This window comes from Aegilops tauschii, chromosome 6 (assembly GCF_002575655.3).
Source record: "Aegilops tauschii subsp. strangulata cultivar AL8/78 chromosome 6, Aet v6.0, whole genome shotgun sequence".
Taxonomy (NCBI): domain Eukaryota; kingdom Viridiplantae; phylum Streptophyta; class Magnoliopsida; order Poales; family Poaceae; genus Aegilops; species Aegilops tauschii.
The window spans coordinates 293,636,024-293,707,223 of record NC_053040.3 but is presented as its reverse complement, the minus strand read 5'-3'; the positions used below and the strand labels follow the sequence as shown (position 1 = coordinate 293,707,223).

General features: G+C 47.3%; 4 protein-coding genes across 5 annotated transcripts; all 4 read left to right on the top strand.

The window, feature by feature from the left end:
• Positions 1–13,054: 13,054 nt before the first annotated feature.
• Positions 13,055–16,215, top strand: LOC109758585 (uncharacterized). Its single transcript, XM_020317449.4, has 2 exons — positions 13,055–13,638; positions 14,745–16,215. The coding sequence occupies exons 1-2, from the start codon at positions 13,567–13,569 to the stop codon at positions 15,843–15,845; spliced, it is 1,173 nt and encodes a 390-aa protein (XP_020173038.1). The 5' UTR covers positions 13,055–13,566; the 3' UTR covers positions 15,846–16,215.
• Positions 16,216–21,207: 4,992 nt separating this feature from the next.
• On the top strand, positions 21,208–27,247 carry LOC109758588 (uncharacterized). Of its 2 annotated transcripts, none has more exons than XM_020317453.3 (8): positions 21,208–21,618; positions 22,783–22,918; positions 23,301–23,487; positions 23,577–24,058; positions 24,533–24,820; positions 25,444–25,623; positions 26,416–26,691; positions 26,790–27,247. In XM_020317453.3, the coding sequence occupies exons 1-8, from the start codon at positions 21,611–21,613 to the stop codon at positions 26,841–26,843; spliced, it is 1,611 nt and encodes a 536-aa protein (XP_020173042.1). In that variant the 5' UTR covers positions 21,208–21,610; the 3' UTR covers positions 26,844–27,247. The 2 variants fall into 2 exon arrangements, with proteins under 2 accessions (XP_020173042.1, XP_020173041.1); XM_020317452.3 differs by having other exon boundaries at positions 26,416–26,697.
• A 2,278-nt stretch (positions 27,248–29,525) lies between these two features.
• Positions 29,526–42,483, top strand: LOC123494502 (uncharacterized). Its single transcript, XM_045230392.2, has 3 exons — positions 29,526–30,432; positions 31,702–32,633; positions 41,509–42,483. Exons 1-3 carry the CDS (start codon positions 29,526–29,528, stop codon positions 42,481–42,483), a joined length of 2,814 nt encoding a protein of 937 aa, XP_045086327.2.
• Positions 42,484–48,592: 6,109 nt separating this feature from the next.
• Positions 48,593–49,327, top strand: LOC141026035 (uncharacterized). The gene has a single exon (XM_073501981.1). It carries the CDS (start codon positions 48,593–48,595, stop codon positions 49,325–49,327), a length of 735 nt encoding a protein of 244 aa, XP_073358082.1.
• The last annotated feature ends 21,873 nt before the right edge of the window (positions 49,328–71,200 follow it).

Sequence of the window (71,200 nt, the reverse complement as noted above, 5' to 3'; positions counted from 1 at the left end):
TACCCCATGCGCACGGGAATGACTTAGCCCGTGCGCACAGGGTCCAATGGGCAGAACGGCCACCCCAGGGCAATCACTATAAAATCCCCTCTTCTTCTTCCTCCATCCCTAACCCTAAGTCTTGTTGAGCTCCACCATTGGTACACCTCATTTTGCTCAATACTCTCAATCCCTCCACCCAAACTTGTTGAAACTTTGGGGATTGGGAGAAAGACCTGATCTACATCTTGACCAAACCAAATCGCGTTCCCCGCAACATTTCTTCCCCATTGACTTGTTACTCTTGGAGCTTGGGCTCCTAGGCGGTTAGAGGTTCCTCCGGAAGCTTCCTTGCTTGTGGTGTGCTCCGGAGAAGTTTGTAAAGGTGTGGTGGTCGCCTTCAAGACCAACTCCGAGTGATTCGAGGCTCATCCATTGGGGGTGATTCGAAGGAGATTACGGTGAGCCTTCGGTGGCGTTCCGCAAGCTTTGGCTCTAGCACCGCTCCAAACGGAGAGCAGCTCTTCCCCAAGGAAGAGTAAACTTCGGGATAAAATCCGCATCCTCGTCTCACTTGTGGTTAATCCTTTCCCGCACCTTACTTTGCTTTATATGCTTGTTGGCTTGCTACTTAGATTGTTGCCTAGCATTTTTAGCTTGGAGCTTGCTTGTCATATAGGTTGCATTCACCTAGTTGCATATCTAGTGAACCCTATTTATCCGCTAAGCCTTAAATTGACAAGAAAGATTAAAAATTGTAGTCTCCTATTCACCCCCCCCCCCTCTAGTCGACTGTATCGATCCTTTCAATTAGTATCAGAGCCTCCTGCTCTAATATAAGGTTTTACAACCTTAGAGGATATGATCGATCTAGGGAATGAGGGAGGTGGCACACCCATTGCGGAGGATGGTCAAAACCTACCCCCGCCGCGCCCGAGGCACTTGGTGCCTCGGTCGTTGCTCCCGCCGCTCCTATTAACCCGGTTGCCCCTTTGACCGCGGCCGATATTCTTTCAATTTTTGCGTACCTCAAAGCCTCTATGTTGAAAGAAGTTCGGTCCTTGGTCAAGGAGGAAATTGATGCTCGCTTAAAGCCTTCAAATCCGCATCAAACTCTTTTGATCCAAATGCCATTCATGATGCGGATGACTCGAGAGAACCTCTTTCATCTCCGGCTCATACTCAAGTTCCCAAGTACAATGTCGTGGAACCCTTTTACTCACCTCAACCTTTGCAACATCCTCGCATTAATCCTGTTGGGCCTCCCCCCTTTGAAAGCTAATGCGTTTGCTAAGTGTAAGCTAGATATGGAGTCCTACGTGCGCAGTGCTTCAACTCAACTGTGGTGGATTGTGGTCAATGGATTCAACCCCAAGGACCCAATAAATCTCACTCCAAGAGAAGCGGTTGATGACCAATTCAATGCAACTGCACACAACATGTTGCTCACCGCTGTGACCGAAGACTATAGTGACTCCATTGCTCTCCTTAAAACCGCAAAGGAAATATGGGATTGCCTTGAGGAGGCTCTCGAAGGAGATGAAGCAATTCGAAGATCTCGATTGGCTTTGCTCAAGCAAGAAGTCAATCTCTTTGTGAGGAATGAGGGTGAGTCCACGGAAGAGGTCTATCGAAGGTTGAAGTCCCTTGTGCTCAACTTGAGAACATTTTGGTGCACTTGGGCAAATGATGACTTCATCAAGGACAAGTTCACAGATTCTATGGTTCTCACGGAACATACCATGGTCATGATGATACATCAACGCCCGGATTATCATAAGTTGACCGCGGCTCAAGTTTTTCCACTTTCTCAACTCATGTTCTTTTGGAGACCAAGTCCAAGAAGACCTTTGCAATTTCTCAAGCAACCAAGAACTCCAATTTTGCCTTGAAGGCCAAGAAAGTGATAAGCCAACCCTCAAGGGATGAAGAAGTGAGTGAAGAGATATGTGAGGAAGATGTTGACACCTCTTGCCCGGCAAATGACTTTGCAGAAGACTTGGCCCTTTTAGTCAAAAAGTACTCCGGGACCCTGGCAAACAAAGGGAAGAATCTTCAAGGAAGATCGTTTGGATGAAGGAAATGCTACAACTATGATAGCCCAAGACACTTTGTTCATGATTGTCCGTATGAGAGACGTGAAGACAAATCCGAGAAGCTTGTGCTCAAGAAGAAGTTCACCAAGTTTGCAAAGAGGAAGGATGACAAGGCTCTTGTTCATGAAGAATACATGTCCGGAGATGAAGATGACGGTGATGATGATCAAGTGGGCACGGCCGCCATTGCCATGCATGCCACTACCTCCCCCTCCACCACCGACCTCTTTGACTCTCCAAATGAGGACAAGCCTTTCACTCATCGGTGCCTTATGGCCAAACAGGTAAAAACAAAGTCCAAATCTAAGAAACCCGACATCTACACTCCCAATGTCTCATGTGAGATAGTGGAGGATGAGTGTAATGAGGGCGTGGATAATGATGAGGAATCCTTAATGGCTTTCATGAAAACTCTTCATGGTGAAGCTCATGCTCATTTTGGCGATCTCCTTAAGTCACTTTTCCGAACGCGGTGACTTAAATGAGAACGTTGAAAACCTCCTCATAGAGGAAAAAGAGATAGTCGATCTCCTCGAGCACGAACTAAATGAAGAGAGTGTCATGAGAGCATCACTTGAGGAAGCCTTGTCGGCTCATCAAATTGACTTTGTTAAAACCAATGATGATTTGCAACTTGCTCTTGAGGACAAAGATGCTCTTACTGTTAGAGTTGAAAAGCTTCTAGTTGATCACACGAGACTTGTTGAGGAACATGAGTTCCTTGTGACTAGTTCCAAGGTTGTCAAAGGTGACCTCATTGCCCTCACCAAATCTTATGCTCAACTTAAAGCTACAACCATTAAGGCTCTCACTTCTGTACCTCATATGGATTTAAATGATGATGCTTGTACGGCTAACTTTGTTCATGATTGCACCTCTCTCCAAGAGGAGAATAAGAAGTTGAAAGCTCAAATTGAGAAAGGGCTTATATCATGCATCCAAGGGGAGAAAAACCTTAATGACCTCTTGAGCAACCAAAAGGAGTGTGTTGCCAAGGAGGGAGTTGGGTTTGATCCCACATCCAAGAATGGTAAGAAAAAGAAGAACAACAACAAGAAGAAGATCGGTCCGACTCCTTCCCCTCCCCAAAAGGTAGTGTTTGTGCAAGAAGGGCACAAGGAGAAGGAGAAGGAAATGGGGTTGTTGGGAGTGGCAAGGTCACTAGGGACAAGGCCATTCCCAAGAATTTTGCTGGCAAGAACAATCCATCTTATGTTCTCATGAGATGAGATGATGGATATACCTTTGCAAAATTTGTTGGCACTAACTCTGATGATTATGCTTGAACTATTTGGGTCCCCAAGACCCTTGTTGCTAACTCTCCAGGACCCGTTGCAAAATGGGTACCTATAACCAAAGCTTGATTCTTGTAGGACTATGTCTTCGGTGGAAAACAATGGATGATCGATAGTGGATGCACTAATCATATGACCGGAGAAAGGGAGATGCTTGTGGAGTTCGTTGATTCACTCAAGGCCTCCTCAAACATCTCTTTTGGTGACAATAGCAAGGGCAAGGTATTGGGTTTGGGCAAGGTGGTAATCTCTAATGATTCCTCACTTTCAAATTTCATGCTTGTCCAATCCCTTCACTACAATTTACTTTCAACTATTCAATTGGCCCATGCCGGTTATGATTCGCATTTTGGTGAATTCCATGTGACCGTATTTAAGAGAAGCAATATCAAAGTGGTCTTTGTTGGGCATGTTGAAGACAACCTTTACGTGGTTGATTTCTCAAAAGAGAAAACTCATCTTGCAACATGCCTAATGGCCAAGGCCGACGTGGGGTGGCGATGGCACCGTAGGCTAGCCCACGTTGATATGAGAAATTTACAAGCTCTCTTAAAGGGGGAGCACATCCTTGGACTGACCAATGAGTCTTTTGCCAAAGATCGTCCTTGTAGTGCTTGCATTGCCGGAAAGCTTCATGAAAAAGCTCATAAAGTGAAGACTATCATCACCACGTTGAGGCCCCTTGAGCTTATCCATTTGGATCTTTTTGGGCCTCCAACTTATGATAGTTTGGGAGGGAGGAGGTATTGCCTTGTCATTGTTGATGGCTTCACAAGATATACTTGGCTAAAGACCAAAGATGAAACTCAAGAAACCTTCATCAACTTTGCCAAAGAAGCTCAACGTCAACATAATTGTGAGATCAAGGCAATTCAAAGTGACAATGGCACCGAGTTCAAGAACTACATGATGGATGAATTCTTGAGTGAAGAGGGGATAACGCATCAATATGCCGCACCATATACTCCCCAACAAAATGGTGCTGCGGAGAGGAAGAATCGGACTCTTATTTGCGATGGCTAGGACCATGCTTGACGAGTACAAGTCTCCATACAAGCTTTGGGCTGAAGCCATCAACACCGCGTGTCATGCGTCAAACCGGCTTTATCCTCGTAAGCTCAAGAACAAGACCCCATATGAGATCCTAATCGGGAGAAAGCCTAATGTCAAATACTTTCGGGTATTCGGTTGTAAGTGTTTCATTTTAAACAAGAAATCTCGGTTAGCTAAGTTTGATTCTAGAACTTATGAGGGCATATTTGCTGGATATGCATCAAACTCTCATGCTTACCGAGTTCTCAATAAATCCACCGGATGCATTGAGGAAACGGTAAATGTGGAGTTTGATGAACATAACGGCTCCCGTGTGGAGCAAATTGTTCCTAGTGTTGTAGGTGATGAGGCTCCTTCACAAGCTATAAGGCCGATGGGGGTAGGCCACATTCTTCCACAAGAAACACCCCAAGTCCAAGTAGAAGAAGAAGGATTAAGAGCCACTCTTGTGGAGTCCCCACAAGGGAAGTCATCATCGGCACCTCTTGAACAAGATGCTACAGGAGATCATGTACCTATCCAAGAACAGGATCAAGTCCCTCTTATTCCCGAGCAAGATCAAGAGCAAAATCATTCAAATGGCGAAGAACCAATTATCGAGGCTCAAGATCAAGCTCAATTTCATGACCAAGATCAAGATCAACCCCAACCGCAAGTGTCTTCATCATCGTCACTTCCCAATGAGCAAGAACTTGTGGTTGCGAAGAGAAGGGTGTCTCCGAGTCCAAAACAATCTCAAGGTCAAGCTTCTTCATCAAGTCCAAAACCAAGTGAAGAAGAGTTTGCAATTAAGGAGCAAAAAGTGGCTGCCAAGCTAAAGCATCTTCAACATCTCACTGAGAACATCTATGGAAGCAGACGTTTGGCAAACTTTTGTGAACATCACTCGTTTCTCTCTTGTGTTGAGCCCCTTAAGGTGGAAGATGCACTTGACGATCCGGATTGGATAGATGCCATGCATGAAGAACTCAACAACTTTACCCGCAACAAAGTGTGGACCCTTGTGGAAAGACCCAAAGAGCATCATAATGTCATTGGAACAAAGTGGATCTTCAAGAACAAACAAGATGAACATGGACAAGTAATAAGGAACAAGGCAAGGTTAGTGGCACAAGGTTTCACCCAAGTTGAAGGTTTGGACTTTGGTGAAACTTTTGCCCCCGTTGCCCGTCTCGAATCCATTAACATCTTGCTTGCTTATGCCTCTCATCATGATTTTAAATTATATCAAATGGATGTGAAGAGTGCATTTCTTAATGGTCCTCTTAAGGAGTTGGTGTATGTCAAGCAACCTCCCGGTTTCGAAGACCCCGATCACCCCTCTCACGTTTATGAATTCCATAAGGCACTCTATGGACTCAAACAAGCACCCCGTGCTTGGTATGATCACCTTACGGCGTACATAAGCGAGAAAGGGTTCCAGATTGGGGTAATAGATTCCACTCTCTTCACAAAGAGGGTAAAAGGAGAGTTGTTTGTTTGTCAAATTTATGTTGATGATATTATCTTTGGGTCCATTAACCATGCTATTAACATTGAGTTTGAGAATCTTATGACTAAGGAATTTTCTATGATCATGATGGGAGGGTTGAAATTCTTCCTCCGTTTTCAAGTGAAGCAATTGAGAGGAGGAACCTTTATCAACCAATCTCGCTATATTCAAGACATGCTCAAGAGATTAAAAATGCAAGATGTCAAGCCAATGAAGACACCCATGCCCACAAATGGTCAACTTCATCTTGACCCCAATGGTAAAGAAGCGGATCAAAAGGTATATCGCTCCATGATCGGTTCCTTGCTTTACCTTTGTGCATCTAGACCGGATATTATGTTGAGTGTGTGTATGTGTGCAAGATTTCAATCCGCTCCTAAGGAGAGCCACTATTCGGCAGTGAAAAGAATCATTCGATATTTGGTTCATACCCCAAACTTGGGCCTTTGGTATCCCAAAGGATCATCGTTTGAGTTAACGGGATACTCAGATTCGGATTGGGCCGGAGACAAGGTTGACCGCAAGTCCACTTCGGGTTCATGTCAATTCCTAGGGAGACCGTTGGTATGTTGGTCTTCAAAGAAGCAAAATTGTATATCTCTCTCGACGACCGAAGCCGAGTACATTGCCGCCGGAAGTTGTTGTGCTCAGTTATTATGGATGAGGCAAACTTTGATGGATTATGGTGTCAAATGTGACAAAGTGCCTCTTTGGTGCGACAATGAAAGTGCAATCAAGATCGCCGAGAATCCGGTCCAATACAGCAAGACCAAGCATATTGAGATTCATCATCACTTCATTAGGGATCATGTGGCCAAGGGAAACATTGAATTACTCCATGTCAACACCGAGAATCAACTGGTCGATATCTTCACCAAGCCACTTGAAGAAGCAAGATTCCGCGAGTTAAGGCATGAGCTAAATATCGTGGATATAAGTAACTTGGGTTGAAACTCTTGCTCATGCACACATAGTCATGTAATATCTTGCTTAGATGTAGGCACATATCTAGGGGGACCTAGCTCAACTCATGAGTTATCTTATCCTAGAAGTGCATAAATTGAACAAAATCTTTCACATTAGCCACTTGTAGGTGGCACTTGTGCTTCAAAGATGAGTATTGGTCTTGGGCCAAGGTTCATATCTTCGCAGTGCCATACCAAACAAACTCAAACATGGTGGCCTCGGCCACCGCCCTCTCTTGAGGGTTGTGTCTGTTTTTCGTGTGTGTTTTTGGTGTTGGCTTTCTTCTGTTTCTCTCTCTGTGTTTTGTCTTGTTTGTGTCTTTCTCTTTTTGTGTAAGTGCTCCACATATTCCCTTCTCGTAGTGATAGGATTTCTCTAGCGACGTATTCAGGAACATAGACCGAGTTCTTTGTGAAGACATGGTAAGAGTTGACACTCAGCCGTTCCTTCAAAAAGCAACTCTTGTCAAAATTCCTGAATACCCCGTGCCCACGGGCTTGTACAGTGTGCATGGGCCCCCCGTGCCCACGGGCTCTGTACCGTGCGCACGGAACCCCCGTGCGCACGGGGTTAACTTAGCCCGTGCGCACGGGGTCTGCGGTTTCTGATCCTGAAGTGGCGGGGCATGGGGGGGCTTGGGTTCATTCCCACCCAGTTGCCCCCTCCACTCCCCACAAAGCCTCCAGCGCCGCCTCCGCTCGTCGGAGCTCCTCCAGGCTCCTTGCTCCATGGATCTTCTTCGGGATGGGCTCCTCCTCCGGTTGGTCCCTTCCCCCTCTTCTTCCTTTTTCTCCATGGATGCGTATCAATTTCTCTAAGTTCTAGGGTTTCTTATGCTTCTTAGTCTAGTGTGGCTGCTACTCCTTTGTAGGTAGAATCCAGTTGCTTAGTTCCTCGGGTTTCCCTGCCGCACCCATTCCCAGATCTCGATCTGGAAGTGGTTGCCGCTGGGGAACCCCCGTGTCCACGGGGTATTTGACCCCCGTGCGTACGGGGTATCCAGGGGCTATTTCACCTGTTTATCTGCCTATCCCCTTGCCTTCTATCCAACACTTGTACTCATTTGGGTTCTTTGTTGTGTGTTGTTGGGTGTTTTGTGTGTATTTTAGACTCCGCTGACAAGAGGGCTGAGCTTCGTCGCAAGCGGGCCAAGGGAGGATCCAGGGAGTTCACGGTTGCTCGTCGCCAGCCGTCTGAAGGCATTGCTCAGGGGTCTGGGCAAGGCCGTGTTCGCTGTGCTGCCTCCAAGCGGCCAGTTGTTGAGGCCTCCGGTGAGTCTGAGGAAGAGTATGACTCTCATGAAGATGCTCACTATGTCAACCCCGATGGTGATGCTGAGATAGAGGAGGAAGATGATCATGGTGATAAGGATGAGGAAGAAGAGGAGTCTAGTCCTGAGCAAGCCATTCCGGGCGGGCGAGATCTCTGGAACATGCCCCTTGCCAAGTGGACCAAGCTAGAACTTTGGGCTGAGAGGCAGAGTTACCCGTATGCAGCTGCCACAGGTTTGGGAGTGGATCCCCGGTTCAGTAACGATTTTAATCAAAGGGTATATCATGAGCTTCTCATGACCAAGCCGAACAAGTTTGCTCCTCACAAGCAAGTTAACACTGAGAGTCTGCGCGACAATGATCATCTGTATCCCGGTGTGTACTCAGCTCTTGGGAGATTGGGCCTCATTCCTTTTGTCACATTCAACCATCCATACAATGAGGATCTGGCGATGCAGTTCTTTACCACTTTATTTTTCTCCAATGACTCTGCTCGCACCCTCACATGGATGTCCGAGACTCATTGATGCTCTGTGTCTATGGCAAAGTTTTCTGAGATCATTCCGTATCCATTCATTGATGAAGAGGCTGCATCTGATGAGTTTGGCAGGGTTCGTGAAAGTGGGCAATGCACTAAGGATGAGATTGCATTCGCTTACAAGCAGGAGAAGTCGTTTGTCATCGGGTCCATCAAAGACCTTGTGCCTCTCTATGACACTATGCGCCATATCTTGAGGTATACACTCACTCCTAAGGCCGGTGATTCCCACAACATTCGGAGTTCCATGTTGGATTTGTTTGTGTACCTGCATCAGAAGAAGAGGGTGGATGTTCTGGATTTCATGTTCTATGAGCTCCGTCAGTGTGTGCAAGAGAACAAGTCCTTGATCTATGCTCCATTCATTCAGGCATTGATTGAGTCCGTCTGCCCAACTAAGTATATTGCTCAGTACAAGACTTCTATCCCCAAGCGCAACTCCAACTGGACTCTAGCTGCTCCTGCACCATATGTGCCTATCAAGAAGGGGCGCAACCCTATGCCTGAGGATCGTGCCACATTCACTCCGGGCATGTCCTCCACTGCCCGGATCCCTCATGGTAAGGCCAAGTCTGTTGGTTCTGAGGCCGTTTTCGCCAGAGGAGAGAAGAAGTCCTTGTTCAAGACCTTGAGCAACATGTTCAAGATGTGCCAGTCTATCCAGCACTATCAGATTAAGGAGATCAACAAGGAGAAGCTTGTGAGGCGTGAGCAAAAGGCAGCAAGGGCTACAGCTGGTGTGGAGGTCGGCCCAGGGTCTGAGGACAGAGACAGTGAGGCCACTGCTCGGTCCTTTCCGATGGTAGGATGGCACTTTGATGATGATGATGATGATGATGCCTCGAGTGCTCCTCCTCTTGTCTAGTGGGTCTGTGTGTCGCCATTTGTCTCCTTTTTGTTGTCTTGATGACAAAGGGGGAGAAGTGGCGGGTGTTGGTGTTCTGAGTGTGTGTTGAGATCTCAAGCCTCGTGTTTCTCTTTGTTGGTTGTTTTTAGCTGGCTTGAGATACTCTTTTATTGCTTTCCACTTGTGTGGTTGTGAGCTACTCGTTTATGCTCGTGAGACTCTAGCTTTTTTATTGGACCTAATGCTATGATCATATCGTGCTTATGCTTATTATGTGTCTCATGATTTTTGCTCACCACACCAATTCATGAGATCTAGCCACCGTTATAGGTTTATTATGTTGATCTCATGTCTTGACAATAATGATCTTGGGGAGCCTCCTATGTCTGTACTTGATGCATTCTCAAGCATTCATTTTATCCGCGCACACATATAGGGGGAGCTACCATGATCATTCTTTGTCTCATGGCTATTCAAATATTTATATCCTCTATGCCATTCTCTAACCACGTTGTCATCAATGCACCAAAAAGGGGGAGATTGAAAGTGCAAGTGGCACTTATACTATATTTTGGTGTGATGACAATGTGGTTAGTTGAACTAATATCGGTTACTAAAGTTTATCTCAGGATATTGGTTCCAAGTGCTTCGTGATGGAGATGTGCGACCCCCCAATTCAAAAAGGTCAAAGGCGTGGTCTTTCGGCGAATCGAAGGTTTAATTTTTTGTTTGCTTCGAGTCGTAGGAAAGACCGCACTATTAAGAGGGGTTTGTGTGGATGAAAGTTGTGTGGGAATGCCATTGCCGAACCATATACACTAGCCTACCTATTCCTACCACCTAAAATCCTAGTGTGCGTGCATGTGGTACTCAGAAAGCTTATGACAGAAAGTTACTGGGTACCCCGTATGCACGGGGTCTTTGAACCCCCGTGCGCACGGGGTACTGCGTAACTCTCTGGGTACCCCGTGCGCACGGGGCTGACTTAGCCCGTGCACATGGGGTCCAACGGGCAGAAACATCCACCCCAGGGCAATCACTATAAAATCCCCCCTTCTTCTTCCTCCATCCCTAACCCTAAGTCTTGTTGAGCTCCACCATTGCTACACCTCATTTTGCTCAATACTCTCTATCCCTCCACCCAAACTTGTTGAAACTTTGAGTATTGGGAGAGCAAGACCCGATCTACATCTTGACCAAACCAAATCGCGTTCCCCGCAACATTTCTTCCCCATTGACTTGTTACTGATGAGGACATCAATACCATTGTTACACCCACAGCCCCTGCTGCTATACATACTGTACCAATTACTAGAGCTCACGCACGCCAATTAAATTACCAGGTACTTTCGTTTCTTGGTAATGATTCTAATGTTCATGAGAATATGATGCTGCCTAAATTGGATACATTTGTTTTGCTTACAAATGAAGGGCCTAGCTTTGAGAAGGATGAACATTGGAGCAAGAACAAGCATGGAGATGATGGCATGCACATGGGGAACAAGAACGGAGTTACAAGTGATGATTTCAGGACGTTGAAGCCACCATAATGCGTGCATGAAGCCTTGGACGAAATATACAAGATGCTACTTCATAACTTTCGTCCAGAGGCTATTCTAGGTGCCGCGTCACCTTATTATTGGGCCAGGCCCATGTGGCAATTTTGAAATACTTGAGCATAGGCTGTTTTTAGAGTCCGTATGTGTGGGGAAACAAGAGATAGGGTTGGTTTCGGACCCCTTCCCCAAGGGCCACGAAATTCCCCCCTCTTCCTCCATATATACAGCCCTTAGGGCGTCGTTTAGACTTTAGGTTTTGTTTAGATTAAAAGTTCGCCATAGCTACAACTTCGCGTACTTCGTTTGTGTTCAACGACCAGACAAAGGCGTCACAGAACCCCACCTTGATCAATAAAGCTTTCATCTTATATTCGCAATATCCAGATTGCAATCTCAGTTTCTTGCTTGTTCTTCGTTTGCTCGCAGGAAACAGACCCTCGTGGTCAGGTTGATCGTGCTCCGGCGTGGTCAATAACCTCTCAGAGTTGGTTTAGCGATTGCTAAGGCGCGACGTCATCGCACGTTCGTAGTCGGATCGTCAAAGTCGACTTCCACCAAAGCGATATCCATCATCTCATCGAAAGACGGGACACCTTTGCCTCTATCAGTTACTCTTGGAGCATGGGCTCCTAGGCGGTTAGAGGTTCCTCCGGAAGATTCCTTGCTTGTGCTGTGCCCCAGAGAAGTTTGTAAATGTGTGGTGGTCGCCTTCAAGACCAACCCCGAGTGATTCGAGGCTCATCCGTTGGGGGTGACTCGAAGGAGATTACGGTGAGCCTTCGGTGGCGTTCCGCAAGCTTTGGCTCCGACACTGCTCCAAGTGGAGAGTAGCTCTTCCCCAAGGAAGAGTGAACTTCGGGATAAAATTCGCGTCCTCGTCTCACTTGTGGTTAATCCTTTCCCGCACCTTACTTTGCTTTATATGCTTGTTGGCTTGCTACTTAGATTGTTGCCTAGCATTTTTAGCTTGGAGCTTGCTTGTCATATAGGTTGCATTCACCTAGTTGCATATGTAGTGAACCCTATTTATCCGCTAAGCCTTAAATTGACAAGAAAGATTAAAATTTATAGTCTCCTATTCACACCCCCCCTCTAGTCGGCCGTATCGATCCTTCCAAAAGCAGTAGCAATAAACTGAACGAGCATATGCTATGCTTTTTTTTGCGGGGAGAGCATATGCTATGCTAACGGTTGGGTCTTGTCCATCACATCATTCTTCTAAGGATGTGATCCCGTTATCAAATGACAACTCATGTCTATGGTTAGGAAATCTTAACCATCTTTGATCAACGAGCTAGTCTAGTAGAGGCTCACTAGGGACACGGTATTTTGTTTATCTATCCACACACGTATTTAAGTTTCCGGTAAATACAATTCTAGCATGAATAACAAACCTTTATCATGATTAAGAAAATATAATAATAACTATTTTATTATTTGCCTCTAGAGCATATTTTCATCGGACGCTTTGTGTTAACATTTTCTGACGGACCGCTATGAGGTGTGTCGGATTCCATGCCCAAATATCAAAAGCATTGGCTCTCTCTGCCCGAGCGAACGACTAAATGCTTCGTTTTGTAGGCTCCCTTGAGAGTGAACGAACGCGAACTTTCTAATTTTTTAATCCTAAACAAGTGGTTATAAGACCATGTCAAATTCTGCTTTTTAGGGGTCTTTTTTGCACATGGCAAATATATCGTGTATACCATGGCAAATTCTGCATTTTGGTTACCTGGTGTTTTTGTAAAGCCCTTTATTTACCCCCTCGGAATAGAATATGACAAGTTCAAGTAGCGAAACACGGATGAGGATACTGCTCTACTCGTAGCAGTCCCAGTATTACCTTTTTGCAAGGGAAGGAAAAGAAAAGAAAGGAAATCGTCAAAACCGATTAGAAAAAGACACGACACTGACACAAATTTCGGGCTTTAAACTCTGCGAGATGAGATGCCCCTACCAAGCATCCATAGTAGCACGAGGACAAACAAAGACCATCTCTCTCTCTCTCTCTCTTCCCCTTGTGCCAGCCCACCCACAGCCGGAACCACGCGCAAGGCCACCACCCAAACGGCTATAATTAGAGGAGAGACACGGTTCCCATAATCCCCTTGCTCTTGCCTCCTCCTCCTCCTCAACTCGCTATTCCTTTCCGCTCCCTCACCACGCGCAAACGTCCGCAACCCTCGTATTTGCACGTATTTCCGCACAACACCCTCCCCTGTACGAACTCCGACAGCGGAGACACGAACCGAGCCGTGTCGACAACAAACAATTAGCCAACACCCCGAGGACACCAGCGCAAAAACACCGCCCGCCACCGGGCGCCCAAGAGACCGCCGGCGGCCGATCGGAGCACCATTGGAGCCGCGCGCGCCCCTCCGCCTGCCCCCGCGCTCCGGGCGCCCCGGCCGAGGCCACCTGCTGACCCGTTCGTCCGGCCCGTCGCAGCGCCGTCGCCCGCGCTGCCGCGATGGAGTCCGCCGGCTACTACACCAACTGCAAGAAGACCGACGGAATCTGCGAGGGCATCTGCGACGGCGAGGTGAGGACCTCGCTCCCGTCCCTTCGCCCACACCCCCCCAGATCTGTCCCTTTCTCACACCGCGTGGCTCTCTCGGTGGATTGATTACCTGGTCCACGAGAAGGCCCCTTCTCGCCCCTGCTTTTCCTTCTTTTTATTTTTTTTATTTCTTTTTGGTTGGCCTGGAAACTGCTCGCTTCATGCTTCGGTTGCTCCAATTGCTCTTGTTCGCGCTTCGATTCCACCACCAATATCACGCTCCGATATATTGTTATTCCGTCGGCAGGTTTCTGTTTTAGAGCAAGTGTCGATGAGATTTGCCTAGTCCGGGTCCGAGATGCTTGCTTAGTTGCTTTACAAGAAGAAGAATCTTTGATCTGTTTCGGTCCTACTCATGGGGGGATTAGGTGTAATCCCAGGTTTTGATGCTGCTTCTGGTGCTGGTGGAATCTCGCGAGCTGGCCGAATTTGGGTTCCGTCTAATCCTGGAATCTTTTCTTTAACCGGTTGAGTTGCGGCCGTGAAAACGATCCACCTTTAGTAAAAGGGCCAGGTCACGCTGAGGATTCATGCTGCGAAAGTAGACTACAAAGGAGTTCGTTAAGAGATACGTAGTATGCAGCTTGCTCTTACCGTTGATCTGAATTATGCTGTCTCTGATTTTCTTTGTATAGTAACAAAATAAACACAAATCGACTTGAATACCTGTTCCTGCCATGGTTGATCTTCCACGAGTAATGACATAACATTGATTTTGTGCTTCCATGAGTAATAATGTAACATTGATTTTGTGCTTCCCGTGTTGAGTGGGTTTTAAAGTTTTCCCTGTTTTCATCTACAGCCATCCAATTTGCGCTGAACAAATTAGTAACTCTTTAGCCAAAAAATCCAGTTATGCAATACACCGTAAGCTTTACTAATTGATTTACAATAGAATTGGCGTCCTAAGTTAGTTAAATCAGTGTGTGCTCCATATCCCTGCAGTTTGTACAGTCTTTTGTTGTTCAAATAGTTGTGTGAAGAAGATGGGTGTTTACTTGCATATTTTTTTTCAGCTCAATTTCGTGCTTCTTGTGACTTCAATTGCCTGAGTGATTTCTCACATGGTTTTCTGTATTCATTTGCAGCATGGTTCAAAGGCTGTTCTGAGCATGTCAAGGCTGAAGTGTGCACTTCGGGGGTTTGATTTAAAGGCCCTTCTGTTCCTGCTGATTGGTGTGCCGATTATAATCTTTGTCATATATGTTCATGGCCAGAAGGTCACTTATTTCCTCAGACCAATCTGGGAGAAGCCCCCGAAGCCTTTCACAGTACTTCCTCACTACTATCATGAAAATGCTTCGATGGCAAACCTCTGCAAGTTGCATGGATGGAAGGTCCGGGAGGCTCCACGGCGTGTCTTTGACGCGGTGCTTTTCAGCAACGAGCTTGACATTCTTGATATCCGTTGGCACGAGCTTAGCCCGTATGTGTCAGAATTTGTGCTGCTCGAGTCCAATTCAACATTTACTGGCCTTGAAAAGAAGCTCCACTTCAAGGAAAACCGCCAAAAGTTTGAGTTTGCTGAATCACGGTTGACCTATGGTATGATAGGCGGAAGGTTTGTGAAGGGGGAGAACCCATTTGTGGAGGAATCCTATCAGAGAGTCGCGCTTGACCAGCTTCTAAAGATCGCCGGAATCACCGACGATGACCTGTTGATTATGTCGGATGTTGATGAGATCCCAAGTGGCCATACAATCAACCTGTTGAGATGGTGCGATGATACGCCCGAGATACTTCACCTTCAGCTGAAGAACTATCTCTACTCATTTCAATTTATGCTTGATGATAAGAGTTGGAGGGCTTCGGTACACAGATACCGAGCGGGGAAGACGAGGTATGCCCATTACCGGCAGACTGATGACCTTCTGGCGGACTCGGGGTGGCACTGCAGCTTTTGCTTTCGGTACATAAATGATTTTGTCTTCAAAATGAAAGCCTACAGCCATGTGGACCGGATCAGATTCAGCTACTTCTTGAACCCCAAAAGAATTCAGCATGTGATATGCCAAGGGGCTGATCTCTTTGATATGCTTCCGGAGGAGTACACGTTCCAAGAGATCATCGCCAAGCTTGGGCCGATCCCAAGTACGTATTCGGCGGTTCATCTTCCCGCCTATCTGCTCGAGAAGGTTGATCAGTACAGGTATCTTCTTCCTGGCAACTGCATGAGAGAAAGTGGGTAGCCTCTGGTGTTTGCATCAATATGTGATGCCCCCCTTGGGGAAGAGCGTGGCTTAGCGGTTGTATTTGATACCAGTGGCTGGCTGACTTAGTTGGAATGGCGGTTGTGTTGGGTTCATGATTTTGTACCATGTAATTCAAAACAATGGAAGGAGGGCCTGACAGCATAGCGCATGCTCCGTCGGCCGCTGCGTGCTTGTTTTATTTTTGGAAGAGGAGCTTAGCAATGTGCTTCCAACCTGAGTCTCTTGTTGATTCATTGCTTCCATGATTGATTTATGAACTCAGAAAATATATTGTAGATTACAGACTGAGTGACATTCGCAGCAGTTTCTCATTGTTACATTGTGGTGTACATTATTATTATAATCATCATTTATTCTTGCTGATGATTTACTGCAGTACATGTGCACTCGGTGGGTTCATGTCCTGCCTGCCTCGCTGCTGGCAGGGGCCATCCGTTTTTCTGGTCAAGTGTCTTAATCCTCTTAACATGTGAAGCCGTTGCTGTCGTGCAGAAAACACTGGAGTGTGCAATTGATTGCATCTGTCATCTTTTGCCAACAGTCACAGGTTTCCTTGGTAAAGGGTAGGTTTGCTGCAGGTTGATTTGGGTAATCCATACTCTGTTTTGGCATCACTGGCAGCTGCAAGTTGTTAAGCGACCTGTGAGTGCTGCCATGTGGGTGGGAACAGGCTGTCCGTGTGGGTTCCTGTCCACCTCGGCCAGATTGGCAAAACATGCTGCACAGCACATTGGCTGTTAGAGCATCTGGGGCGCGCCGGCTGAAAAATCGGCGTGGGCGCGATCGGTTTCCCAGCCGCTGCCCAGGCGCCATTTTTAAAAGTTTTTTTAAAACATACTCGGCCAAAATTCGGCCAAACAAGACACAGAATTCGGCAAAATTTAAGCGTTCCATCGCTTTTTTACATATCGAAAACATAATCTAAAACAAAATAAGAAAACAATCACTACTAGTGCCGCCCGCCGTCGTCGTCCTCCTCCTTCACGCTGCCGCCGTCCCTGCTGCACCACTGCCCTGGGTCGCCATGGCGGACGGGTTTGGCTGGCGGCGATGCCTCATCGTCGCTGTCCTCGAGGACGATAACGCCGCCCTCGTCGCGGCCGCGGTGCCGAGCGGCGATATCCTCGAGGGCGTGGCGCTGGCGCTCCATCTTCAGCCGGACGTAGTCCTCGCGCGCCCACTTCATGGTGGCCTCATCGGCGGCGGCCATGTTGTCGTGCTCGCTCATGACGGCGACAAGCCCTCGCTCCATCTTCGGCTTGACGAGGCGTGAGGAGGGAGCAGAGGAGCCACCGCCGCCCTCGTTGATGACGAGGGCGCCGCCGCCGGTGCGTCGCTCGAGCGGCGTCTCCACGGGCTCGACCTTGACGTTGGCGAGCACTGGCGAACCGGAGGAGCGGGAGGAGGAGGAGGACCCGCCCGCCATGCGCCTCGGCAGCCAAGGGCCGCCGCTCCAGTGGGGGACCGGGGCCGGGGCCGCCGGGTACTCGAGCGGCGGCTCGTTGCCGCCGTCGAGGTGCTCGAGGACGAAGTGGAGCGTGCGCCCGAGGACGCCCCACCACAGGCGGCGGCCGTCGGTGTTGTGGCGCCCCTTCACCAGCGCATTGTTGGTGGAGGTCAGCTACTCCTTGTGGCGGCATCGGAAGTACGCCGCCCACTGCGCGTGGTTGTGCGTACTCCGGGCGGCCCCGCACCTCCTCCAGCAGGGAGGCCCGAATGTGCGATCTCACCGTGGAAGCGGTCGGCGTCGGGCTGCGGGGGGACGGGGACACCTCCAGCGCTGAGCCTCCATCGCCCTGGCACGCGCATATCAGGCGGCGCCAGGTAGTTGGCCTCATGGAGGAGGTAGGCCTCCCACTCGTGCAGATGGCGGCGGCCGAAGCCGTTGGTCGCCGCTCCATCGCTCTCCCATCGGCAGTTGTAGATGCTGTAGGCGGGGAGAGAAGAGAGAGAGAGAGAAGAGATGGGGCGTCGGCGGCGAGAGAAGGACTGCGAGCGAAGGAGAGTGCGTCCAAAGGGGCGGCTTTTATAGCGGCCGAGGGGTGGCAGACGTGTGTACGCATGGCGGGAGGAGAGGGGCGCGTCGCCGCACCATCACTGCGCCGCCCGTGAGGAATCAATGAAAGGCTGACCGGCGGCAGCCTTGGCATTGATTCCCCGCGGGAAAACGAGGCGATGAGGAAGACGAGACGCGGCTGGTCGCTGACTCGGCGGGTCCATCGGGCTTTTCGCGCCAAAAACGTTTTCCCTGGCGCCCACGGGCACCCTAGCGCGCTGATTTGGCCCACCGACGTCAATTTTGGGTTTAATGGACGAAAATTGGCTTTTTGGACGCGACTGAGCGGTTTCTTAGCGCTAGCGAGCGACCCTACACGACTTTGCTCCGTTGCTACGTGGCTTCCTCGGCCAGTTGATTTGTTCATGATTTTAGAGTATAATTTGCAGTCTTCGGTGAAGGAAAAATTGCAGATTTTATGTGGGATTTTGCCTGCGGACTGAGCTGTCTCTGGAGGCAAATCGTAGAGGAGATTCCTTGAAGCGAGTGGTATAGTGGCATGGGCGTCTCCAGTGGACCGGGCCGGGAAGGGATAGGGATAACCTTGGCAAGGCCATCCATCATCGTGCTTGGTTGGCCACCGGTGGTCTGTTTGAGGCGCGCGCTGGTCTGGGCGTGGCGGTTCCTTTCATTGACCTGGCGCTGGCAGGTCACGCCGCGTCTCTTTGCCCGCGCGCGGGCGTCGACCTGTTGACTCATTCCGGGTAGGAGAGCGCGACGGCTGCGTCGTCACGACGACGACGCACGAAGATGCGTGCGCGCAGTAGAATTGCAGTTGCGTGCGCCCGGTCCTGCTCCGCCGCGTGCTGCTAGACTAGGACGGTTGCGCTGCATGCTAAGCAAACGCGAGCCGGGTCAGTTTCGCCGCGCTCTTGTCTGTCCGTTCATTCATCGCACCACGCGTCCGTCGGCCACCGGCGACGGCGACAAGTGACGGCACCGCGCTGCACACACGGTCTGGCCGATTCCTTATACTATCGTCAAAAAAGGGGATTTATGGGTGCGTTAACCTGTTTAATTAGAATTATTAGGGCGGTCCTAATTAAACGGGGGCGCGTAACGTGTTGTTGCAGTAACCACTGCGAGGCGAGGCGAGTGGGTGGTTGTCTACTTAAGCCTAAATAATCAAATGGCAGCTCCCGGCTTGAAAAGTTGGCCTGTTTTTCCTTTTCCTTTTCCGGGGGTTCAACGGTTCGGTCGGATTCAATCACTTGTGAGGTGTGCTGCGCTTTTACCTGTCTACGCGCACACGCCTCGAACGCCTTGTTGATTGAAAAATACTGTGCTTACTTGATCTGGCATACTACGTGCCAAACAGAAGGCCAGAACGGGGCATGACGGAGGATGAGTCTGCCACGCCATGTGGAGAGCATACGTGCACAAGTCATACCGGAAAAGAACGATCAATTGGAACAGGAATACCCTGCTTGGAACAGGAATCTATCTAGAGATACCAAGCCCCCCTGATTTGAAGCGCTCTGTTGCTTCGGGATTGCGGTTCTGTGTTGTTTACTTTTATTTCTTCCTTTTTTAGTTTTTTTTTCATATTTTAATTCCTAAGTGCTTATTAAAAATTTGTCCACATTAAAAGACAAAACACTTTTAAAATTCACTTTATTCATCGCTATTTATTAAATTCGTGTTTTTATTTTTTTGGTTTTTCACATTTTAATTCATGAGCGCTTATTAAAATTTATGCACATTAGGAAGCAAAACATTTTTGTAATTACTTTTTTCTGATTTCATATTTATTAAATTTGTGTTTTTATTTTCTTTTTAGTTATTCGCATTTTAATTCGTGAGCGCTTAATAAAATTTGTGCACATTAAGAAAAAACATTTTTTAAATTCCCTTTTTTTCAGATTCATTAAAATTTATTAAATCATGGATATCTTGAAAGTTAAGGATCATTTTGTATATTTTGCCAATATTTTTAAAATTTGAAAATTTATTTGATATGCAAGCATTTTATGAAATCCATGAATATATTTTAAATTCATGAATGTTTTCTAATATTAATAGCTTTTTGAATTGGCAGTGTTTTTAAAATTCCTTGAACATATCTCAATTAATCTAATCTTTTCAAATAAAAAAAGATAGCCATTTTTCTTTAGTTAGTAGTGGGACGAGCAAAAAAAAGTAAGCGAACGACAGGAGCAGCGAGCCAAGCTAAGCGAGCGAGAGCTTCATGGGCCGGCCCATGTGAGTGTTATAGCAGTAGTTCCATGGTTTCAGCGCGGAATAGGAGCTAGCAAAAGGTTCAAACAACAATCACCGTCTGGCACCAAGGCCGAAACTTGTAAAACAACACAACCTAGTCTCTCCGAACAAATATTGTCTCCAATAGCAACCCGACACGATATAAGAATGAAAAAAAACACCACCAAAACATAATTAAAAATGCAAGTCAACACAAAAAAAAACCAAAAGAAAACATGCAATCAGAAAATCACATGAAGAACTGGTTTACTTCTTTTAGTGACCGACAAAGCTCTGTCTTTTTTGCATATAGAAGAAGAAATTGGTGTCTTTTTTGCATATAGAAGAAGAAATTGGCCGAAAACTGATGAGTACATTTATGTTTCCGAGCTGAGTAAGGTCAATGAAGTCTAACGTTTTACATATGCGCATAATTTTTTTGTGACACATTTTTGTTTAGAACGTACAATTATCGGGACACATTTTTGTAGGGAATTTTTTTATTCTTTTTAGAACATCAGGGTCAATCTAGAGGAATTGTATTTCTTTTTTGATTGGCACAAAATGGAAGTACTCCCTCCGTCCGGTGAAGAGTGTGCATTTAGAAATTTTAGGACAAATTACGGAGTTAAGTAAAAATGCATTGGAAAGGGGCAAGCCACCATCTCTCTCCTCTTTAATTACCTAACCCGCAATGAGCTAAGTGCATGTACAAATTAAAAAGACCATGTATAGATTGCTATTGGTATTGATTACCGTGTGATGAAAGAGAAGTGTTTTTTTCTACTTTAAAGTGCATTGAGAAGATAGAAGTACACTCTTTGTGGACAAATTTTGAAGCTAGATGTACAGTTTTCACCGGACGGAGGGAGTAGAGGAATAGATGTGACACATGCAAATTCACTCTTATATGATCAACAGTCTCGACCCAACCGTGAGCAGATAGCTTAACTACTAGTGTGGGCTGGTGTGGCCCGGGCTATCGCGAGAGATGTGCCGCGTTGCTGCCCATTTCGAGAAGACGGGCGGCCCAGTCCAGTAGCCGAGTATTAATGTGTTGTGTGGGGGGACCGCGCTCGGCTTGCCAAGGAAGGAAACCACAACGGCCACTGCGGCAGCGGGGCAGGGGTTTTTGGGGTTTCCCGAGGCGGAAAAGCGAGAGGAAACCGCGGAGCGGAGGCGTCGGACCCAGGTCCCCCGTCCCTTCCGACCTCGCTCGCCGCTCCTCTCCTACCGCGACCCTTCCTCCAGCCGCGCCCTGCCCTGCCGCCATTACCAGCGAGGAGGCGGGGGAGCAGAGGCCACTTGGCACCACTCGACCGAGCAGAGCGAGCGCGGGGGAGGAGACCGACCGGAGCAGCAGGCAGCAGCCCGCCGCGCCTCGCCGGCCGATTAGGGTTTCCCGAATCCTGGTTCGTCGGGCTGGCCGATCGTCGCGGCGTTCCGCGCGCGCAGCTCCGATCGGTCGTCCGTACGCGCGGCCGCGATGGCAAGGTCGCCACCTCCCTCCCCCCACCCCCTTTTCTTCAGTTACTTGTACTCTGTCACTGTTGCTTAGGGCTTGTCCGATTGTTCCGGATGCCCACATTTCAGCACTCTAGTTTCGATTCTTCGATTGTCTCCTTTCCCACGGCAGGGAGGAATTGTACCGTCCGTCGATTGCTCCGGAAATGAACTTTCCTGTAGCGATGCAGCAGTACGCTTGCAAAGCCTGCCCAGATACATTCAGTCATTGATAGAGGAATGTGATGACTTGAAAATGCTTGCTTTCTTAATATGTCTAAGCTTAGTTATGTTCTAGCTTAATTGGTCAACACATATACCCAATACATGATCAGGTTAACTCCGTTGCTCGCTTGTCTCATCACTCTGTTATGTAGCATTGTTCAGTCAATAGTGTCCTGTCAATGTTTTGCTTTCTAAGAGCAGCGTAAACAGGACGTCAATTGAAATATCCAATGCCTTGTTACACACAGCTTACTGATTGTCAATCGTTCCATATTGTTCCTGATTGACGTATTACATCTTCAAGTTCTGAAGCTACTGTCTCATTTTTACCATGTAGCTCCACTGTCTTATGTACTGACCTTTATAAATAACATTATCCTGTTCACATTAGTACATTTGCAAAGCCTGCCCAGCTACATTGAGTCATTGATAGAGCAAAATGTGATGACATTGGAAGTTCTCGCTATCTTAATATGTCTAAGCTTATAACTGTTATGTTATAGCTTAATTGGCCAGTACAGATATCAAACACATGATCAGTAACTCCGTAACGCCACATAGCTTGTTTGTCTCATCACTCTGTTCTTAGCATTGTTCAGTCAATAGTGTCTGGTCAGTGTTTCACTTTTTCTAAGAACAGTGTAAAGAGGGCGTCAATTCACCCGCCAAAAAAAGGGCGTCAATAGAAATATCCAATGTCTTGTTACACAGCTTACTGATTATCACTACTTCCATATCCTTCCTGATTGACGTATTAATCTTGAAGTTCTGCAGTCTCATTTTTACCATGTAGCACCACTGTCTTATGTACTGACCATTATAAATAACATTATAATGTTCACATTAATATGTTGCTATGTAAGCACTTGTTATCATCCCTGCAAAGAGAAAAACTTGTTACCAATCACCAATGTGTTTCCTTCAATGCAGGTCATGGCTTATAACTTGTAGGGGTGTTGCCAAGAAAGTTAGGAATGCCCACTGCTCTAATCGCCAGATAAGCGAAGTCGGTGCAGAAGCATGCAGGGAATGCCCAAACTGCAAACATATCATTGATAACAGTGATGTAAGTACATGTAAACTATTTTAGCGACCACCTTCTACCTTTATAAGTTTGTACTTTGTACGGGAAACTTCTCTTCTCTACTTTTTGGTGCACCCTTACTGGAAAGCTGCTTATGTTATCGGAATACATCGTAGTTTATTTATTCTTCTGCTGGTAGCTTTCTAAGATAGATGTATTCCAGATTGTAGCAAAAAAAGAAATACGGAACAGTCAATACTATACAACTTTCTCCTGTTCCATCAATATAAGGCTTTGAGCTGTATTAACTCGCATAAGCTTCAGCATTACAGATGCATGCAAAACGCTACTCATTTAAGCTCACATTCGTTGGTACAGTGTTACACATTCTACAAAAACATTCACTGCATTTCACTTTTTGTAGGTTGCTATCCAGTGGCCCGGGCTGCCTGCTGGTGTGAAGTTTGATCCGTCTGATCTAGAATTGCTCGAACATTTAGAACAAAAAATTGGTGTGGGAGGTTCAAAGCCTCACATGTTCATCGATGAGTTTATTCCAACTGTGGAGAATGACGCAGGGATCTGCTATTCACATCCTGAAAATCTTCCTGGTAGGGGATTCCTTTAGTTGACAATTTGACGTTGTTTTTGGATTCTTTAGTTTATTCATGTTTTGAGTAGGCCCTGTTCATTTTTATAGGCACAAACAAAGATGGAAGCAGTGCCCATTTCTTCCATAGTATTTCAAATGCATATGGGTGTGGCCAGCGCAAGCGTCGAAGGATCAGCAACAGTGATCGGACCACTTCTGATGAGCATGTGAGATGGCACAAAACGGGTAAATCAAAACCCGTATATGACAACGGTGTTATGAAAGGGTGGAAAAAAATATTGGTTCTGTACAAAGGTTCACAAACAGGTGGCAAACCTGATAAAACTGACTGGGTGATGCATCAGTATCATCTGGGAGTAGAGGAAAATGAAAAGGTTGGGGAGTTTGTCGTTTCCAAAATATTTTATCAATTGAAGACAAGGCCGGTGGACAAGTCCGAAGCAGAAATGGCTAATGAAGAATCTACTGCATTTACTGCAAGTATTTGTCCGAAAACTCCCATGACAAAGATCCCGCCATGTCGCCCAAAGAATAGTCCATGTGAGACTGAGCAGAATGATCCCGGTCAGGTAAATCACAGATATGTGAACTTTTCAGATTAAATATAACCTTTGTTGAAACCACTTCAGAGTAAAAAATTGGCATAAAGTCAATACTATTTGATAGAATTCTTATGTATTTACAAAAAGGAAACTGCAACAGCGCAAGCCTTTAAGTAATTGAGAAGTTTATAGTTATTCTGCATCTAGCTAATTTGGCTATTAGAAGTGGCCTGGTAAAAAACATCACCATGTTTTAGAGTCCACACCCAGATACCCAATTCACAATCCGTATATGATTCAGAGCTTGTATGATTATTGTTTACAGTAAAAGTTCAGAAGCACTAATCTCAATATCCTGGAAATTGCTTCTTAGTCATATTGAGACTGTGAATACACTTATCTGCTTGTCATTCTGTTGGTGCGTTGCTATTTTTTCTATTGCGCGATCTATTGAATATTTTGGAGTAAAAGTTTGTGCATCTGATATGCCATTTACTGTAGGAAGAAGAAACTGTTAGCCTGGCGGAGAATGCTAAGAACCCTGCATGGTGTGCTTTATCATCTCAGCCTGTTGAGGTGGCACTTGAGGCTGGGACTTGTAGCCTAGACAAGTCTCTGAGTCATCATGAAGTTTTGGATTCCTCCAATCTTGAAAACAGTACATTTGACAGGCCAATCCTTTCTCAACTCATGAATGAGACACTTAACAAGAACCTATGTGCGCTTCATGGATTGCCTGATCTTCATAATGTCAACCTTGGAACAGCACCTACAGATCTTCAGATTACTGTAAGTGTAACTTTTGGTATTTGTAATTTTTAGTGCCCATATGTTATGACAAATCTGGTCATGTCTTTCACTCACCTTGCGACACAGCCAGATGAGTCACATGTGATGATATTTCTGCGCGCGATGTCATATAGTCATATGCCCAATACAGATAAAATTCCTCAGAGTTGACGCCAGTTCAGTAAAAAAATTTGGCAGAAGACCAATAATATTTGATAAAATTCCTGTATGTTTATAAAAGAAAATATAACAGTGCAAGCCTTTAAGTGACTGAGGAGTTTAAAGTTGATCTGCATCTAGCCAATTTGGAAGCTAATAGCAATGGACTGGTAGGAAACATAACGATGTTTTGGAGTCCTCACCCGAAATGTTAAATACCCAATTAATAGTCATCTTTATCCATGCGTGATTTAGAGTTTTTACAATTAGTCTATACAATGAAAGTACAAAAGCACTAATCTCAATATCCTGGAAATCGTATCTTAAATTTTTGAGATTGTGAATACGTTTGAGCTTATCTCTGTCATGTCATTGTCTTGGTGTGTGCTAATGTTTTTGATTGCCTGATTTGTTAACCATTTTAGATTAATAACTGTGTGCTTGTGATATGTCATTTACTGTAGAAAGGAGAAAATGTTAGCTTGGTGGATGATGCTGAGAACACTGCATGTTGTTCTTTAGTGTCTCAGGATGTTGAGGTGACTTCTCAGGCTGGGACTAGCTTGGTTGAATCTCTCCTTCATCATGAGGTTTCAGATCTCCATAGTGCTAACCTTGGAACACCTAGAGACCTTCAGATTGCTGTAAGCATGTTTGTTTGTGTTTGTAACTTGTGGTTTCCATATGTTTGTTATGACAAATCTGATCATGTCTTTTTCTTGTGTTGTAACACGGTAGCACGTGTCGTACGTGCATGATGTGGTAGTCGTACACGGTACATCTGATGCACTTCAAACTTTCCTCAAGGCTATTTAGAGTAGACATAACCTTTGATTAAACCAGTCACCAGTAAAAACAATTCACATTTTCTCCAAAAAAAAGAAGAAAGAAATAAAAAACAATTGATAGAAAACCAATAATATGGTATAAAATTTAAGTATGTTTAGAAAGAAAGGAAAGTGCAGCAGTGTTTAAACAATTATGGTTTAGGTTTGTAAAGTTGATCTGCATCTAGCCGATCTGGAAGCTAATTAATAGTAATCATAACCCATATATGATTTAGAGTTTGTATGATTATTGTTTTCAATGGAAGTATGGAAGCACTTCTCAGTATCCTGGAAATTTTATCATATTCTTATTGAGATTGTGAAAATGTTTGAGCTTATTTGTTTGTCATTCTGTTGGTCTTCTTATTGAGACTGTGGTAGGAAACATAATCATGTTTTAAAGTCCACGTCCAAATACCTAATTAATAGTTATCATAACCCATATATGATTTAGAGTTTGTATGATTATTGTTTTCAATGGAAGTATGAAGCACTTCTCAGTATCCTGGAAATTTTATTGTATTCTTATTGAGACTGAAAATGTTTGAACTTATTTGTTTGTCATTCTGTTGGTGTTCTTATTGCGCGTGTGTTGACCATTTACTGTAGAAAGAAGAAAGTGTTAGCCTGATGGATGAAGCTGAGAAATGGTGTGGTTTAGCATCTCAGGCTGTTGATGTGGCATCTCATGCCTGGACTAGCTTGGACGAATCCCTGCGCTGTCATGAGGTTTTGGATTCCTTCGATCATGAAAAGAGTCTTACATTTGACAGGCCAATCTATTCCCAAGGCAGGGATGGGGGACTTGAAAATAACCTTTATTCACTTAATGGATTACCTGATCTCCAAGGTGTCGACCTTGGGACACCGATAGATGATCTTCAGGTTGCTGTAAGCATATTGTTTGTTATTTGTGTTTTGGTGGTACCCATATGTTTGTTATGATAAATCTGATCGTGTCTGTCTCTTGTCTACTGTGACAGGGGTTGCAGTTCTATTCACAGGAAAGCCTTGGCAGCTGGCTGGAGCGCATGTAGATCGTTAAAGAAGTGGACGATCGAAGATCATCTCTTTTCCATCTAGTATGATTATGGTGGCAACATTTTTGGTATCGGGTTGGAAGGTAGAAGCTGTGCGATCGTATCTCAGTGACGCTTTAGACTATTGAAGAGTCTGCACAAACACCTGAACACCTATTTTGTTTCCTGAAAACTGAAAAGACATGTAAAAGCGTTGTTGTTTTCCCTCTTTTGCGAAAAGTGTGGTGGAAACTTGGATTAACTTAGCTCTTTCCATGTGTGCAGTTCATGTAACTGCAGGAGTGCCCTGGTTAAGCTGGTTATGAAAAACGATGGAACCGTATGTAATGTGGTGTGAGTTGCACCTTGCTGAATGCTGCACGCCTAGTTATAATGTTAAACCAACTATTTTGAACGGTTTAGACCCTGCTTGGAAGGGTTATAATTTCGGTATGCTTGAGTATTTTGCTAAGCTTGAACTAAGTACACCCAAACAAAGTAGGGCAAGTCTTTGTCCAATGCCCAGTTGGCATGCTGCAGCCGAGGCTGCTGCTGGCCGCGCCGGTTTGGCCTATGCTGCCTCTGAGGCGGCGTGTGATTCTTGAGGGAATTAGCTCAGTATACGAGGAAGCTAACACTCGTCAGAGCAAATCAAGAAAAATGTTCTAGAATCCCCGAGCGACTATTCCGAAGGGAAATTGAAATGCTCTTAAGAAAGCCAATCGTATGGCCGTGTTTTGTGCATTTTGTGCTTTGTCTCCGAAACTTTTTACGACCCCAAGTGCAGTAAGCAATCATAATGTTGAGGACGCAACAGACAGAACAACAGATGATGAATAGTGACCCGTCGATTAGATACATGCAGCAAAACCGAGACAACTTTCAGCAGGCTGTGGATTTTGGCTCCGGCATTCTTCGCTGGCGGCTGAGCCTGCCCACGGTGACCGTGGCATGCAAGACACGACCAAGTGCAGAGGCAGGCAGGCACCACTGAAGCTCTGAGCGCACGAGGATTTGCTCAGCTCTGCTCGTCCACAGCACGGGGACATGGCACGCATGTGTGATGTGTGGACCTCAATGGCGGGGCTGGCGTACGTACATGCACAGTTGCGCGGCGTCGTTCCTCCTCCTTCCTCGCTCGCTCCTTTGATTTTCTTGGCAGCGACCATTTAACATTTGCGCTTCGGAAAAATCATGCCTAACACATTAAAATCCAGACGACTTTGGGGCATGCGCCGCGAATTGCAATCCAGCAGCGACACGATATATCGTATCGACCGAGCCGGCGGGGCATCTTTCTCCGGCCGGCATGACGGCGACCACTCCGGGACATGGAGAGATGGCGCCGAGCCTCGGGCAACTTGGACCGACCGGTGTGCTGGCTCTGCTGTGCCCTAAAAGCCCACATGCAAACGCAGGCGCACGTACATGCGCCCAAGGTCGCCGACGTGTACGGTCCGGCCGTAACGCCAACGCCATGCATGCATGATTGGAAGCTCCTGTTCATCGCTTTGCTCCTTCCATCCTTTGCGTTCATGCATGGTTTCGTTTGGTGCCGGCTTATCCGTCGGCCACCTACTCGATCGCTCAAGTTGAACAGTATTTCCAGCTGCACGCACGAGTCGTCCTCAATCATTTTCCTCGAAATTTCGAGGCAATGGCTCGTCGGCTAGCTCTGACTAGACATGCAGAAGTTGCCCATAAAATGGTGTTGGGAATGGGATGGGCTCTCTTCTGACACTGACATGCATCATGGAGAGTTTGTACCACGTCTCAGTACGCCGGGCACGCACGCACACCAGTCATACGTGCTGTGGCGCCACTCGTGTGAACCGTACATCACATCACTGTCAATTTTTGACGACCTGTTAGACTTTAGTATTGTAGCTCTATCGTGTAAACCATATATTATTGGTATTGGACTTGTATGTCATCAATATAAATATATATGTGATAGGCCATCCCTTTGAGGGTTGAGCCAGTTCCCCAAAATCTATGTTTTACATGGTATCAAGTCTAACCTAGGTCCTCTACCTCCACCCCACCCGCCGCCGCCGCACCAAAACCCTAAATCCTAGGGCTGCCGCGGCCGGCGCCATGACCGCTTCCGCTTCGGGCGCCGCCAGCTCCGGGTCTATTCACGCGTCGCTTGCCGCCCTCCTCAACCTCCCACCTCGCCCCTGGCTCCGTCAGTGCCTCAGTTCTTCGGCACCACCGCCGTCGGCTCCCTGTTTTCAGCGCCGATCCCACCGTCATCGCCCGCGACGGCCTCAGCACCAGTCGCGTCGCCGCCGCCCGCGATGGCCTCCTCTGGATCCTCCTCAACACTCGCCGTCATCCCGGCGATCTCGGGGGAGATGCTGCCCGCAGAGCCACCCGCGGCCTCGCTCACGGCACCACCCGCGGCCATGATCCCGCGTCCCCGCGCCGCCACCCGCGGCATCGGTCGCGGCCGTGGATCCTGTCGCGGCTCCGCCGCCAATCGTCCCTGCTGCTGGCGCAATCACGCCCACCGGGCCGTTCCACTTCGACAACTTGATCGCCATCCGACTCACGCCGGACAACTACTTGTTCTGGCGCGCCAAGGTTCTACCGCTGCTACGCAGCCGGTCTCTCCTAGGGTTTGTTGATGGTTCGCTACCGTGTCCTCCGCAGGTCATCCCTACCGTCCACGGCCCGGCCATCAACCCGGAACACCGTATGTGGGTGCAGCAGGACCAGGCGATCCTCTTTGCCATCCAGGGTTCCCTAGGCGACGGGGTCGCTGGCCTTTGTCTCTTCGCCGCCACCTCCATGGATGCCTGGACGACCCTGGAGCACGCCTTTGCCCAGATCTCTGCCTCCCGCTCGATGGCCCTTCGCAGCGAACTCGCCGACATCAAGAAGCTGGACTCCTCCGCTACGACCTACTTCAACAAGATGAAGGTGCTGGCGGACACGCTCACCTCTATTGGTCGGCCGCTTAGCGACGAGGAGTTCGCCGGCTTCGTCATCAAAGGCCTCGACGCCGACTACGACAATCTCGCCGAGGCTGTCCACAACGCCAAGCCAGCGATGCCTCCTCACGAGCTCTACTCACGCCTCCTCTTCACCGAGCAACGCGTCGAGGCTCGTCGCTCCTCCGCCACCATCACCGCCCAGCCGGCGGCCTTCTGGGCCTCTCGCGGCCAGTGCCCACCTGCCCCGTCACCTGGCAAGGCAGCCCCGCCCCCTGCATCGACCCTGGGTGGGGGCCCTAACACTAGGGTGGTGTGCCAGCTATGTGGTCGTGAATGCCATGTCGCCTCCAAGTGTCACCGCCGCTTTCAGAGGAGCTTCCTTGGCATCGGCAATGACGGCAAGGGCAATGAGCGCCAGTTTGCCATGGCAGACTTTGGTCCTCCCGCCGCTGCCCCGGCTGCCCACATCACTGCCGCCTCGTCTGCCCACATCGCCGCCAAGGGCAAGGACCCGCGCGTCGAGCAGGGATACACACCATCCTACCCTGTTGATCCATCCTGGTACATGGACACCGGCGCCACGGATCACATGACGAACGAGCTCAACAAACTCTCCACCTACCAGCCCTACTACGGGCACGATCAGGTTCACACCGCCAATGGTGTAGGTATGCCCATCTCTCATATTGGCCAAGCATCTCTTTTAACTAGTCATCCCTCTAGGCAGCTTCATCTTCGTAATGTTTTACGAGTACCCTCGGTAACTCGTAATCTTTTATCTGTCCCTAAGCTCACCCTTGATAATCATGTCCTATGTGAATTTCACCCTTTTAATCTTTTTGTTAAGGATCGAGCAACCCGGGACGTTCTGCTTAGTGGCCGGTTGAGCCAAGGCTTGTACCGTTTGGAGGATCCATCCGCCCCGTGCGTCTTCAGCGGTGTTCGTGTGTCGCCTTCCCAGTGGCACTCTCACTTTGGTCACCCCACCACACCCATCGTTCGCCACATCATCCACCGTCATGAGCTGCCATTAGTGTCTAGCAATAAAGAGATGTCCGTGTGTGATGCCTGTCAGCAAGGCAAGAGTCATCAGCTACCTTTCGTTTCATCTACTAGAGAAGTAAAGAACCCTCTTGAAATTGTGTTTTCTGATGTGTGGGGTCCGGCACAAACATCTGTTAGTGGTCACAACTATTATGTCAGTTTTGTTGATGCCTATAGTCGCTTCACTTGGCTTTATCTTCTTAAGCGCAAATCTGATGTGTTTGATATATTCATACAGTTTCAATTGCATGTTGAACGTCTACTCCAGCATAAAATTATCCATGTTCAATCAGATTGGGGGGGGGGGGGGCGAATATCGCAACCTCAACACCTTCTTTAATAAGCTTGGGATCTCTCATCGTTTATCATGCCCGCATACACATCAGCAGAATGGCGCTGTTGAGCACAAACATCGCCATATAGTTGAGACCGGCCTCACACTTCTTGCTCATGCTTCTGACCCTTTCATTTTTGGAGTGATGCTTTTGCTACTGCGTGTTTTCTCATTAACAGATTACCTACGCGTGTTCTTAATATGAAAACTCCGATTGAGCTTCTCTTAGGTGAAACTCCTGACTATACCTTTTTTAAGGTGTTCGGGTGTGCCTGCTGGCCTCATCTTCGTCCTTATAATGATCGCAAACTTGAGTTTCGCTCCAAAAAGTGTGTGTTCTTAGGGTATAGTTCTCTCCATAAAGGCTACAAGTGTCTCCGTGTCCCAACCAATCGAGTCTACATATCTCGGGATGTTGTTTTTGATGAGACCGTCTTCCCCTTTTCTGCCATGCCTCAGTCATCCACCACAGCACCATCTATGCATTCATCTCCTCTTATGCCTGGCCAATTTGAAGATGTTGCATATTCGCCTGTGTTGTTACCTAATCATGGTGCAGGAATTGGACGTGGAGCTCGCCTGGAACCCCTCCCTGACGGACCCGTTACGTCGCCTGTGGTGCACGTCGATCAGCCGGTGCATGCACCGCCTCCCGCCCTCGACCCCGCACCGGGCGCCCCGTCTCCAACCGCGCCTGGGCCGGAGCCCATGCTGGCTACTGCGACCGGGCCAGAGCCTGCGACGGCCTCCTCTGAGCAGTCTTCGTCGCCACCTCCTCGCCCGGACTCCCCTCCATCGTCGCCCTCACCATCTGCGCGGGCGTCCTTGGTGCCTACTTCGCCCGGGTCTGCAGCGGCTCACACGCCGCCGGGGCCTACGTCGCCTGGCCTGCTGTCGCCTGGTCCGCCGTCCCCTGACCCGATGTCACCCGATCCTTCTTCGCCGGAGTCCCCTGGACCGGCCTCACCTGCTCCGAACATCCCGTCGGCCCCGGTGTTTGCTCCCCCGCGGCGTCCACACACTCGCAGCCGCAGTGGCATTGTTCGTCCCAAGGAGCGCACCAATGGCACGGTCACCTATCTTGCTGCTTGCCTGGCTCATGCTGTGGATGATCCAACCGCCGAACCACGCAGTTATCAAGCCGCTATGAGTATTCCACACTGGAGGGCTGCTATGGAACAAGAATATCATGCTCTTATGAAGAATAAGACCTGGACACTTGTTTCCCCTCCGTCTTGCGTCAACATCATTGATTCGAAGTGGGTGTTCAAGGTGAAGAAACATGCAGATGGTTCCATTGAGCGCTACAAAGTGCGCCTCGTGGCTAAGGGCTTTAAACAGCGTCAGGGCCTGGACTATGAGGATAAATTCAACCCAGTTGTCAAGCCTACCACTATTCGACTTCTTCTGTCTCTGGCAGTTTCTCGTGGATGGTCTCTCCGCCAGCTTGATGTGCAGAACGCTTTTCTTCATGGATTGCTTGAAGAAGAGGTTTACATGCGGCAGCTGTTGGAAATATGCCCTAGAGGCAATAATAAATTGGTTATTATTATATTTCCTTGTTCATGATAATCGTTTATTATCCATGCTAGAATTGTATTGATAGGAAACTCAGATACATGTGTGGATACATAGACAACACCATGTCCCTAGTAAGCCTCTAGTTGACTAGCTCGTTGATCAATAGATGGTTACGGTTTCCTGACCATGGACATTGGATGTCGTTGATAATGGGATCACATCATTAGGAGAATGATGTGATGGACAAGACCCAATCCTAAGCCTAGCACAAGATCGTGTAGTTCGTTTGCTCAGAGCTTTTCTAATGTCAAGTATCATTTCCTTAGACCATGAGATTGTGCAACTCCCGGATACCGTAGGAATGCTTTGGGTGTACCAAACGTCACAACGTAACTGGGTGGCTATAAAGGTGCACTACAGGTATCTCCGAAAGTGTCTGTTGGGTTGGCACGAATCGAGACTGGGATTTATCACTCCGTGTAAATGGAGAGGTATCTCTGGGCCCACTCGGTAGGACATCATCATAATGTGCACAATGTGACCAAGGAGTTGATCACGGGATGATGTGAGTTACGGAACGAGTAAAGAGACTTGCCGGTAACGAGATTGAACAAGGTATAGGGATACCGACGATCGAATCTCGGGCAAGTAACATACCGAGAGACAAAGGGAATTGTATACGGGATTGATTGAATCCCCGACATCGTGGTTCATCCGATGAGATCATCGTGGAACATGTGGGAGCCAACATGGGTATCCAGATCCCGCTGTTGGTTATTGACCGGAGAACGTCTCGGTCATGTCTGCATGGTTCCCGAACCCGTAGGGTCTACACACTTAAGGTTCGATGACGCTAGGGTTATAGGGAATAGATATACGTGGTTACCGAATGTTGTTCGGAGTCCCGGATGAGATCCCGGACGTCACGAGGAGTTCCGGAATGGTCCGGAGGTAAAGATTTATATATGGGAAGTCCTGTTTTGGTCACCGGAAAAGTTTCGGGTGCTATCGGTAATGTACCGGGACCACCGGGAGGGTCCCGGGGGTCCACCAGGTGGGGCCACCAGCCCCAGAAGTCTGTGTGGGCCAAGTGTGGGAGGGGACCAGCTCCAGGTGGGCTGGTGCGCCCCCCACCAAGGCCCAAGGCGCAGGGAGAGTGGGAGGGGGCAAACCCTAGGTCCAGATGGGCCTTAAGGCCCACCCTAGTGGCGCCCCCCCCTCTCCTCCCCTTGGCCGCACCCTAGATGGGTTTGGGGGCTGCCTCCACCCCTGGGGAGGGAACCCTAGATGGGGGCGCAGCCCCTCCCCTTCCCCTATATATACTTGAGGTATTTGGGGCTGCCAAACACACGAGAACGTCTCCCTCTTGGCGCAGCCCTACCTCTCTCTCTTCTCCTCTCCCGCGGTGCTTGGCGAAGCCCTGTAGGATTGCCACGCTCCTCCATCACCACCACGCCGTTGTGCTGCTGCTGGACGGAGTCTTCCCCAACCTCTCCCTCTCTCCTTGCTGGATCAAGGCGTGGGAGACGTCACCGGGCTGCATGTGTGTTGAACGCGGAGGCACCGTTCTTCGGTGCTTAGATCGGAATCAACCGCGATCTGAATCGCTACGAGTACGACTCCTTCATCCGCGTTCTTGCAACGCTTCCGCATCGCGATCTACAATGGTATGTAGATGCACTCCCCTTCCCCTCGTTGCTAGATTACTCCATAGATTGATCTTGGTGATGCGTAGAAAATTTTGAATTTCTGCTACGTTCCCCAACAGTGGCATCATGAGCTAGGTCTATGCGTAGTTTCTATGCACGAGTAGAACACAAAGTAGTTGTGGGCGTCGATGTTGTCAATTTACTTGCCGTTACTAGTCTTATCTTGATTCGGCAGCATCGTGGGATGAAGCGGCCCGGACCGACCTTACACGTACACTTACGTGAGACAGGTTCCACCGACTGACATGCACTAGTTGCATAAGGTGGCTAGCGGGTGTCTGTCTCTCCCACTTTAGTCGGATTGGATTCGATGAAAAGGGTTCTTATGAAGGGTAAATAAAAATTGGCATATCACGTTGTGGCTTTTGCGTAGGTAAGAAACGTTCTTGCTAGAATCCCATAGCAGCCACGTAAAACATGCAACCAATTAGAGGACGTCTAACTTGTTTTTGCAGGGTATGCTATGTGATGTGATATGGCCAAAAGGATGTGATGAATGATATATGTGATGTATGAGATTGATCATATTCTTGTAATAGGAATCACGACTTGCATGTCGATGAGTATGACAACCGGCAGGAGCCATAGGAGTTGTCTTAATTTATTGTATGACCTGCGTGTCAATAAAAACGCCATGTAATTACTTTACTTTATTGCTAACCGTTAGCCATAGTAGTAGAAGTAATAGTTGGCGAGACAACTTCAAGAAGACAGGATGATGGAGATCATGATGATGGAGATCATGGTGTCATGCCGGTGACAAAGGTGATCATGCCGCGCCTCGAAGATGGAGATCAAAAGGCGCAAGATGATATTGGCCATATCATGTCACTTTATGATTTGCATGTGATGTTTGTCATGTTTACATCTTATTTGCTTAGAACGACGGTAGCATAAATAAGATGATCCCTCACTAAAATTTCAAGAGAAGTGTTCCCCCTAACTGTGCACCGTTGCGAAGGTTCGTTGTTTGGAAGCACCACGTGATGATCAGGTGTGATAGATTCTAACGTTCGAATACAACGGGTGTTGACGAGCCTAGCATGTACAGACATGGCCTCGGAACACATGCGAAACACTTAGGTTGACTTGACGAGCCTAGCATGTACAGACATGGCCTCGGAACACAAGAGACCGAAAGGTCGAACATGAGTCGTATAGTAGATACGATCAACATGGAGATGTTCACCGATGATGACTAGTCCGTCTCACGTGATGATCGGACACGGCCTAGTTTGACTCGGATCATGTATCACTTAGATGACTAGAGGGATGTCTATCTGAGTGGGAGTTCATTAATCAGATGAACTCAATTATCATGAACATAGTCAAAAAAGGTCTTTGCAAATTATGTCATAGCTTGCGCTTTAGTTCTACTGTTTAAGATATGTTCCTAGAGAAAATTTAGTTGAAAGTTGGTAGTAGCAATTATGCGGACTGGGTCCGTAAACTGAGGATTGTCCTCATTGCTGCACAGAAGGCTTATGTCCTTAATGCACCGCTCGGTGTGCTGAACCTCAGCGTCGTCTGTAGATGTTCCGAAACATCTGACATACACGTTTTGATGACTACGTGATAGTTCAGTGCGTAATACTAACGGTTTAGAATTGTGGCACCAAAGACGTTTTGAAACGTCGCAGAACATATGAGATGTTCCGAAGACTGAAATTGAGATTTCAGACTAGTGCCCACGTCAGGAGGTATGAGACCTCTGACAAGTTTCTTAAGCCTGCAGACTAAGGGAGAAGAGCTCAATCGTTGAGCATGTGCTCAGATTGTCTGAGTGCCACAATCGCTTGAATCGAGTGGGAGTTAATCTTCCAGATGAGATAGTGATGGTTCTCCATAGTCACTGCCACCAAGCTATTATAGCTTCGTGATGAACTATAACATATCAGGGATAGACATGATGATCCTTGAGCAAATCGCGATGTTTGACACCGCGAAAGTAGAAATCAAGAAGGAGCATCAATCGTTGATGGTTAGTAAAACCACTAGTTTCTAGAAGGGCAAGCGCAAAAGGGATACTTCATGAAACAGCAAATAAGTTGCTGCTCTAGTGAAGAAACCCAAGGTTGAACCCAAACCCGAGACTAAGTGCTTCTGTAATGAGGGGAACGGTCACTGAAGCAGTACTACCCTAGATACTTGGTAGATGAGAAGGCAGGCAAGGTCGAAAGAAGTATATTGGATATACATTATATGAATGTGTACTTTACTAGTACTCCTAGCAGCACCAGGGTATTAGATACCGGTTCGGTTGCTAAGTGTTAGTAACTCGAAATAATAGCTGCGGAATAAACGGAGACTAGCTGAAGGTGAGATGACGATATGTGTTGGAAGTGTTTCCAAGGTTGATGTGATCAAGCATCGCATGCTCCCTCTACCATCGAGATTGGTGTTAAACCTAAATAATTGTTATTTGGTGTTTGCGTTGAGCATAAACATGATTGGATTATGTTTATCGTAATACGGTTATTCATTTAAGGAGAATAATGGTTACTCTGTTTATTTGAATAATACCTTCAATGGTCTTGCACCTAAAATGAATCTCGATCGCAGTGATACACATGTTCGTGCCAAAAGAAATAAAAATAGTAATGATAGTACCACATACTTGTGGCACTGCCATTTGAGTCATATTGGTATAGAACGCATGAAGAAGCTCCATGTAGATGGATCTTTGGACTCACTCGTTTTTGAAAAGATTGAGACATGCGAACCATGTCTATTGGTATATATGCATGAAGAAACTCCATGCAGATGGATCGTTTGGACTCACTTGATTTTGAATCACTTGAGACATGCAAATCATACCACATGGGCAAGATGACTGAAAGGCCTCGTTTTCAGTAAGATGGAACAGGAGAGCAACTTGTTGGAAGTAATACATTTGATGTGTGCAGTCCAATGAGTGCTGAGGCATGCAGTGGATATCGTTATGTTCTTGCTTCACAGATGATTTGAGTAGATGCTGAGAATATTTACTTGATGAAACACAAGTCTGAATTATTGAAAGGTTCAAGTAATTTCAGAGTGAAGTTGAAGATCGTCGTGACAAGAGGATAAAATGTCTATGATATGATCATAGAGATATCTGAGTTACGAGTTTGGCACACAATTAAGACATTGTGGAAAGTGTTTCATAATTAATACCGCCTGGACACCACAGTGTGATGGTGTGTCCGAACATCATAACTGCACCCTATTGGATATGGTGCATACCATGATGTCTCTTATCGAATTACCACTATCGTTCATGGGTTAGGCATTAGAGACAACCGCATTCACTTTAAATAGGGCACCACGCAATTCCGTTGAGACGACACCGTTTAGAGAAACCTAAGTTGTCGTTTCTTAAAAGTTTGGGGCTGCGATGCTTATGTGAAAAAGTTTCAGGCTAATAAGCTCGAACCCAAAGCGGATAAATGCATCTTCATAGAATACCCAAAACAGTTGGGTATACCTCCTATTTCAGATCTGGAAGCAAAAGTAATTGCTTCTAGAAACAGGTCCTTTCTCGAGGAAAAGTTTCTCTCGAAAGAATTGAGTGGGAGGATGGTGGAGACTTGATAAGGTTATTGAACCGTCACTTCAACTAGTGTGTAGCAGGGCACAGGAAGTTGTTCCTGTGGCACCTACACCAATTGAAGTGGAAGCTCATGATAGTGATCATGAAACTTCAGATCAAGTCACTACCAAACCTCGTAGGACGATAAGGATGCATACTACTTCAGAGTGGTACGTAATCCTGTCTTGGAAGTCATGTTGCTAGACAACAATGAACCTACGAGCTATGGAGAAGCGATGGTGGGCCCGGATTCCGATGAATGGCTCGAGGCCATAAAATCCGAGAGAGGATCCATGTACTTGATGGTCGTAAGGCTGTTGGGTGCAGATGGATTTTAAAAGGAAGACAGACAATAATGGTAAGTGTCACCATTAAGAAAGCTCGGCTTGTCGTTAAAATGTTTTCCGACAAGTTCAAGGAGTTGACTACGATGAGACTTTCTCACTCGTAGCGATGCTAAGAGTCTGTTGGAATTGTATTAGCAGTCTTGCAGATAGGATGTCAAAACATTGTTTCCTCGAGGAAAGGTTGTATGTGATACAACTAGAAGGTTTTTGTCAATCCTGAAAGATGCTAACAAGTGTGCAAAGCTCCATCAATCCTTCTAAGGACTGGAGTAAGCATCTCGGAGTTGGAATGTACGCTTTGATGAGATGATCAAAGTCTTTGGGTTTATACAAAGTTTATAAGAAACTTGTATTTCCAATAAAGTGAGTGGGAGCGCTACAACATTTCTGATAAGTATATGTGAATGACATATTGTTGATCTGAAATGATGTAGAATGTCTGGAAAGCATAAAGGGTTGTTTGAAAGGAGTTTTTGAAAGGAAGATGACCTGGATAAAGCCGCTTACATATTGGGCATCAAGATCCATAGAGATAGATCAAGACGCCCGATGATACTTTCAAAGAACGCACATCTTGACATGATTTTGAAAGAGTTCAAAATAGATCAGCAAAGAAGGAGTTCTTGGCTGTGTTACAAGGTGTGAGTATTGAGTAAGACTCAAGACATGACCACAGTAGAAGAGAGAGAAAGGACGAAGGTCGTCCCCTATGCTTTAGACGTAGGCTCTACAGTATGCTATGCTGTGTACCGCACATGAAGTGTGCCTTGCCATGAGTTGGTCAAGGGGTACAATGGTGATCCGGTGATGGATCACATGACAGCGGTCGAACTTATCCTTAGTATCTAGTGGACTAAGAAATTTTCTCGATTATGGAGGTGAAAAGGAGTTCGTCGTAAAGAGTTACGTCGATGCGAACTTTGACACTAATCCGGATGACTCTGAGTAGTAAACCGGATTCGCATAGTAGAGCAGTTATTTGAAATGGCTCCAAATAGCGCGTGGTAGCATCCACAAGATGACATAGATATTCGTAAAGCACACACGGATCTGAAAGGTTCAGACCTGTTGACTAATAACCTCTCTCACAAGCATAACATGATCAAACCAGAACTCATTTGAGTGTTAATCACATAGTGATGTGAACTAGATTGTTGACTCTAGTAAACTCTTTGGATGTTGGTCACATGGTGATGTGACCTGCGAGTGTTAATCACATGGTGATGTGAACTAGATTATTGACTCTAGTGCAAGTGGGAGACTGTTGGAAATATGCCCTAGAGGCAATAATAAATTGGTTATTATTATATTTCCTTGTTCATGATAATCGTTTATTATCCATGCTAGAATTGTATTGATAGGAAACTCAGATACATGTGTGGATACATAGACAACACCATGTCCCTAGTAAGCCTCTAGTTGACTAGCTCGTTGATCAATAGATGGTTACGGTTTCCTGACCATGGACATTGGATGTCGTTGATAACGGGATCACATCATTAGGAGAATGATGTGATGGACAAGACCCAATCCTAAGCCTAGCACAAGATCGTGTAGTTCGTTTGCTCAGAGCTTTTCTAATGTCAAGTATCATTTCCTTAGACCATGAGATTGTGCAACTCCCGGATACCGTAGGAATGCTTTGGGTGTACCAAACGTCACAACGTAACTGGGTGGCTATAAAGGTGCACTACAGGTATCTCCGAAAGTGTCTGTTGGGTTGGCACGAATCGAGACTGGGATTTGTCACTCCGTGTAAATGGAGAGGTATCTCTGGGCCCACTCGGTAGGACATCATCATAATGTGCACAATGTGACCAAGGAGTTGATCACGGGATGATGTGAGTTACGGAACGAGTAAAGAGACTTGCCGGTAACGAGATTGAACAAGGTATAGGGATACCGACGATCGAATCTCGGGCAAGTAACATACCGAGAGACAAAGGGAATTGTATACGGGATTGATTGAATCCCCGACATCGTGGTTCATCCGATGAGATCATCGTGGAACATGTGGGAGCCAACATGGGTATCCAGATCCCGCTGTTGGTTATTGACCGGAGAACGTCTCGGTCATGTCTGCATGGTTCCCGAACCCGTAGGGTCTACACACTTAAGGCTCGATGACGCTAGGGTTATAGGGAATAGATATACCTGGTTACCGAATGTTGTTCGGAGTCCCGGATGAGATCCCGGACGTCACGAGGAGTTCCGGAATGGTCCGGAGGTAAAGATTTATATATGGGAAGTCCTGTTTTGGTCACCGGAAAAGTTTCAGGTGCTATCGGTAACATACCGGGACCACCGGGAGGGTCCCGAGGGTCCACCAGGTGGGGCCACCGGCCCCAGATGGCTGCGTGGGCCAAGTGTGGGAAGGGACCAGCCCCTAGGTGGGCTGGGGCGCCTCCCACAAGGGGCCCAGGGCGCAGGAAAGGGGGGAAGGGGGAAACCCTAGGCTCAGATGGGCCTAAGGCCCATCTAGTGGGGCGCCCCCCTCTCTCCCCCTTTGGCCGCCCCCCAAGTCCCATCTAGGGCTGGCCGCACCCCTTGGGGGGGAACCCTAGATGGGGGCGCAGCCCCTCCCCCTCCCCTATATATAGTGGGGGTTTTGGGGCTGCCATAGACATGAGACTTCCTCTCTCTTGGCGCAGCCCTACCCCTCTCCCTCCTCCTCCTCTCCCGCGGTGCTTGGCGAAGCCCTGCGGGATTGCCACGCTCCTCCATCACCACCACGCCGTCGTGCTGCTGCTGGACGGAGTCTTCCCCAACCTCTCCCTCTCTCCTTGCTGGATCAAGGCGTGGGAGACGTCACCGGGCTGCACGTGTGTTGAACGCGGAGGCACCGTTCTTCGGTGCTTAGATCGGAATCAACCGCGATCTGAATCGCTACGAGTACGACTCCTTCATCCGCGTTCTTGCAACGCTTCCGCATCGCGATCTACAATGGTATGTAGATGCACTCCCCTTCCCCTCGTTGCTAGATTACTCCATAGATTGATCTTGGTGATACGTAGAAAATTTTGAATTTCTGCTACGTTCCCCAACAGCAGCCACCTGGATCTGTTGATCACACTCAGCCTCATCATCTCTGTCATCTGACGAAGGCCATATATGAACTGAAGCAGGCTCCCCGTGCCTGGCATGCTCGCCTGGCTTCAGCTCTACGCACTCATGGGTTCATTCCTTCGACGGCTGATACTTCACTGTTCTTGTTTCAGCGACCGAGTGTGACCATGTACCTCCTTGTGTATGTGGATGATATTGTCCTGATGAGCTCATCTCCCACGGCTGCTGATGCTCTTGGGACTGCACTTGGTCGTGATTTTGCAGTTAAGGATTTGGGACAGCATCATTTCTTCCTGGGTATTGAGGTCGCTCATCAGTCTCGTGGCAGTTTGGCTTTCACCCAGAAGAAGTACTCTCTTGATCTCTTGCGCCGTGCTGGTATGCTCAAGTGCAAGCCATCGCCTGCGCCCATGTCCTCCACTGACACCCTTTCTGCTGCTGATGGTGCTCTTCTCTTTCCTGAGGATGCTACTGAGTACAGGAGTATTGTTGGTGGCCTGCAGTATCTGACGATCACGCGTCCTGATCTCTCCTTTGCGGTTAACAGGGTGTGTCAGTATCTTCATGCTCCTACTGATGTACACCGGTCTGCTGTGAAGCGCATACTGCGTTATGTGCGTCTCACTGTCTCCTTTGGTCTTCACCTGCGCCCCAGTTCCTCTGGAGTTATTTCTGCATTCTCTGATGCTGATTGGGCTGGGTGTCCAGATGACAGGCGATCCACGGGGGGACATGCTGTGTTCTTGGGTCCTAATCTGATCGTCTGGAGTGCACACAAGCAAGCCACTGTTTCCCGCAGCAGCACAAAAGCTGAGTACAAGTCGGTTGCCAATGCAACTGCTGAACTTATATGGATTGAGTCCCTACTTCGAGAGCTAGGAGTTGCTCAGCCACATCCTTCGGTCCTTTGGTGTGACAACATCGGTACTACGTTTCTGTCGTCAAACCCGGTGTTTCATGCACGGACTAAACACATTGAGATTGACTATCATTTTGTGAGGGAACGTGTTGCACAGAAGCTGCTACAAGTCAGGTTTATCTCTTCAAAAGATCAACTTGCAGACATCTTCACAAGCCTCTACCTTCTCCCATGTTTGAGGTCCGTAGGCGCAATCTCAACCTCCTAGATACTTCAGGAGTGAGTTGAGATTGAGGGAGGGTGTTAGACTTCGTATTGTAACCCTACTGTGTAAACCATACCTTATTGATATTGAACTTGTATGTCATCAATATATATATGTGATAGACCAACCCTTTGATTGAGGGTTGAGCCAGTTCCCTCAAAACCTACGTTTTACACGGTCAATGGACGAAGAGATCTATCGAGACGGACTCTTGATGGCATAGAGCTCCATGTAACAAAACCGCAGACGATCGATCGTCGATGCGCTGCCAGTGCCTGCCGGCCAGACTCGTCATCTCATCTCTGATCGATCGCGCGACCGGCCGACACGGCAATGCCGATGCACGCCCCTCGTGCCCTGCCGCTGCCGCAAAGACAAATACGTACGGATAGATTATGCATGGTTCTGCGAGTCCCGCGACGACACAGCGGAGAAGCTTCCGTTCCGTGACCTGCCGCCGATGGACATGCGATGCGTGCGAGCGTCCCTGTCGGGCCGTCCGGTACGTTGTCTACAGTCTACTCTACCTATCATATCTTTCTTGTGGCAGCGGTACACGTGAATCCTCACCGACGGGTGCCTGTCGGAGACAGGAGAGGAGTAGATCGGTATGGGCATGGCACACGGCGGCAAGGTCGGAGTCGGACGTACGCCAATACACGATCCATGGCCACGCCCCGTACGCGCACAGCACAGTGCAGGCCGGCCGTCACGCGCGTCAGGGAAGGGAAGCTCGGCCCAGCGGGGCTATCAGTGCAGCCCAGTCCAGGGTGGCTGATACATGCGGCGGAAAGAAGCTTGGCGGCATGGCGCCGTACGTTACGTTACGTTACGTACTGCCATGCCATTGCCAAGCTGCCATGCACATGGGCCATGGCTGCCTGCGAGTCTCAAGGGTTCCAGAGTTTTTAGTTGTTCAACGAAATCCAGAATCAAGATACGCGAACGAGCATGCAAGCGGTGCGGGCGTGCGGCCATTGTAAACTGCGGCGCCGACGGGGCTGTTCACTTGTGCTGCATGCATGATGTAGTGTTTTTTTTTTGAGGCAGTGCATGATGTAGATTTTTTTGTGATCCGTGCATGATGTAGATAGAGTGCAGCGGAAGAGATGGATCTTCATTCCTGTAGAGCACAGTGAAATAGGTTAGGTTTCACGACTTTACGGCCCGATGGGCCGGCCGAGTTTCTAGCCGATATATAGGTAGAGAACTGCTACACGTACGACGAATTTATACGATTTTTACTTTCTCACGGGAGCTCCTAACCGGCGCCTTCAGCGCCGGTTGGACCTTCTGGCGCCCACGCTGCTCCTGTTATGGGCCCGGCCCAGAAACACGCAGCACTCCAATGCAGTAGCCCGTAAAAATACCAAAAATATATGGCGCTGCTGTGGATTCGAGCCGTAAAAATACCAAAAATATATGGCGCTGCTGTGGATTCGAACCCGCGTCGCTTACCTCCAGTAAACAGTTAGCCAACCACTCGAGCTACCCCGCAGTACTGAAACATTTCAGCGCGACAAAGCTTGAATACAAAACGCTGCAGGCACGTAGATTTTTGGATTATTTAAAAACATTTAGAAAAACATGATTTCTTTTGAACAACAATGTGAAATATTTTTGAAATTTCACAGATTTTATAAAGAATCACGAATAAAAAAAGTTCATGGATTCAAAAAAAAAGTTCACCGATTTTGAAAAAAAAGTTCATCGGTTTTGAAAAAAAGTTCACGAACGTAAAAAAAAAGTTCACCGACTTAAAAAAAGTTCATCGAATTTGAAAAAAAATTCATCGAATTTTTAAAAAGTTCACGGACCTAAAAAAAGTTCATAAAATTTGAAAAAAGTTCACCAAATTGAAGAAATATTCATCGATTTTGAAAAAAAAGTTCACAGATTTCAGTAAAAGTTCATCCTATTAGAAAAAAGTGCATCAAATTTGAAAAAAGTTCATTGATTTAAAAAAATGTTTATTCAATTAGCAAAAGTTCATCGAATTTGAAAAATTGTTCATAATATTCGGTGAACTTTTTTGCATCGAATTAGAAAAAGAAAAAAATGAAAAAAAAATGAAAAAGAAAACGAAAAAAGAAAAAGAAAAAAAAGGGATAACAGAAGAAGAAGCAGTGTATGATCACAGCAGGTGGAGTGGCTGGCGTGGTTGGCATGTCTTGCACCGAACCTCGATGGCGCGGGTTCAGATCCAACCCAGCACCATTTTTTGCAGACTTTTACAAAAGGAAAAAAAAGAGAAATGGGCTGGCCCATGGCGGAGCGGGGGGTGTGCGCCCTGTACCGTTAAAGCTGTAGCGGGCGCTTAGGATTTGCCCTTTCTCACTTCGTCCACAATGTCAACACGATGATGACATTTGGAATTTGGACTACTTGAGATTGGGGCCATTACTCCATGACTCCGTGTAATTAAACAGGGCAATTCCTAAACGGCGCCCGCTGCGCCCGTTAATGTGTTACATGCAAACCGGTGCACACCCGCCGCATGAATCTGGGCCGGCCCGTTTAGGTCTTCTTTTCCCGTCTCAAACTGCAAAAATATGCGTCCGCAAGTGAGTTTGCAGCGACCCGAACTTCGGATCTCGCTGTAGTTGATAAATGGCCTTGACCACCCGGATTACCTCGTCTGTAGTCGTTTCTTCTCCCTTTCTTTGTTTTTCTTCTATCACTTTTTTTTATTTTTTATTTTATTTTTCTCTTCCCTTTTGATTTCTTTTTCCTTTTTCTTAATTTCGTGAACTTTTTGAGAATCCGTGACTTTATTCCAAATTGATGCTTTTTTCAAAATTCATGAACTTTTATTCGATTTTGTGAACTCTTTTTGAAATCGATGAACTCTTTTTCCGAGTCTGTGAACTTTTCTTGAAAATCAATGGACCTTTTTCCAAATCGATGATTTTTTTCAAAATTGATGAACTTTTATTCGAATTTGTGAACTCTTTTTGAAAATCGATGAACTTTTTTTCAAATCGATGAACTCTTTTCCAAAATTTGTGAACATTTTTGAAAATCGATGAACTTTTGTGAATTTGTGAACTTTTTTGAAAATCGATGAACTTTTTTTCAAAATGACGAACTCTTTTCCGGATTTGTGAACTTTTTTCAAGTTTGTGAACTTTTTTGACAATCGATGAACTTGTTTTTCAAAATTGATGAACGTTTTTCAAAATCGATGAACCTTTTTCAAATTTTTGAACTTTTTTTAAATCTTGGTGAAAGTTTTTGAATACATGAACTTTTTCTAATTCGCGATTTTCTAAAACTTATTTCATATTTTTTTTCTTTTCCAAAAAATCACGTCTTTCTAAATTTTTTGTACCAGAAATATTGCGGTTAGTGTTGTTGTTAACCATCTCGCGCTGTAATGAATCATTAGGTTGTAGTAGCTGTACTGGTTAGGCACGATGCATTGTAACTAAACGGCGCAAGATCAAATCCTGTTGGGAGCAGCTTTTTTGGGAGCTTTTTTCTCTGCGTGTTCCGGCCGGCCCACCAGATAGCGGCAGTGGGCGCCAGTTGCCTGTAAGCGCCATACAGGAGCTCCCATTAAATAGAGCTCCCATTTAAAAAAAACTCTTCCCCTAGGTTTAGGGTTCCACCTCTCCTCTGGCGATTAAGCCAGAGTCCATGTAAAACCCTCGCTAGGGGCCGGATTTCTTCGGCCGCCGGTGAGATCAATCTATCTCCGCCACGCAGATCCGTTTGCATGGCGGAACCAACGCAGCAGGAGATAGGGGGAAAGGAGGAAGGCGGGACGGCGGGGTTAGCATCGGCGGCGGCGGCGGTAGCGCAGATTGGATCGGGAGGTGTGATGGGGGGCGATGAAGATCGGGATGTAGAGAGAATCGGGAGAGCGGGCGGAGTGAGAGGAAGCACAGCGGAGATGGGGGTACATGAGGATGAGATCGAGGATTTAGATGGGAATCTCCATGATTCTGATCTCGGTTTGGAGGACCAGTTGGCTAGGATGAAGCTCCATGGGAAGGAAGAAGAAGACTTAGATTTCTCGGCAGAGGTGGAAGACCTGATCAAGGACGTCCGCTGGTTGGCGTTGTTCCGTGTCCACACGACGAAGCCGTTCAGCCATGCGGCTCTACTGCAGCAGATGCGCAATGCGTGGGCGGCGGCGCAAGGGGTTACTTTCAACATCAAGGGGCCAAACCTTTTTTTAGTTCAATGCCACTGCTTGGGGGATTGGAGGAAGATCATGGAGGGAGGGCCTTGGCTGTTCAGAAGGGCACCGGTGGTGATCCAAGAGTATGATGGTTTCTCAGATGTGAAGGAGTTTAAACTTGACAAGATTCCGGTGTGGGCTAGGGTGAAGGGTCTGCCAGATGGCCTCACTAGGAAGAGGGAAAGGAGCAAGGCGGGACAGCGGGGTTAGCATCGGCGGCAGCGGCGGTAGCGCAGATTGGATAGGGAGGTGTGATGGGGGGCGATGAAGATCGGGATGTAGAGAGAATCGGGAGAGCGGGCGGAGTGAGAGAAAGCATAGCGGAGATGGGGGTACATGAGGATGAGATCGAGGATTTAGATGGGAATCTCCATGATTCCGATCTCGGTTTGGAGGACCAGTTGGCTGGGATGAAGCTCCATGGGAAGGAAGAAGAAGACTTAGATTTCTCGGCAGAGGTGGAAGACCTGATCAAGGACGTCCGCTGGTTGGCGTTGTTCCGTGTCCACACGACGAAGCCGTTCAGCCATGCGGCTCTACTGCAGCAGATGCGCAATGCGTGGGCGGCGGCGCAAGGGGTTACTTTCAACATCAAGGGGCCAAACCTTTTTTTGGTTGAATGCCACTGCTTGGGGGATTGGAGGAAGATCATGGAGGGAGGGCCTTGGCTGTTCAGAAGGGCACTGGTGGTGATCCAAGAGTATGATGGTTTCTCATATGTGAAGGAGTTTTAAACTTGACAAGATTCCGGTGTGGGCTAGGGTGAAGGGTCTGCCAGATGGCCTCACTAGGAAGAGAGAATTGGCAGAAAAAGTGGCAGCAAAAGTAGGTGACCCCCCATTCAATGTGATCATGAATGAGGGGAGGATTAAACCGGCTAGCACTTTGCGGGCTAGGGTTTATGTGGATGTCAACATCCCTCTGGTTCGCTTTGTACACATCACTTTGAAGGAACGGAAGAAATATAGTGTGTACTATGAGAAGCTTCCTGATTTTTGCTATGCATGTGGACTGATGGGACACCTTGCTGATGAATGCGGTGATGGAGTTCATGATCCAAGTACCTTTGAATGGGGCGATTGGCTGTTATGGGAGCCGGAGATGCCTGCTACTCAGCCCTTTGGGGGTGGAGGGAGAGGAGCGGGAGGGGGAAGGGGAAGAGGCCGGACGGCAGGTGGAGAAGATAGAGGAGCGTGGGAAGGTAGAGGACCGGTGGGAGGAAGAGGAAGGAATGAGGGAGGAGAAGGAGTTTTTCACGCCCTGCATCAGATGGATGTGGATGAACGGGGCGCTCTGGTCGAGAGGGGAGGTGAGAAGGGGGCGAGGAAGAGGCTGGTGACTGCGGACGGAACGCTTCACATTGGGGGGCAACAGTTGAAGAACCTGTCGGGCAAGGTTGCGGATACGGTGATGATGATCGAAGGAACTACGCCATCAGCTGGCTCATCTGCGGTGGTTACTACGCCAGAGAAAAATCACGCCATAAAGAAGCGTCGTCAAGGAGGGGAAACAGGAGAAAGTTCGGAGCAAAACAGTGAGGCGGCCTCCCTTGAGGAGGGCCGCCGGTCAAGATGAGAACCCTATGCTGGAACTGTCGTGGGATTGGTGACCCCGCGACAGTACATGAGCTCCGCGTTCTTGTGGAGGCTAGTGCGCCGTCGGTGCTTTGTATAGTGGAGACACAGATAGCAAAGAACCGAGTGGAGGGTTTGGCGGCTTCGTTAGGTTTTGATAGTAGCTTTGCAGTAGCAGTAGTGGAAGGAGTGGAGGACTATGTATTTTCTGGAAATCAACTGTTGATCTTGCAATTTTTTTTCTCAATACCACATTGACTCATGGGTTTCTGAACCAGGCGCCGTGCAATGGCGTTTGGCATGTTTCTATGGGGAGGCAAATAGGAGCCTGAGATATAAAACTTGGGACACGATGAGGAGATTGCGAGGAGAGAGTACCCTGCCTTGGGTTTGCATCGGCGACTTTAATGAGATTTTGCGCCAAGAAGAGCAGATGGGCCCAAACACCCGAGACAGCTCGCAGATCGCTGGGTTCCAGGAGGCTGTTGATGTTTGTGGCTTGTTGGACCTGGGTTATAAGGGTTTGGATTGGACATTTGAGAAGCGGGTGACGGGTGGACAGTATTGCAGGGTCAGGCTGGATAGAGCATTGGCAACATCTAGCTGGTCGAGCTTGTTTCCATTTGCTAGCGTGGAGCACCTGACAGCGGCGAAGAGTGATCATAGTCCCATCCTATTGTTGAATGACTTGGAAGTTGGGAACCGGAGAATGAATATAAATAAACCATTTCGCTATGAGTGCGCGTGGGAGACAGATAGCCGCTTCGCAGCAACTGTGGAAGCTGCATGGAATGAAGATGGCCCTGCGGGTTCGGTGTCCAAGCTGGCAAACAAGCTGCATTCTGTTTCTTCGGCCATGACGCGATGGGGGCGGCACACTTTTGGTTCTGTTCGTATGGAGTTGCGTTCTCTTCGCCGCCAACTAGCTTTGCTTCGAGAGGAATCGACACGCATGGGTCCCAGCCAGGAAGAGAAAGCTATTGAGGATCGAATGATAGAACTAGCCTATCGGGAGGAGATAATGGCGAGGCAGCGATCCCGCATCACCTGGCTTTCTGAAGGTGATCGGAATACAGAATTTTTTTAGCGGAAAGCTAGCGCGAGAAGGTCTAAGAACAGAATAACACAGTTGAACCGGGAGGATGGCTCCGTTTGTACGGATAGGGATGAGCTGGCCAACATGGCAACAGAATTTTATGCAAACCTGTATACATCGGAGGGCACTATTGGCATGGAAGAGGTGCTATCACATATACCAGTGCGGGTGGATGGCACAATGAACTCAAGGTTGAATGAAACTTACAGCAAAGAGGAAGTAAAGGAAGCCCTCTTCCAAATGTTTCCGACCAAAGCACCGGCCCGGACGGTTTCCCCGCCCACTTCTTTCAGAAGCATTGGGAACTTTGTGGGGATGAGGTAACAAGAATGATCATTCGAGTGCTCGATGGAGTAGATTCACCGGAGGAGATTAACATCACGTTCATTGTTTTAATTCCCAAGATAGCGAGTCCAAAAGTTTTAGGACAGTTTCGGCCGATAAGCCTTTGTAACGTGATCTTCAAGATCGCCTCAAAGGTCTTAGCAAACCGGCTGAAATCCATTCTCCCCGATATCATCTCTGAAGAGCAGTCGGCTTTCGTTCCCGGATGCCTTATAACGGATAACTTCATAACAGCCTACGAGTGCTTGCATTACATGAAAACCAGGAGGGTCATGTTGGAAATATGCCCTAGAGGCAATAATAAATGGTTATTATTATATTTCTTTGTTCATGGTAATTGTCTATTATTCATGCTATAATTGTATTATCCGGAAATCGTAATACATGTGTGAATACATAGACCACAACCTATCCCTAGTAAGCCTCTAGTTGACTAGCTCGTTGATCAACAGATAGTCATGGTTTCCTGACTATGGACATTGGATGTCATTGATAACGGGATCACATCATTAGGAGAATGATGTGATGGACAAGACCCAATCCTAAGCATAGCATAAAAGATCGTGTAGTTTCGTTTGCTAGAGCTTTTCCAATGTCAAGTATCTTTTCCTTAGACCATGAGATCGTGCAACTCCCGGATACCGTAGGAGTGCTTTGGGTGTGCCAAACGTCACAACGTAACTGGGTGACTATAAAGGTGCATTACGGGTATCTCCGAAAGTGTCTGTTGGGTTGGCACGGATCGAGACTGGGATTTGTCACTCCGTGTGACGGAGAGGTATCTCTGGGCCCACTCGGTAATGCATCATCATAATGAGCTCAATGTGACTAAGGCGTTAGCCACGGGATCATGCATTGCGGTACGAGTAAAGAGACTTGCCGGTAACGAGATTGAACAAGGTATTGGGATACCGACGATCGAATCTCGGGCAAGTAACACACCGTTTGACAAAGGGAATTGCATACGGATTGATTGAATCCTCGACACCGTGGTTCATCCGATGAGATCATCGTGGAGCATATGGGAGCCAACATGGGTATCCAGATCCCGCTGTTGGTTATTGATCGGAGAGGCGTCTCGGTCATGTCTGCATGTCTCCCGAACCCGTAGGGTCTACACACTTAAGGTCCGGTGACGCTAGGGTTGTAGAGATATATGTATGCGGAAACCCGAAAGTTGTTCGGAGTCCCGGATGAGATCCCGGACATCACGAGAGGTTCCGAAATGGTCCGGAGGTAAAGATTTATATATGGGAAGTCTTATTTTGGTCGCTGGAAAAGTTTCGCGCTTTATCGGTATTGTACCGGGAGTGCCGAAAGGGGTCCGGGGGTCCACCAAGGGGGTCCACCAGCCCCGGGGGGCCACATGGGCTGTAAGGAGTGCGCCTTGGCCTATATGGGCCAAGGGCACCAGCCCCAAGAGGCCCATGCGCAAGAGATAAGAAAGAAGGGAGAGTCCTAAAGGGGGAAGGCACCTCCGAGGTGCCTTGGGGGGGAAGGACTCCCCCCTGGCCGCACCCTTCCTTGGAGGAAGGGGCAAGGCTGCGCCCCCCCTCTCCCTTGGCCCTATATATAGTGGGGGGAAGGGAGGGCAGCAACATCTAAGCCTTGGGCGCCTCCCTCCTCCCCTGCAACACCTCTCTCTCTCTCGCAGAAGCTCGGCGAAGCCCTGCCGGAGACCCGCTACATCCACCACCACGCCGTCGTGCTGTTGGATCTCCATCAACCTCTCCTTCCCCCTTGCTGGATCAAGAGGAGGAGACGTCACTGCACCGTACGTGTGTTGAACGCGGAGGTGCCGTACGTTCGGCACTCGGTCATCGGTGATTTGGATCACGGCGAGTACGACTCCGTCATCCACGTTCATTGGAACGCTTCCGCTCGCGATCTACAAGGGTATGTAGATCCACTCCTTTACCCTCGTTGCTAGTAGACTCCATAGATGCATCTTTGTGAGCGTAGGAAAATTTTAAATTATGCTACGATTCCCAACAGTGGCATCATGAGCCAGGTCTATGCGTAGTTACTATGCACGAGTAGAACACAAAGCAGTTGTGGGCGTTGAGTTTGCCAATTCTTCTTGCCGCTACTAGTCTTTTCTTGTTTCGGCGGCATTGTAGGATGAAGCGGCCCGGACCGACCTTACACGTACTCTTACGTGAGACAGGTTCCACCGACTGACATGCACTAGATGCATAAGGTGGCTAGCGGGTGTCTGTCTCTCCTACTTTAGTCGGAACAGATTCGATGAAAAGGGTCCTTATGAAGGGTAAATAGAAATTGGCAAATCACGTTGTGGTCATACGTAGGTAAGAAACGTTCTTGCTAGAAACCTACAAACCACGTAAAAATTGCAACAACAAATAGAGGACGTCTAACTTGTTTTTGCAGCAAGTGCTATGTGATGTGATATGGCCAGAAGATGTGATGAATGATATATGTGATGTATGAGATTGATCATATTCTTGTAATAAGAATCACGACTTGCATGTCGATGACAATGACAACCGGTAGGAGCCATAGGAGTTGTCTTTATTATTTTGTATGACCTGCGTGTCATTGAATAACGCCATGTAAATTACTTTACTTTATTGCTAAACGCGTTAGCCATAGAAGTAGAAGTAATCATTGGTGTGACGACTTCATGAAGACACAATGATGGAGATCATGATGATGGAGATCATGGTGTCATGACCGGTGACAAAGATGATCATGGTGCCCCGAAGATGGAGATCAAAGGAGCATGATGATATTGGCCATATCATGTCACTATTTGATTGCATGTGATGTTTATCATGTTTTTGCATCTTATTTGCTTAGAACGACGGTAGCAAGTAGGATGATCCCTTATAATAATTTCAAGAAAGTGTTCACCCTAACTGTGCACCGTTGCGAAGGTTCGTCGTTTCGAAGCACCACGTGATGATCGGGTGTGATAGATTCTTACGTTCGAATACAACGGGTGTTGACGAGCCTAGCATGTACAGACATGGCCTCGGAACACACGCAATACACTTAGGTTGACTTGACGAGCCTAGCATGTACAGACATGGCCTCGGAACACGGAGGACCGAAAGGTCGAGCATGAGTCGTATAGAAGATACGATCAACATGGAGATGTTCACCGATCTTGACTAGTCCGTCTCACGTGATGATCAGACACGGCCTAGTTGAACTCGGATCATGTTTCACTTAGATGACTAGAGGGATGTCTATCTGAGTGGGAGTTCATTAAATAATTTGATTAGATGAACTCAATTATCATGAACTTAGTCTAAAATCTTTACACTATGTATTGTAGATCAAATGGCCAACGTTGTCCTCAATTTCAACGCGTTCCTAGAGAAAACCAAGCTGAAAGATGATGGCAGCAACTATACGGACTGGGTCCAGAACCTGAGGCTCATCCTCATAGTAGCCAAGAAAGATTATGTCTTAGAAGCACCGCTAGGTGATGCACCAATCCCACAGAACCAAGACGTTATGAACGCTTGGCAATCACGTGTTGATGATTACTCCCTCGTTCAGTGCGGCATGCTTTACAGCTTAGAACCGGGTCTCCAAAAGCGTTTTGAGAAACATGGAGCATATGAGATGTTCGAGGAGCTGAAACTGGTTTTTCAAGCTCATGCCCTGGTCGAGAGATATGATTTCTCCGACAAGTTCTTTAGCTGTAAAATGGAGGAGAACAGTTCTATTAGTGAGCACATACTCAGAATGTCTGGGTTGCACAACCGCTTGTCTCAGCTGGGAGTTAATCTCCCGGATGACGCGGTCATTGACAGAATCCTCCAGTCGCTTCCACCAAGCTACAAGAGCTTTGTGATGAACTACAATATGCAGGGGATGGAAAAGACCATTCCCGAGGTATATTCAATGCTGAAATCAGCGGAAGGGGAGATCAGAAAAGAACATCAAGTGTTGATGGTGAATAAAACCACCAAGTTCAAGAAGGGCAAGGGTAAGAAGAACTTCAAGAAGGACGGCAAGGGAGTTGCCGCGCCCGGTAAACCAGTTACTGGGAAGAAGTCAAAGAATGGACCCAAGCCCGGGACTGAGTGCTTTTATTGCAAGGGAAGTGGTCCCTGGAAGCGGAACTGCCCCAAATATTTAGCGGACAAGAAGAAGGCCGGCAACACCCAAGGTATATGTGATATACAAGTAATTGATGTGTACCTTACCAGTACTCGTAGTAGCTCCTGGGTATTTGATACTGGTGCGGTTGCTCATATTTGTAACTCAAAACAGGAACTACGGAATAAACGGAGACTGGCAAAGGACGAGGTGACGATGCGCGTCGGGAATGGTTCCAAGGTCGATGTGATCGCCGTCGGCACGCTACCTCTGCATCTACCCACGGGATTAGTTTTAAACCTCAATAATTATTATTTAGTGCCAGCTTTGAGCATGAACATTGTGTCTGGATCTCGTTTAATTCGAGATGGCTACTCATTTAAATCCGAGAATAATGGTTGTTCTATTTATTTGAGAGAGATGTTTTATGGTCATGCCCCGCTGGTCAATGGTTTATTTTTGATGAATCTCGAACGTGATGTTACACATGTTCATAGTGTGAATACCAAAAGATATAAAGTTGATAACGATAGTCCCACGTACTTGTGGCACTGCCGCCTTGGTCACATTGGTGTCAAGCGCATGAAGAAGCTCCATGCAGATGGACTTTTGGAGTCTCTTGATTACGAATCATTTGACACATGCGAACCATGCCTCATGGGTAAGATGACCAAGACTCCGTTCTCCGGAACAATGGAGCGAGCAACCAACTTATTGGAAATCATACATACCGATGTGTGTGGTCCAATGAGTGTTGAGGCTCGCGGAGGATATCGTTATTTTCTCACTCTCACTGATGATTTGAGTAGATATGGATATGTCTACCTAATGAAACACAAGTCTGAAACCTTTGAAAAGTTCAAGGAATTTCAGAGTGAAGTTGAGAATCAACGTGATAGGAGAATAAAATTCCTACGATCAGATCGTGGTGGAGAATATTTAAGTCACGAGTTTGGTGCACACTTAAGGAAATGTGGAATAGTTTCACAACTCACGCCGCCTGGAACACCTCAGAGAAATGGTGTGTCCGAACGTCGTAATCGCACTCTATTGGATATGGTGCGATCTATGATGTCTCTTACCGATTTACCGCTCTCATTTTGGGGTTATGCTTTAGAGACTGCTGCATTCACTTTAAATAGGGCTCCGTCGAAATCCGTTGAGACGACACCGTATGAATTATGGTTTGGGAAGAAACCTAAGCTGTCGTTTCTAAAAGTTTGGGGATGCGATGCTTATGTCAAGAAACTTCAACCTGAAAAGCTCGAACCCAAATCGGAAAAATGCGTCTTCATAGGATACCCTAAGGAAACTGTTGGGTATACCTTCTACCTCAGATCCGAAGGCAAGATCTTCGTTGCCAAGAACGGGTCCTTTCTAGAGAAGGAGTTTCTCTCGAAAGAATTGAGTAGGAGGAAAGTGGAACTTGATGAGGTGATAGTCACCCCTTCCGAACCGGAAAGTAGCGCAGCGCGGGAAAGTGTTCCTGTGGTGCCTACACTGACTGGGGAGGAAGTTAATGATGATGATCATGAAGCTTCGGATCAAGTTACTGAACTTCGTAGGTCCACAAGGACACGTTCCGCACCAGAGTGGTACGGCAACCCTGTCCTAGAAATCATGTTGTTAGACAACGGTGAACCTTCGAACTATGAAGAAGCGATGGCGGGCCCGGATTCCGACAAATGGCTAGAAGCCATGAAATCCGAGATAGAATCCATGTATGAAAACAAAGTATGGACTTTGACTGACTTGCCCGACGAGCGGCGAGCCATAGAAAACAAATGGATCTTTAAGAAGAAGACGGACGCGGATGGTAATGTGACCATCTACAAAGCTCGACTTGTCGCTAAGGGTTATCGAAAAGTTCAAGGGGTTGACTACGATGAGACTTTCTCACCCGTAGCGAAGCTGAAGTCCGTCCGAATCATGTTAGCAATTGCCGCATACTATGATTATGAGATATGGCAGATGGACGTCAAAACGGCATTCCTTAATGGCTTCCTTAAGGAAGAGTTGTATATGATGCAGCCAGAAGGTTTTGTCGATCCTAAGAATGCTAACAAAGTGTGCAAGCTCCAGCGCTCAATCTATGGGCTGGTGCAAGCATCTCGGAGTTGGAACATTCGCTTTGATGAGATGATCAAAGCGTTTGGGTTTACACAGACTTATGGAGAAGCCTGTGTTTACAAGAAAGTGAGTGGGAGCTCTGTAGCATTTCTCATATTATATGTGGATGACATACTATTGATGGGAAATGATATAGAATTCTTGGAAAGTATAAAGGCCTATTTGAATAAGTGTTTTTCATTGAAGGACCTTGGAGAAGCTGCTTATATATTAGGCATCAAGATCTATAGAGATAGATCAAGACGCCTCATTGGTCTTTCACAGAGTACATACCTTGACAAGATATTGAAGAAGTTCAGTATGGATCAGTCCAAGAAGGGGTTCTTGCCTGTATTGCAAGGTGTGCAATTGAGCACGGCTCAATGCCCGACCACGGCAGAAGATATAGAAGAGATGAGTGTCATCCCCTATGCCTCGACCATAGGGTCTATTATGTATGCCATGCTGTGTACCAGACCTGATGTAAACCTTGCCGTAAGTTTGGTAGGAAGGTACCAAAGTAATCCCGGCAAGGAACACTGGACAGCGGTCAAGAATATCCTGAAGTACCTGAAAAGGACTAAGGATATGTTTCTCGTTTATGGAGGTGACGAAGAGCTCGTCGTAAAGGGTTACGTCGACGCTAGCTTCGACACAGATCTGGATGACTCGAAGTCACAGACCGGATACGTGTATATATTGAATGGAGGAGCAGTAAGCTGGTGCAGTTGCAAGCAAAGCGTCATGGCAGGATCTACATGTGAAGCGGAATACATGGCAGCCTCGGAGGCAACACAGGAAGCAGTCTGGATGAAGGAGTTCATTACTGACCTAGGGGTGATTCCCAATGCGTCGGGCCCGATGACTCTCTTCTGTGACAACACTGGAGCTATTGCCCTTGCGAAGGAGCCCAAGTTTCACAGGAAGACCAGGCATATCAAGCGTCGCTTCAACTCCATTCGTGAAAGTGTTCAAAATGGAGACATAGATATTTGTAAAGTACACACGGACCTGAATGTAGCAGATCCGTTGACTAAACCTCTCCCTAGGGCAAAACATGATCAACACCAGGACGCAATGGGTGTTCGATTCATCACAATGTAACTAGATTATTGACTCTAGTGCAAGTGGGAGACTGTTGGAAATATGCCCTAGAGGCAATAATAAATGGTTATTATTATATTTCTTTGTTCATGGTAATTGTCTATTATTCATGCTATAATTGTATTATCCGGAAATCGTAATACATGTGTGAATACATAGACCACAACCTGTCCCTAGTAAGCCTCTAGTTGACTAGCTCGTTGATCAACAGATAGTCATGGTTTCCTGACTATGGACATTGGATGTCATTGATAACGGGATCACATCATTAGGAGAATGATGTGATGGACAAGACCCAATCCTAAGCATAGCATAAAAGATCGTGTAGTTTCGTTTGCTAGAGCTTTTCCAATGTCAAGTATCTTTTCCTTAGACCATGAGATCGTGCAACTCCCGGATACCGTAGGAGTGCTTTGGGTGTGCCAAACGTCACAACGTAACTGGGTGACTATAAAGGTGCATTACGGGTATCTCCGAAAGTGTCTGTTGGGTTGGCACGGATCGAGACTGGGATTTGTCACTCCGTGTGACGGAGAGGTATCTTTGGGCCCACTCGGTAATGCATCATCATAATGAGCTCAATGTGACTAAGGCGTTAGCCACGGGATCATGCATTGCGGTACGAGTAAAGAGACTTGCCGGTAACGAGATTGAACAAGGTATTGGGATACCGACGATCGAATCTCGGGCAAGTAACATACCGTTTGACAAAGGGAATTGCATACGGATTGATTGAATCCTCGACACCGTGGTTCATCCGATGAGATCATCATGGAGCATGTGGGAGCCAACATGGGTATCCAGATCCCGCTGTTGGTTATTGATCGGAGAGGCGTCTCGGTCATGTCTGCATGTCTCCCGAACCCGTAGGGTCTACACACTTAAGGTCCGGTGACGCTAGGGTTGTAGAGATATATGTATGCGGAAACCCGAAAGTTGTTCGGAGTCCCGGATGAGATCCCGGACGTCACGAGAGGTTCCGGAATGGTCCGGAGGTAAAGATTTATATATGGGAAGTCTTATTTTGGTCGCCGGAAAAGTTTCGCGCTTTATCGGTATTGTACTGGGAGTGCCGAAAGGGGTCCGGGGGTCCACCAAGGGGGTCCACCAGCCCCGGGGGGCCACATGGGCTGTAAGGGGTGCGCCTTGGCCTATATGGCCCAAGGGCACCAGCCCCAAGAGGCCCATGCGCAAGAGATAAGAAAGAAGGGAGAGTCCTAAAGGGGGAAGGCACCTCCGAGGTGCCTTGGGGGGGAAGGACTCCCCCCTGGCCGCACCCTTCCTTGGAGGAAGGGGCAAGGCTGCGCCCCCCCTCTCCCTTGGCCCTATATATAGTGGGGGGAAGGGAGGGCAGCAACATCTAAGCCTTGGGCGCCTCCCTCCTCCCCTGCAACACCTCTCTCTCTCTCTCTTGCAGAAGCTCGGCGAAGCCCTGCCGGAGACCCGCTACATCCACCACCACGCCGTCGTGCTGTTGGATCTCCATCAACCTCTCCTTCCCCCTTGCTGGATCAAGAAGGAGGAGACGTCGCTACACCGTACGTGTGTTGAACGCGGAGGTGCCGTACGTTCGGCACTCGGTCATCGGTGATTTGGATCACGGCGAGTACGACTCCGTCATCCACGTTCATTGGAACGCTTCCGCTCGCGATCTACAAGGGTATGTAGATCCACTCCTTTCCCCTCGTTGCTAGTAGACTCCATAGATGCATCTTGGTGAGCGTAGGAAAATTTTAAATTATGCTACGATTCCCAACAGGTCAAAGGTAACAGATATTGTGCTCTAAAATTGGATATGATGAAGGCATACGATCGTTTGGAGTGGTCATATCTCGAGGCAGTGATGACCAAGATGGGATTCAGCCCTAGGTTCATTGCTACTGTGATGAGGTGCGTGTCCTCGATCTCTTTCTCTTTTCTCTTTAATGGAGGGAGCGTGGATGTTTTCAGGCCTTCCCGGGGCTTGCGGCAAGGAGACCCTATATCGCCTTACCTGTTCTTGCTAGCGGCCGAGGGTTTATCGTGTTTATTGAAGGCGCAAGGGGCAGTGCGTGGGATAGAGGTTGCTCCAAATGCTCCTACAGTTAACCACTTGCTTTTTGCCGACGACAGTTTGCTATTTTTTTAGGCCTCCGATGAGAGTGCTACAAGAGTCAGAGATATACTAACAACATATTGCAATGCCTCTGGCCAAAGGATAAATCAGGAAAAGTCTTCCATCTTCTTCAGTAAAGGAGTGCCTGTTTTGACAAAAGAGTCGATCAAGCAAACTTTGAATGTTCATAATGAATCTTTATCAAAGAAATACCTAGGCTTACCTTCGGATGTGGGTAGAGCAAAGGAAGGATCCTTTAGATATATCAAGGACAGAATCTGGAAGCGAGTTCAAGGGTGGATGGAGAAGTGCTTATCAGCGGGGGGTAAAGAAGTGCTCATTAAATCCGTGGCCCAATCCATCCCTACATATTCGATGGCGTGTTTCAAATTACCACGGGGTCTCTGTGAGCATATCAATGGCATAATTCGGAAATTCTGGTGGGGAAGTAAGAATGGAGAGAGGAAAACAGCGTGGGTCTCATGGAGTACAATGACTAAACCGAAATACATGGGAGGTTTAGGCTTTCGAGACATCGAATTGTTCAACCTGGCATTGCTTACTCGCCAAGCCTGGAGGCTATTATAGGAGCCTGAGACGTTGAGCGCAAGATTTCTTCAAGCCCGCTGTTACCCCGATGCAAATATCCTCGACGCTACCCTGGGTCAGGCCCCGTCTCAGGTTTGGCGATCGATTTTGGAAGGGAGGGATGTGCTGTCTTTAGGGCTGATCAAGAGAATAGGTGATGGTTCGACTACCCGGATTTGGTCTGACAACTGGATACCGAGGGACTATAAACTACGACCGATCTGCGCTTTAACAGCTAACCCACCAACTTCGGTGGCGGAGCTTATCAATCCCGTGACTCGCTCTTGGGATAGGCAAACGCTCTCGGATAATTTCATAGCACCGGACATTGAGGTGATTATCAATATACCCATCAGTAACCGCGTGCAAGATGACTTCTGGGCGTGGCACTATGATCGGCGTGGTGTTTTTTCAGTTCGTTCAGCGTACCGGATGATTACGGCTATCAAAGCTCAACGAGAAGATTGGCTAGAGCACCGATCTGGACACTCAAACGTTGCAGCTGACAGGAGCTCATGGACACAGTTATGGAAGGTGAAAGTGCCATCCAAAATTCGTGTTTTCGTGTGGCGACTCGCTCACACTTCGCTTCCCACGGGTCTGGTCCGGCACCAGAGGAAGATGGCAGACAATCCTATCTGCTCTATATGCAATGCAGCGGAGGACTCATGGAGGCATTCACTTTTAAGCTGTACAATGGCCAGGTGCGTGTGGGCGCTGGGAGACGATGAGTTGCTCGAGCATGTGATATCGAACCAAAATGAGGATGCCAGGCTCTGGCTTTTCTGGCTCTTAGAGACCACAAACCAACATGACCTTGCTCGTGTTCTGGTGACCATGTGGGCGATATGGTGGGCTCGGAGAAAGGCTATCCATGACAATGAATTTCAGAGTCCGTTATCAACGCTGTGCTTCATCAAGAGATATTTAGATGACCTTGAGATTGCAGATGTCAGGACATCAAGACCATTTTTAGGGAGGGCGGATCGGCCCCGTGCTAAAGCGTGGTTACCACCTACAGGAGAGGCGGCAAAACTAAATTGTGACGGAGCTCTTTCCACCTTGGGAGAAAGGGGAGCTGCTGCAGCGGTATGTAGGGACAAGGCAGGAATCTATCTGGGAGCATCAGCAGTGGTTTATGATGGCATGATTGACCCAGCGAGCCTGGAGGCGCTAGCTTGTAGCGAAGCCCTCACCCTTGCTCGGGATTTAAACTTGCAAGACTTGGAGATAGCCTCAAACTATCAGGAGGTGATATCGCACATCAGAGATGGATGGGCGCCGATCTATGCTCCTATCCTTAGGGAAATTCAATTTAGTAGGAATGATTTTACTTCTGTTACTTTCCGTTTTGAATATAGGGAGAATAATTTTGAGGCTCACTCGCTAGCTAAAGGAGCTGCGTCTCTTGCGGTGGGTGTTGGAAATATGCCCTAGAGGCAATAATAAAATGGTTATTATTATATTTCCTTGTTCATGATAATTGTCTATTGTTCATGCTATAATTGTGTTATCCGGAAATCGTAATACATGTGTGAATACATAGACCACAATGTGTCCCTAGTAAGCCTCTAGTTGACTAGCTCGTTGATCAACAGATAGTCATGGTTTCCTGACTATGGACATTGGATGTTATTGATAACAGGATCACATCATTAGGAGAATGATGTGATGGACAAGACCCAATCCTAAGCATAGCGCAAAGATGGTGTAGTTCGTTTGCTAGAGCTTTTCCAATGTCAAGTATCTTTTCCTTAGACCATGAGATCGTGTAACTCCCAGATGCCGTAGGAGTGCTTTGGGTGTACCAAACATCACAACGTAACTGGGTGACTATAAAGGTACACTACAGGTATCTTTGAAAGTGTCTGTTGGGTTGACACGGATCGAGACTGGGATTTGTCACTCTGTATGACGGAGAGGTATCTCTGGGCCCACTCGGTAATGCATCATCATAATGAGCTCAATGTGACTAAGGAGTTAGCCACGGGATCATGCATTACGGTACGAGTAAAGAGACTTACCGGTAACGAGATTGAACAAGGTATTGGGATACCGACGATCGAATCTCGGGCAAGTAACATACCGATTGACAAAGGGAATTGTATACGGGATTGATTGAATCCTCGACATCGTGGTTCATCCGATGAGATCATCGTGGAACATGTGGGAGCCAACATGGGTATCCAGATCCCGCTGTTGGTTATTGACCGGAGAGTCGTCTCGGTCATGTCTGCATGTCTCCCGAACCCGTAGGGTCTACACACTTAAGGTTCGGTGACGCTAGGGTTGTAGAGATATTAGTATGCGGTAACCCGAAAGTTGTTCGGAGTCCCGGATGAGATCCCGGACGTCACGAGGAGTTCTGGAATGGTCCGGAGGTGAAGAATTATATATAGGAAGTCCAGTTTCGGCCACCGGGAAAGTTTCGGGGGTCACCGGTATTGTACCGGGACCAACGGAAGGGTCCCGGGGGTCCACCGGGTGGGGCCACCTATCCCGGAGGGCCCCATGGGCTGAAGTGGGGAGGGGAACCAGCCACTGGTGGGCTGGTGCGCCCCCCTTGGGCCTCCCCTGCGCCTAGGGTTGGAAACCCTGGGGGTGGGGGGGGGGGGGCGCCCCACTTGGCTTGGGGGGCAAGCCACCCCCTTGACCGGCGCCCCCCTGGAGATTGGATCTCCCAGGGGCCGGCGCCCCCCCAGGGCCCCTATATATAGTGGAGGGGAGGGAGGGCAGCCGCACCACAGCCCCTGGCGCCTCCCTCTCCCTCCCGTGACACCTCTCCCTCCCGCTTGCGCTTGGCGAAGCCCTGCCGGGATCCCGCTACTTCCACCACCACGCCGTCGTGCTGCTGGATCTCCATCAACCTCTCCTTCCCCCTTGCTGGATCAAGAAGGAGGAGACGTCGCTGCTCCGTACGTGTGTTGAACGCGGAGGTGCCGTCCGTTCGGCGCTCGGTCATCGGTGATTTGGATCACGACGAGTACGACTCCATCAACCCCGTTCACTTGAACGCTTCCGCTTGTGATCTACAAGGGTATGTAGATGCACTCCTCTCTCTCGTTGCTAGATGACTCCATAGATTGATCTTGGTGATGCGTAGAAAATTTTAAATTTCTGCTACGATCCCCAACAGTGGGTCGCCATGTGTGGCTAGGGGTTTTGCCCGACATTGCTTGTATTCCTCAGATTTTGAGTCCTGAATAAAGCCCCTAGCTTACCCTAAAAAAAAAATTTAAACAGAGCCATGTTTGTCTAAAAAAAAACAGAGCCATGTGATGTGATAATCATTACTACTATATTACTATTATTATTTTGTGAAAAGGACAAATGGCATACTTCTGCGGTTCTAAAATAATTTAAGTTGATTTTTGTAAATCCAACTCTTTAAATTTTGACCAAGTTCCTACAATAATCTACAAAGATCTATGATATTAAATATACATAATATGAAAAATATATGTCATAATGAATCCAATGAGCTAAATTTAGTTTTATAGATGTTCATATATTTATATATATACTTGGTCAAACTTAACAAACTTTGACTTAGGACAATCCTAAAACTTCAATTAATTTGAAATAGAGGTAGTATATATTAAATATCATGAACCCTTACAAGAATTGTACCGTGTCTCATGTAGTTCCTTAGAAGAAATACTGAAATTGACATGTAGTAAATAAATATTGTATTTTGGACTTCGAAGATGAAGAAGAGGATGTTTATCCTCCCATCCAGCAACCACCAAGAACTGTGATGAATCTGAGTTGAGCCTCCATTGGTGAAGAAAAGAGAAAACCAAGAGAAACATAGAGAGAATGAGAGAAATATTGATGGAAGAAGCTTGCCATCAAGCAAAAGGATCCCATACCCAAGGTCGTGAAGATCAGATCCGCCACCTTGTCTTATCTAAGTCACAGTTCCACTATCCTTGGAGAGATTGTTTGAATCCCTAACTCTTGCAGATCCAGATTTTGTTGTTGCTATCTAAGATGCCAAAATCTTGATGTATGAGATCATTTAGTGCTACCTAGAGAAAATCTTGCGTCTCCCACATTTGATAATAGTGGAAGAAAATTCTGGTGGTTTCAGCCTGTGTTTTTTCACCCCAACTTGAGTGTTTTTCACATAAAAAATCCGACGTCTTTGTTTTGATGTTCTGCCGCTATTTAGAGAGTATCTCCTAACCCAGACATCATTTGAGGAGTGTAAGGGGTGTTGTGAAACATATTTCCTCCAAATATGCTGCCACATATGTTTCCTTTCGTGCTGAGCAGTGATCCTTGAATTAGTGCATGAAGTGAAGCCAAAATAACTTTGTTTTCGTTGCGGTATTAGACCATAAGTGTGTGCTGATTCTCAACATGTATTATTTCATTGAAAATTCCATTGAAAAATAATCTACATAACTTATTTTCTGTATGACCTAACTACTGTAGTTTATAAGGATGTGTCATGTAACACCACAGGAGGTGTTTTGGCTCCCGGGAGCATTTGCTTCTGAATGAACAGTAACTAAAAGAAGTGGTAAAACGTTTTCAATTTTCTGGATTTTTTTGTGGATGTTCATGTGAAACGGAGCAATAGTGTTTCGTCAGTGAAAAACAAATATGAGGTGACATTTTGGGGTAACATTTGGTGTTCAATTTGTTTTTTTTGCACAGGCCATGTATAACCTTTTTACCTAAAACTTTGCAGGTAGCAATTGGACTTTTTTTGCAGGGAGGTAGCATTTGGATATGACTATGAATACTTACAAATTTTGTTGTGATTTTCTCATATTAAAAAAAATATTTTTTGGGCGAAGGAGTACGTGCTCCCAGGAGCCAAATTGGATTTCGGTGTAACACCATTTATTTTGGTCATTTTTTAGGGGTATCACCAAGCTTTATTACTCAAATTCCACATGGAGTGGCATTACAATCGGATCATGGGGTTGCGTTAACCTAATATGTCTTCCCTGATCTAGAGAATTGGAAAACTTGGCTAACCTATCGGCGTCGCGATTAACCGCTCGGCCTTTAAAAGTAAACTTGTAATTAAACAAAAGAGCTCTATTATTTATCTCTGAGATGATGGCCCCATATACACCATTAGAGCCACTGTATATCTCGCTCACAATCTGCTTCGAGTCCGAAGCTACTGTAACACCCCGCATGTAACTTGTCATATTTGTAACTCCGACTCTTGCCATTTCCGGCTATGTGATATGTTTTTCCCTCCGTTGTCGGGTTTTGTCTTTCGTTTTGTATTTTGTCATGTCATGCATTTTTATATCATGTCATCATGCGCATTACATTTGCATATGTGTTCGTCTCATGCATCCGAGCATTTTCCCCGTTGTCCGTTTTCCAATCCGGCGCTCCTATCTCCTCCGGTGCACCCCTCTAGTTTTCTTTCGTGTGCGTGTGTCAAACTTTCTCGGAATGGACCGAGGCTTGTTAAGTGGTCTTAATATATCACTCGGAGTCTACCGGTCAAGTTTCGTTCCATTCGGAGGTCGTTTGGTACTCCAACGGTTAACCGGGCATCCGCAAAGTCCATTTGAGTGTCCAGCAAAAACCCCCTCCAAAACCAGCCCAAAGCCCACCAAACCCTCTTCCATGCTCTAGGTCGTTCGATCACGATCGTGTGGGCGAAAACCGCACCTCATTTGGAGTCTCCTAGCTCCCTCTACCTATAAATGAGTGGGCATCCCGAAAAACGAAATCTCAGACGAACCCTAACCCTCTCCCTCCGCGCCGCGCCGGACGCGTCCGCCCGCGCCGGACACGTCCGCCGCCGCGCCCGGCGAATCCGCTGTTGCCACGTGTCCCGCCGGCCTCTCCCTCCGCGCCGGCCCGCGAGCCCGCCGCGGGCCCGCCCGAGCCCGCCGCCGCCTCCTCCGCGCCCACGCGCGCGCCGCCCCGCACCTGCCGGCGGACCCGCGCGCCGCCGGGTCTCATTGCCGCCGCGCCGGGCGAGCTCGTCGCCGGCCGCCGCCCGTCGCCTCCTCCGACGCCGCCGCCTCCCCTCCGGGCCCCGCCGCCGGACCCGCCGCCCCCGGGTCCCCTCCTCCTCCGCCGACGCCCGAGACCGCCGGCCCTTCTTCTCCTCCGGCGAACGAGCCCGAGCAGCCGGCCAGATCCGATCGGTACTGTGGCCCCGTTGACTTCGCGCCCCCCCTCTATTTCTCCAAGTCTGGAGATTCCATCAGCATATGCCCCAGTTCGTATCGCGGTAACTTTGTGCATGTAGCTCTGATTCGCGCGTATAATATGTCAAATTGTTCGTCTCGTGATGCTCTTCATTTTGTTCAATTGTACCATTTTCATTAGAGGTCATATTGATGCCCAAATCTTCATTGGAAGAGGGCTAGTTGCTGTTAATCTCTGGTTCTTATCAGAACTTGCAGATTTGTCATTTTTGTATCATTTATTCTGTGCATCTTTTGAGCATGAGCTCTACATGTGTTTTGAAGTATGCCATGCCATCTTTCCAGTGGTATAGTCCATGTATTTTTGTGGTCTTTGTGGTGACTAGCACAAGCATGCAAAGTAGGTCCCGTAATATTTCTGATTACAGGGACTTGGTGATTTCTCTAAGTCTTTGTCTGCTGTAATTTTGTTGCCATGTAAACTCGATGCTACAGAGAGATCCATGCATATTTTGGAGATGTTCAGTAAGGATGTTTTGTATCTATAGTTATAATAGATCCATTCCTGCAATTGTTTGCAATTTTAGAGTACCATAACATGACTCAATCATGCTCTACTTTTGCTATAAAATATTTCTGGCAGATTCTTAACATGACATGCATTTTTGCCAAGCTTATTGTAGTTGATCCATACATGTTATGCAATTGTTCTTGCCATGGATAGCTTCATAAACATGCCATCTTGCTGTAGGTATGCTTGGTTTGTCATGCATTGCTCTGTAGTGAGTGCATCAAGCTCATAAAGAGGCCTACATATTAATATTTCTGCCATGCTCTGTTTTTCTGCTAAGTCTGGAACCTGATAACAAAATTTGCTATGTTTACATGCTTGCCTTCATATCATCTGGTCCTTTTTGGCTTATGGTCAGTAAGGGACTTTTTTCATGTGCATTTAGTAGAACACTACGATGCCTTGTTTTGCTATGTTAAGTTCCTGTAGCATGTTGATTTCGTGCTCTGAACATTGCTACCTGATGCTGATTTCTGCCATGTCCAGTTTTTCACCAAGTCTGTGAACCTGTAATCTTTTGCACTTTTGCCATGCTTGTTTGAGCTTGATATGTTGTGAACTAGCCGTAGCTCAGTGTTCATCTTTTGTCAAGTATCTCCTGTAGATTACTTCCATGTGCTTTGTTGCTATGTTGGGGTGCTGTAGCATTGGTACTTGTTGCATTTGAAGTGCTATCTTGCTGTTTATCGCAGATTAATGTCATTCTTGTTTTGCTTGCCATTTGCAAACCGTGCATCCGATTCCGGTGATCTTTATATCGATTTCGACCGAAATCATCTCATATTTCCAGTGGCATGCTTGGTTTGCCAAGTTATTGCCATGTTCATCATTTTCCTTCCGGAGCACGCATATGCATCGCATATCACATCTTGCATATCATACATGTTTTGCATCATGTTGCTTGTGCATTTCTCGTGATTGATTGTGGTTCCGTTTGCTTGTGTTCTTGTCTTGGGTAGAGCCGGGAGACGAGTTCGTGAATGAGGAACCTGTCGAGTACGCTTACGAGGATCAAGCTTTCGACAACTCTGAGAATCTTGCAGGCAAGATGACCACCCCTCGAAATCACTTCTATCTTTGCTATGCTAGTTGTTCGCTCTATTGCCATGCTCCGCTACCTATCACTTGCTATATCATGTCTCCTATTTTAGCCATGTCAGCCCCTAACCATCCTTTCCTAGCAAACCGTTGTTTGGCTATGTTACCGCTTTTGCTCAGCCCCTCTTATAGCGTTGCTAGTTGCAGGTGAAGTTGAAGTTTGTTCTATGTCGGAACATGGATATGTTGGGATATCACTATATCTCTTATTTAATTAATGCATCTATATATTTGGTAAAGGGTGGAAGGCTCGGCCTTATGCCTGGTGATTTGTTCCACTTTTGCCGCCCTAGTTACTGTTATACCGGGATTATGTTCCTTGAGTTTGCGTTCCTTACGTGGTCGGGTGATTTATGGGACCCCCTTGACAGTTCGCCTTGAATAAAACTCCTCCAGCAAGGCCCAACTTTGGTTTTACTATTTGCCGCCTAAGCCTTTTCCCCCGGGTTTTCGCGAGCCCGAGGGTCATCTTATTTTAACCCCCCCGGGCCAGTGCTCCTTCGAGTGTTGGTCCGAACTGAGCAGACTGCGGGGCCACCTCCTGGAAACTCGAGGTCTGGTTTTACTCGTAGGATGTCTCATCCGGTGTGCCCTGAGAACGAGATATGTGCAGCTCCTATCGGGATTTGTCGGCACATTCGGGTGGCTTTGCTGGTCTTGTTTAACCATTGTCGAGATGTCTTGTAAACCGGGATTCCGAGACTGATCGGGTCTTTTCGGGAGAAGGTTTATCCTTCGTTGACCGTGAGAGCTTATGATGGGCTAAGTTGGGACACCCCTGCAGGGTAATATCTTTCGAAAGCCGTGCCCGCGGTTATGAGGCAGATGGGAATTTGTTAATGTCCGGTTGTAGATAACTTGTCACTTGACCCAATTTAAAATACACCAAGTGCGTGTGTAGCCGTGATGGTCTCTTCTCGGCGGAGTCCGGGAAGTGAACACGGTCTGTGTTATGTATGACGTAAGTAGGTGTTCAGGATCACTTCTTGGTCATTGCTAGATGACGACCGCTCCTTTGCTTCTCTTCTCGCTCTCATTTGCGCATTTAGCCACCATACATGCTCTTGCCGCTGCAGCTCCACCTCTTTGCACCTCCTTGTCCTATAAGCTTAAATAGACTTGATCTCGCGGGCGTGAGATTGCTGAGTCCTCGTGACTCACAGATACTTCCAAAACAGTTGCAGGTGCCGACGATGCCAGTGCAGATGATGGCGTCGATCTCAAGTGGGAGTTCGACGAGGAACGGGGTCGTTACTATGTGTCTTTTCCTGATGATCAGTAGTGGAGCCCAGTTGGGACGATCGGGGATCTAGCATTTGGGGTTGTCTTATTTTCATCTGGATTTTGACCGTAGTCGGTCTATATGATTGTATTTTGGATGATGTATGATGATAATTATGTATTGTGTGAAGTGGCGATTGTAAGCCAACTCTTTATCCCATTCTTGTTCATTACATGGGATTGTGTGAAGATGACCCTTCTTGCGACAAAACCACTATGCGGTTATGCCTCTAAGTCGTGCCTCGACACGTGGGAGATATAGCCGCATCGTGGGCGTTACAAGTTGGTAATCAGAGCCATCCCCGACTTAGGAGCCCCCTGCTTGATCGAATCGCTGGCGTTGTTGAGTCTAGAATAAAAAATGTTTTGAGTCTTAGGATTATATATATCGGAGAGTAGGATTCTTTTACTCCTCAGTCCCTTCGTCGCTCTGGTGAGGTCTCCTGACGTAGAGTTTTGACTATTCTCTCCTCAAATTTCACTAAAAAAAATTTTAGGATCACGCGGGTATCTTGGAATCGTTCCGATCGATTTGTGACGAGAACATTGTTCTTGGTGCCTCCGGTCATTTAGGGGTTGTAGCAGTGTCCCGGGGAGTTGAGCTCCGAGGTGTTGTCGTCACAATTTTATCGTTGCAGTTCTGGAATACCTGAGTTTCGCCGACATCGAAATCTCTTTTATGCAGTTGTTGGTGAGATCACCTCGACGCCACCCAGTACTGGGGCGGGAGTTCGGGAGTATTGCCATAACTTGTATAACGGATGTTTTTCGAAGGTTGAGGTAAACGATTTCCGAAGGTTTTTCTTGGTTATGTGTTGACGGATGGATACAGCTGGATCTAGGGATTGTTAGTTTGGGTGATATATTTGTGTCCCCTGTATCCCCTACACCAGATTGCATAACCAGAAAGTTTCGCGAGTTTATAAGTGGGAATTCAAGTAGCCTTAGGATATCTTTCCGACAGACGCATGATATGAGATTGGGGTTCGACGTCTAGTGGTCCGCCTGTATACGGTTGATTTTACAGTGGTCTCGTTGTGTCTTAAAGAGTCCATGGCTTTGCCGACTCGGGGACGCTTCGTATGTCATGTGCACAGCCTTGTACATGATGGTGCTGTACGATTGAGCCCGTGTGGGCCCCACCACGAAAACTTCGGACGAAATTTCTATCATATGTTTGTTCCGGCTTATTCTGCAAGCCAATACTTGGTTTTATTCTGTATTGTGGCATTCGAGTTTCTTCGAATTCATATGTTCATTCCATATCTTTTTCAAGTGGCTTCTCAACTTATGGAAGTGTGATGATTTACTACGGAATTCATTCGTTCATCTTTGTTCGAATGTTTATTGTGAAGACTACATGTTGCAATTTCTATCCGTTGATTCTACTTATCTTTTGTCTATCAAGATGCTAACGGATGTCACCCTCTTCAGGATGGCTCCGCCAACGCGTCAGAATCAGGATCGCAATGAAGGGAGTCAAGCGAACCCTCCGCCACCACCTCCACCTCCGGAGGCATGGCAAGCGATCATGGCAGCCACCAACGCCAATGCTCAGATGATTCTGCAACTCTTGCAAGAACGTACTCAAGGGCAAGGCAATCAAGGTCAAGGCAACAATCAGTTTCACTTTGCCACTCTCAACCAGTTTCTCGCAAATCAGCCCAAGTCTTTCAGCTACTTTGCCGAGGCCACGGATGCCGATGATTGGCTCGTGGACATCAACAAGCATTTTGAATGTAGCAATGTCAGGCCTGAGGACTTTGTCAAGTTCGCTTCTTTCCAGCTCAAGGACCAAGCCGCTGATTGGTTTCAGCAATACAAAGATTCCAAAGGAGGTCGTGTGATTACTTGGACTGACTTCTGTCGGGACTTCAAAGCGCACCACATTCCACAAAGTGTTGTTGAGAGCAAGCGTGAGGAGTTCCGCAATCTCAAGCAAGGAAACATGTCTGTGTATCAATACAACATTCAGTTTCAGAAACTTGCTCGCTTCGCTAAACAAGACGTTCCTGATGAGAAGAGTATGATCTATCACTTCAGAGGTGGCCTTAAAGAGGATCTGCAGTTAGCTCTCGTTCTTGTTGAGCCTACTCAGTTTGATCAATTCTACAATATGGCACTGAAGCAAGAGGCTGCCCAGCTCAAGTGTGAGGCTTCTAAGAAGAGAGTCAGAGACGCAGTTCAGTCTTCTTCTTCCTCACTTGTGTCAGCTAAGCAACAGAAGTTCTGGTTGCCTCCTCCTCCGTTTCGTCAGCCTTACCAGCAGAAGAACAAAGGTGGCCATAGTTCTTCCAACTCTTCCAACTCTGGCTATCAGAACAAGTCTCAGAATCAAGCTCCAAAGTCCAATGCTCCTTATCACCGTCCACTCTCAGAGGTGACTTGCAACAAATGTCAGCAGAAAGGTCACTATGCTAACAAGTGCTTCAACCAGAGGCGTCTTCCTCCTCCTCCTCCTG

Excerpts from the sequence above, each read along its gene's own strand:
- LOC109758585 (XM_020317449.4), top strand. The coding sequence starts at position 13,567 with ATGGAGTCCGCCGGCTACTACACCAACTGCAAGAAGACCGACGGAATC. Across the intron at positions 13,639-14,744 it reads AGGGCATCTGCGACGGCGAG|CATGGTTCAAAGGCTGTTCT; the intron begins GTGAGGACCTCG and ends ATTCATTTGCAG.
- LOC109758588 (XM_020317452.3), top strand. Across the intron at positions 22,919-23,300 it reads ATATCATTGATAACAGTGAT|GTTGCTATCCAGTGGCCCGG; the intron begins GTAAGTACATGT and ends CACTTTTTGTAG. Across the intron at positions 26,698-26,789 it reads TAGATGATCTTCAGGTTGCT|GGGTTGCAGTTCTATTCACA; the intron begins GTAAGCATATTG and ends CTACTGTGACAG.
- LOC123494502 (XM_045230392.2), top strand. The coding sequence starts at position 29,526 with ATGTGGGTGCAGCAGGACCAGGCGATCCTCTTTGCCATCCAGGGTTCC. Across the intron at positions 30,433-31,701 it reads TCACACCGCCAATGGTGTAG|GAATTGGACGTGGAGCTCGC; the intron begins GTATGCCCATCT and ends ATCATGGTGCAG. Across the intron at positions 32,634-41,508 it reads ATGGATTGCTTGAAGAAGAG|CGACCGAGTGTGACCATGTA; the intron begins GTTTACATGCGG and ends TTCTTGTTTCAG.
- LOC141026035 (XM_073501981.1), top strand. The coding sequence starts at position 48,593 with ATGAGGAGATTGCGAGGAGAGAGTACCCTGCCTTGGGTTTGCATCGGC.